Here is a 72,089-nt window from a genome sequence, read left to right as displayed (position 1 = left end):
GGTAGAGGAGTAGTCCGCACAGATGCGAACTTTACCATTCGACTTGCGTACTGCTACAATCGGAGCGGCCCACTCTGAGAAATCGATCGGTGTGATGATTCCCAGAGACTGAAGACGTGTTAATTCTACATCCACCAGCGGAATCGTGTTGAACGGAACTGGTAGCTTCGAACAGAAAACTGGTTTGGCGTTAGGTTTGAGGAATAACTTTACCTTGGTTTTCTTGCAGTGGCCCAGCGAGTCGTCGAAAACCGCCGGATGCTCGGCTTGCAGCTGTGCTCTAGCTTCGGCGAAACATGGTCTGGATACAGCAGAAACTTGATTGCAGAGAGTATCGAACGGAACCGACCACAGGTTGAACATGTCGATCCAATCATTACGTTGAGATCTGGTGATGACGTTACGAAACACTGACCACGCTTGACCATGTCATTGAGGACTGCTTCACAATGGAATTCTCCGATGAGAGCGAGTGGTCCACCAGATGCGCTGGAGGCTTCGATCGATGATGGAGTTAGCTTTGGTCGTCTCAGTTGCTGCCAAGTTTTCTTGGAAATCACCGTGATATCACTTGCAGAATCCAGTTGGAGCGATCATGACACCGTTGATGTTGATGGTCACATACTTGCGTTTCCGGTTGCTGTTTGCGATGTGCTTCACGAAAATTCCCTTGGCTTGAGATCTGGGACAGGCCTTCTACTGGAACTGCTTCTTCTTTCGAGGTTGAGTTGTAGAGTCGCTTGAAGACTTCTTGATGCAGCTACAGTAGCCTTCTTTATGACCAATGCGGTTACATACCTTGCAGAGATGATCAGAAAATGGACAGTCGCGGACGTAGTGCATCTGACCACACTGCCAGCATGGAGTACGAGGAGTGGACTTGCTTTCCGTTTTCAGTGGACGATGCTGGTCTCCGGGTTTCTTCTCCGAAATGCTATGGACCGAATTCTTCGAACTTGATGGATGCTCGATCATCGTAGTGTCCGACTTGATGTTGACGAGCCGCTGGAACTCGTCGATCAGAGTTTGAATTGTCACCGGAGCATCAGCCGTCCGCGTCGCGTGGTGCTTTGAGACCACAAACGAAAATCAAGCACTTGAAGTGATCAATCTTCAAATTCTGGAACTCGAACTCTTCACATGCCCTGTTGACTTTTCCGCCATAGGTGATTATGTCGTCGGCCTCGGACTTGAGTAGCTGCATGCACTGGTAGCGTTTGTGGAATACGGAGGTCTGTCTGCCGAAGATCTTTGTGAGTGTCTTGACGGTATCGACAAACGTGACGTCCTTTGGTAGTTTCGGAAGGATGAAGTTGACGTAGCGAATGTGAGAGGACGTGTCCAACTTCCGGAGCAGAAGCCTAACTTTTGCTGCGTCGTCCAGACTTCGTGCGTCGCTTTCAAACAAATCCGAGTAACGGGCAAACCATTTTTCGAATGTGGTGCCGTTCTCCGGATCGAAGCAGAACTCGCTGATGTTTGTCGACAGGGATTCCAAAACTTGCTCTGGGTTCGTTGCTTGTGGAACGGCCAACCGCTGGAGAAGCTGCAAAATCGCTGCTTGGAGTTCTTCGTTTGTCGCCGTCATCCTTCCTCGGTTCGATTCTGGAATTTCTTGAACTTGTGAGCTTCCAGAAAAATCCTCGTCGCCAACTGAAGTGTTCTTCTCAAAGAATAAAGAAAGTTTGAGTGCTTCTAACTATACGTTTATTCAGGTTGACATCTACACTTCGAATCACTAATTTTTCCATCTCGGTCGAAGCTGTAGGTTGCTGCGATTACTTGAATGGAACATCGTGATTACTTGGATGGAACATGTAGGAACCAGAATCCATCCCTAATGAAATTGGTATGGTTATTTTGCTTAACGACGTGTTTAGGGTATCATCCAAACCATTTGTGAAATAGTTCGACCATTTGGGTTATCGTTCGAGTATAGTTTTTTTTTTATTAGGGATGTCTGACACATAGAAATCCAAGATTGTGGCAAACAGTTACAGAAAGACCTGGAAATACTATCAAATATTCCACAATATAATTACTTTTGGAAACCCATGTCTGACGCAATTTTGAAATTAAAGATGGTGGCTTCTGATTACAGAAAAACTGAAAAATACTGTAAATATATAGGTGTTTTTTTTTGGAATCAGAGTGACGTGTAGGAGCCGGAAATCCATGTCTGATGCCATTTCAAAATCCAAGATGACTGCATCCGGTTAGAGAGATTATTTCAAATACCCCTCAATATGGGTATTTTTGGAATCGGGGTGACGTGTAGGAACCGGAAATCCATGTCTGATGCCATTTTGAAATTCAAGATAGTGTCTTCCGGTTACAGAAAGACTGGTAAATAGTGCCAAATTACCCACAATATGGAAATATTGGATTTAAAAATGGCGTCAGAAATGGATTTCTGGTCTCTACGCGTCACCACGACTCCGAAAATTCCTATATTGTGTAGTGTTTGACAGTATTTCCCAGTTTTCCTGTAATTGGAAGCAGCCATCTTGGATTTAAAAATGGCGTCTGACGTGTATCGTAACGTGTGAAAGCTGCTGATGTGCATTGAGTTGTAATGTGTCTACGTGTGCGTCAAAACCGTAGGTTTCCTTTGGATCGAGATGTGTAGAACAAGCGTTGGAAGAAGATAGCAAACTGGTGACGATCTAAAAATGCATACGTAGCACAATTCCGACGCGGTGTAGCCTGGGCAATGTTGTCCTTCCGACAATAGCAAAGTGAGGAGGTGCGACGCGAACACTGGCGCGGTAACCATAGCACGGCGATAGAGGAAATGCTTCCTCAACCCGCAGGAGTGCCAACCGGCACTTAGGATCGACGCCAGTAAGATCCTTATTACGGCATACTGGACACGGCATGGAATAATGGACACGATACGGCACAATGGATTGGATACCACGCTACAGGGCTGACAGTCGTGCTATTCTGCTCCCTGATTAAAAAACGGTGACACCTTCTCGAAATGGTGAGTGGGCTAATAGTGCGTCTGTCTCCATCCCGGTAAATCCTTGGCAGGCCTCCGGATACGTTCAAAACTCGTCACCAATTGGTGGTTGGTGAGTAGTAGGCTCAGATGTAACATTCCTGACTTACGCCGATCTGGCTCTGAACACGGCCCCCATGAAGGACCGTATCAACCCTAGCATGGCCTCTCTGCTTGCATAGATAACCATGGGATCACGACAGGCGACTACATACAACGAGGGGAGATAGCGGCTCGGAAAAAACTAAAAAAATATGAAGGACGACGGCCAGACGCCAGACAGTGAAAATGAAGGAGCGAACGTGTCCGCAAGGATAGGCATATCGCAGAGACCACAGTGAGTTCCAGCAGCAGCAGTAAGCCCAAATGTGAGCAGCAACGACACCAAGGAGAGCTTGGTCTTGTGCTAAACCAGATGTTCACACCGAAATCTAGCAGTAGCACACCCCAAGAAGGATTGCAGCTTAGAAAGATCAAATTGATGGAGGTCAAGAGGAGGATCAATGAACTCCATGACTTCATCAATGATAAGAGCAACGTCCACAAGGCAATAAAGGAAATGGTGACGGGAATCAAATCCGCCATTATTGCTGCAAAGCGTGAACAGGATGCGCTGAGGACGAGATCCGTGACTGCCGAAAGGGCACTGATCGAGGCCAAGTAGAAAGCAGCAGCTGAAGCTCAGGAGACGCCGAAGGGACCTCGAGATCCACGCTCCGAAAAGAGGAAAAGGGAAACGCCAGGAGAGGAAGAGGAGTTGAATAAAGTCAAGAACGACAAGGAAGATAACAAAGAAGAAGGAGATACCCAGGACTCGTCGGCAGCGAAGTAAGGGCGATGCTCTGATCGTCGAAGCAAAAGACGAAACGACGTATGCAGCACTCCTCCGGAAGGTTCGAGAGCATCCGGAGTTGAAGGAACTGGGATAGAACGTGGTGAAAACCAGGCGCACCCAGAAAGGCGAGATGCTCTGTGAGCTGAAGAAGGATCCTTCGATCAAGAGGTTAGCCTTCAAGGAGCTCGTCGAGAAGTCTCTTGGCGAAGGGGCGAGCGTAAGTTGTGTGTGTGTGTGTGTGTGTGTGTGTGTGTGTGTGTGTGTGTGTGTGTGTGTGTGTGTGTGTGTGTGTGTGTGTGTGTGTGTGTGTGTGTGTGTGTGTGTGTGTGTGTGTGTGTGTGTGTGTGTGTGTGTGTGTGTGTGTGTGTGTGTGTGTGTGTGTGTGTGTGTGTGTGTGTGTGTGTGTGTGTGTGTGTGTGTGTGTGCGTTTTCTTTTTTTTTTTGGCAAGGAGAAACCTTCAAAAAGGCCATCGTGCCACCGCTTGACGACTGGGCGCACAGTTGCGGTGACACGGTGTGTGGGATTCTTACCGCACTAAAACCTCCTTAGACGCCTTGCCCTTTTCCCCCGGAACCACTTGTCGTATTACTTCAGAGGGGGCCGTGCATTACGCACCTCACTTTACCTCAGCTAATTGGTGCTTCCAGTTCGCTGATCGTCTCTCCAATTTGTGAGCCATTTAGCTCCCAGCATAACGTTCTACTCGGTTATCCCCGGTGGTGGATTCAGCCTACTCTGACGGAGAGCTCTCCCGGCATCGGCTTTCAGTTCGCACCTGTGTGAGCACATTACTACTTTCAAGCTGGTCCTCTCGCCATTTTCGCTGTAGCGCTGACATGATCTGCGTTACTGCTCTGTTGACGGCGTTAAAGGTGCCCTCCTCTCGACACGTTTCTTCGACGACATTCTCCGTGCTAAGGGCGAGCATATCCTCTCGCACAGCATCAAATCTAGGACATTCGAAGACCACGTGCTCTGGTGATTCTTCCACATTCACACACTCCGGACAGAAGGGTGACGTTGTGTGTCCGAACCGATGCAGGTACTTCCTGAAGCAGCCATGACCAGACAGGAACTGCGTTAAGTGGAAGTTGACTTCTCCATGCTTCCTGTTCACCCAGGTCGAATGAATTGGTAATAGCCTGTGTGTCCATCTACCGTTCTCTGCTGCACTCCTGCTGCCACTTAGCCATCGACTCCGTTCTCACCATTTTTCGTACTCCTCTGGTTTTTCTCGTCATATAGCACTCGTAGTCCTCCGCCAAGGTAATGCCGCTTGGGATCATACCGGCGATAACGCATACTGCCTCCATCGAAATGGTTCTGTACGCACTCACGACTCGCATGCAGTGTTGGCTAAAATCAAGATCAGAAAATCAAAATCAGCAATCTTTCAAGATCAAGATCACCTAAAATCACACGCACCAATATCACAAGCTATCATCACCATGAAAATCACACGTGATTTTCGACCAATATCAGCCGTGATTTTCGATTCTCAAAATCAACCAGCATCAATATCAACCAAGATCAAAATCATCGAAAATCATAGGATTAGAAGATATGTGAAATTCTAGAGTTTGGGCAATTCCAAAATTCAAGTCAACATTCCGGATGAAATTAAAATGGTGGATTTCAACCCTAGATGGCTCCCACAAATCCAAGATGGCTCACCAAAATCCAATATGGCGGCCCCTGGACAGAGAATATGCATCTAAACCCATGCAATATGGGTATCTACGGAATGGGTTCGATGAAAGGAGGTGGCAAATTGGCATCCGCCGCCATTTTGGAATTCAAGATGGCGGACCAAAATCCAATCTGGCGACCCTGGACAAGGAATATGCATCTAAACCCATGCAATATGGATATCTCCGGAATGGGATCGATGAGGGGAAGTGAAAAATTGACATCCGCTGCCATTTTGAAATCCAAGATGGCAGACCAAAATCCAATATGGCGGCCCCGGACAGGGAATATTCATCTAAACCCATGCACTATGGATATCTCTGGAATAAGATCGATGAGGGGAAGCGAAAAATTGAGATCCGCTGCAATTTTGAAAACCAAGATGGTGGACCAAAATCCAATATGGCGGCCCCTGGACAGGGAATATGCATCTAAACCCATGCAATAAAGGTATCTACGGAATGGGCTCAATGAGGGGAAGTGGAAAATTGGCATCCGCCGCCATTTTTGAATCCAAGATGGCGGGCCAAAATCCAATATGGCGGCCCCGGACAGGGAATATTCATCTTAACCCATGCAATATGGATATCTCTGGACTGGGATCGATGAGGGGAAGTGAAAAATTGACGTACTGCAAGCCGATCAGGTCAAGGATCCAAACGGTATTCCTGTAGCACAACGTTCTATCTTCGGGTGGATGGTTGCAGGAAGAATCTCTCTCGAAGCAATGGTGTAGTATATTCCCCAAATCTAGCAACACGGTCATTACCCGAGTGCTGCGATGCATATTTGATAAAACAAACAAATCAAGTATCAACGCATCATGAGGGCAAAGAACTGTGGTCGCCAACTGCACATATGCTTTGTAAGCAGTTGCGATATTTATTTGTACTTTGTTCTGATCGCACGATGGTACTTCCAGGCTGCTCCAAGTAGGTCACCATGCATGCGTGTACAATTGGATAGCTGAATAAACTCACTCTTGTTTTAGCCTTCTCCAAGGGAACATTTAATTGAGAGAACAGTCCCCTTCAACGAAATACGTTACAATGGCGTATGCACACACATCACTCGGCAATCAATCTTCCCCAAGATTTCGACATCGATCGCACCCTGCGATTGTTCTGGGAAGATCAGGAGCTTCGTCAAGCTAAGAAATGGACAGAAGAGGAGCAAATGGTCGTTGATCATTTCAACTCGACGCACACTCGCTCGAAAGATGGACGCTTTATCGTTCGATTTCCAATGAACGATTCAAAGCTGCAACTTGGAGATTCGCTGACCGCAGCAGTCCGTAGGCTACGCGCAATGGAACGGAAGTTCGAGACCGACAGCAGCTTCAAGGAGAGATACGTTGCATTCATGCAAGAGTATCAGGATTTGGGCCATATGGAGCTGATTCCGGAGACAGAGATTCTGGTTAATTGCGCGAAGTCATATTATTTGCCGCATCATGGCGTCGTAAAGGAAGATAGCACCACGACCAAACTCCGAGTTGTGTTCGATGCATCATGTGCCACGACTTCCGGAGTCTCGCTGAATGATTTGTTACTGGACGCCCCGAACATTAACACTGAGATATTCGATATCATAATGTAGCTCAGGTTCTTCGAGGTGGTACCGTCAAGTACTTACGCACCCTGACGATCGAGACTACCTACGTGTGGTATGGAGAAGCTCGCCGGACAAGCCGATACAACACTTCCGGCTTAGCACGGTGACATTTGAACTCAAGAACTCTGGATTTCTGGCCATGGCGGCGCTCAAGACGGCAGCGGAAGAATACAAAGGGAAGTATCCTGAAGTAGCTGAACGGATCACGAAGAATACATACGTCGACGTTCTTACATTGGGAGCAAAATCGGAAGAAGAAGCCATTCGTTTGGTTTGGTTAAAGAGGTCAACGAGATCATAGAGAGTGTTGGATTTACATTACGGAAATGGAGTTCCAATTCGGCGGCGGTTCTGAAGTCGCTACCTGAAGTCAGCATTACCGCAGTACAGATACAGTTTCCGGATGAACGCAATTCGGTGAAAGCCCTGGGAATTCATTGGATTCCGGACATAGACGTCTTCACACTCAAGGTAAATCTGCAGATTGATGGTCCCAATACGAAGCACCAGCTATTGTCGGATTCCGCCAGGCTGGCACCACCTGGAGTCGATTATCCTCTGTGGTGGACAGGACCGAAGTGGCTGGCGGAGGATTCCGCAACCTGGAAACAAAGTGTCTTGTCCGAAGAGCACGATGAAGCTACACTGGAGTTACGTAAGCGATTCCAATTCCTAAACATTCCAGTAACGACGTACGAAATCGAGAAGCAAATCCTCAATAGTCGATCGAGCTTCGGCGCAGCCTGCCGACAGTTGGCATGCGTGAAGCGGTTTATGTACAACCTGGGATCGAAGGCATTAACACGCTACGAGAAACGTTCTGGTCCTATTCTGCCATCCGAGTTGCAGCTCGTCAGACTGGCTCAGCACGAACACTACGAAGAAGAAGTCAAATCGTTGGCAAAGGGGAGCAAAGTCCATCCAAAATCCAAGATCTGCGGCTTGTACCCATTCCTTGATGGTACCGGCACGATCAGAGTCGGTGGACGCCTGCAGCAATCGTCGTTTCCTTTCGAAGTCAAGCACCCAGTTATTCTCCCGAAGAACCACCTTCTTACGAGATTGCTGGTGGAAGAGATGCATCTACGGAACTGTCACGCGGGCTCCAGACTCTTGACAGCAACAATCAATCAGACCTGCTGGATCCAAGGCTGCCAACATGTCATCAAGCAAGTGATCCGGAATTGCGTCAAGTGCTGCCGACAAAAAACGAAGATTTCGCAGCAATTGATGGGAAGTCTACCAGCGGCGCGCGTAACAGCATGTCGACCGTTTAACCATGTTGGAGTCGATTATGCCGGCCCGATACTGGTACGATGTAGCAAAACTCGCGGTGAACGTAGCTCGAAGGGATATATTGTCGTTTTTGTGTGCCTCTCGAGCAAGGCAGTTCACTTGGAAGTCGCAGGTGACCTGTCTACGGATACTTTCTTGGTAGCATTCAAGCGGATGATTGCTCGCCGAAGATATTGCAATGAAATCTGGTCGGACAACGGAACAAACCTGGTTGGTGCCGACCGATACTTGAAGGAAATCTATGAAGTAACTGAAGCTCACAGCAAGAACACCGAACCGTTCTTCAGCAATCTTGACATTCGTTGGAGGTTCATCACGCCATCCAGTCCACATCAAGGTGGCATTTGGGAAGCGGCCGTCAAAAGCGCGAAAAAGTTGCTGCGACCGGTCGTTGGAAACGAGAAGCTGACATTTGAGGAACTATCAACTGTACTCTGCCAAATAGAAGCGTGTCTCAACTCTAGACCTCTCTGTACGATCTTCAGTTCGCCGGACAGTCTGGAAGCCCTTACTCCGGGGCACTTCTTGGTTGGGCAAACACTAAATTTACTGCCCGAACCTGATGACACGCACCTCAAGGTGAACCAGTTGAACCATTGGCAGAAAGTTCAAAGATATACCGTCGAGTTTTGGAACCGTTGGCGTGATGAGTACATCGCAACTCTGCAGCCACGAGGAAAGTGGAAAAACACTCGAGACAACATCAAGCTGAACCAGCTCGTCTTGGTCAAAAACGACAACACTCCGCCGTCCGCTTGGGAATTGGCCCGGGTATCCGCAGTTCATCCCGACAAGCATGGCTTAGTTCGCACTGTCACGTTGCGTCGAGGCAAATCGCAATACCAGCTCCCAGTGCAGAAACTGTGTCCACTTCCGGATTGAGGTGTTACCTCAAGGCGGGGAGGATGTTTGAGGATTTTGTGACGACATCCCTACCTCCCGAGCAACCAGCGTACCTACAATACCAACTAACCTTGCTGGCGCCAAAAATCTGCCAGCGCAAAGCGAAGAGAAAACAAACAAAACACTTGTGTTCGAAAAGTCGAAATATAAGCACGTTAAGACAAGTTTATTTGTTGCAACCGATAGAAAATTCCGCCGTTCCGAAAAACGTGTTCTCGGGTTTCAATTTTTAGTCCAGGTTCGTCTCGACCTTTCGTTTCGGTTCGTACACTGGCCAATTTCAAAGCAGCGACTTCGACGAAGCATTGGGGCAGTCATGTGTCTATTTCCACTGTGCGGGCGCTGATGGGCTCCATCAAGTGGAAGGTTCGAGATTTCGTTCGAACTGGAGAAATGTAACTATCTAATGCTGTAACTTTGAAGTTTAATTTAAATGTACTGTACAGCAACTGTTCGGAATACTTTTAAAAGAAATGCACCACCGTTTTTGTAGCAGCGTTAAATACAGCTCAAACTGCAAATTGTTTAATTATTCATTTAATCTGGATTTCTTAATAATATTTTTTACTCACAATTGATAGTTTATCTTCTTTTTTTTTTCTTTATTAGAGAGATTTTTAGCCTAAGGCTAGTTCATCTCTTCAAGTTTTTCTTCACCTTCGTGCAATGAGTGTTATTTTCCTGTTTTGTTCCACAATCAGTATCTACGATTGTTTATTTAATTATGTTAAGCAACAACATCGAACACGTTCCTTGTATAAATTACTTACAATTCTAGTGTGACGTCTGCCCACGCTGTTAGTCACTAGTTTTATCGATCGGTTTTTAATAAAGGCACTGCACACAAGTTTCAATGTTTAATTCACTTAATTTCAGCAAAAACTTAAAAAAAAAATGAAGAATAACTATCAATTGTGAGTTTTACTATTCCTCGATCCGTTTCAATACTAGCTATACATTTTTTACACTAGACCGGTATTTGGCCTAAACCGTGTTCCCAGTTTTCTTTACACCCCAGCCCGTAACTCCGGTTCCGCTTTGCCGGATGTCCTGGAATTACCGGGAATCTCCACTACGGCTAGGTTGGCCACTGCTCTCCGAAATACGCCTTTATTTGTCTTCACCATGGCTTGCCGGATCTTGCCATCCACAGCTTCTACAACCTCTTCAACTATTCCGCGGACCCAATTCTTCCGCTGTGCACCATCTACTATGAACACCAAATCTCCCACTTGCAACGGTCTTCGCTCTTCGTACCACTTTGTCCTCCGATTGATACTGGGTAGGTACTCCTTGCTCCACCTCTTCCACATCCTATCGGCCTGGTACTGTGACCGCTTATAAACGTTCCTCAGAGCATCTGCCAGTTCAACATCCCCATCGAAAATCTGATCCTCATCCTTGACAGCCCCGCGCAAAAAACGATTTGGTGTGATGGCTTCGGTTTCTTCAGTTTCTTGTGGAAGATATGTCAACGGACGTGAATTAACCATATCCTCCGCCTCCGACAACGTGGTCAAGAGTATTTCATCCGTTAGCTTTCTGCCGTCGTCTAAAGCTCTCATAGCTTCCTTAACAGATCTCACCATTCTTTCCCAGCTACCCCCCATGTGGGGTGTTCCGGGAGGGATGAAATGCCACTTGATTGCTGGACTTGTGACACTTTCCGCACATTCTGTACTGACCTTCTGCTTCGTTTTGTACATCTCATTGCTTGCACCTTTGAAGTTGGTTCCGTTGTCCGGAAAGAATTCGTCCGGCGAACCTCGCTTACAGATGAACCTCCTTATCGCCATCATACGAGCTTGCGTGGTCAAACTATGCACCACTTCGAGGTGAATGGCTCGTACTGCAAGGCAAGTGAACAGAGCTACCCATTTCTTCTCTCTTCGACGACCGACCAATACTTCTACAGGACACAGATAATCAACTCCGACCGAGCTGAAGGGGCGCAACTGCGGCGTGACCCGTTGAACCGGAAGTGGTGCCATCACCGGAACTTGTGGCTGACATCGGTTGACTTTGCACCACATGCAGTCTTTCACGACTAGCAAAATGGTTGCTCGAAGCTGTGGGATGTAGAAGCGTTGACGAAGTTCGTTGAACACGGTCTCCTTGTTGGCATGACCATATTTTTCATGGTAATATTGGATGATCATACTTGTGATCTGATGTCGCTTGGGAAGAATTACCGGAAATTTCGTATCGAAAGGAACCGATTCCGATAGCGCCAATCTTCCACCCATGCGCACAATTCCGTTGGCATCGATGATCGGACTCAGCTTGTAGAGCCAGCTTGACTTGTCAACGAGTACCGGCGATTGATCCGGGTTGCGTCCACGGCTGGTCTCCAATATCTTCAATTCTTCCTCAAAGCTGTCCTGCTGGGCTTGTTTCACAAGCATAATTTCTCCTGCTTGGAGCTCGTCTTGAAGCAGCGGCAACCAGATGGATTCCGGTTTCGCTATTACAGAACGCTCCAAGTTGCGTCCCGCCTTCGATACTAGGATTGGGTGCCTAGCTATTTTTCGCCGACAGTTGACAATGAACCGAATTACGCTGGCTGCTATTCGAATCAACCTCAACCACCGTGACGTTACGTTGACGTTGATAACCGGATAACCGGCGTCGTGGAACAGCATGCATGCTTTCATCTCTTCCAAGACGTTGAACTTCGGTTTCTGCTGCTCGGGCCACTCTGACTCTGGTTTATGTAGAAACTGTGGACCGTTGAACCATGGACCGTCTGATTCCAGTGGTGGTCCTTGTCTCCATTTCGTAACGACGTCGGCGATATTCAAATCGGACGGAACATACCTCCAATCGTTAGTAGACGTCAGTTCCAATATTTCACAGATTCGGAAAGCAACGAATTGCTTGTATTTGTGCTGATCTGACCGGATCCAGCTCAGCACCGTTTGCGAATCACTCCAAAGAACGAATTTTGAAATGGTAAGTGAATGGTTTAATCTTACCGTTTGCAGCATCCTCGCCCCGAGAACAGCAGCCATCAGTTCGAGACGTGGAACTGACTGTAGTTTTAATTGAGCCACCTTCGAACGTGACATCACCAGCGAGTACCTTACATCTCCGTCGATTACAGCTCTGAAGTAGGCAGCACAACCGTATGCGTGAATGCTTGCATCAGTAAAAACATGCAGCTCCAGAGAGTTGATGGACGTTGAGCGAGCGTCTTTGAAGTAACAGCGAGGTATACGTATGTCTTCCACCGTCGGCAACAGACCCGTCCAGCGTTCCCACTTACGAAGACTCTCGTCGTCTACTTCGTCATCCCATTCGCAGCCTGTTCGCCACAGATCTTGCACCACCATTTTTCCGTGGATTGTGAATGGTGTGAGCAAACCTAACTAATCGAAAAATCCCATTACGCAGCTCAGAACTATTCTCTTCGTAGGACGTTGACATTCGAGCAGATACGGCCGCACGTCTTGCCGATGCTACATCGAGAACGAAAACTCATCGTGCCTTGGATCCCAGATGATACCAAGTACTCGCTCAGTCCCGCTTTCCTTATCCTGATTGAAATGTACCGACTGGTCTTGCCGGACTTCTCCCAGTTCATCGAGAAACGCTCCGGAGTTCGACACCCAGTTCCTAATCTCAAAACCTCCCTTCGAGTGAACATATCTCACATCCGTTGCTCTAGTGATGGCCTCTTCGATTGTATCGACGCTGTCGAAGTAGTCGTCGACATAGTGCTTCTCTATTATCGCTGCTGCTGCTTCTGGAAATTGCGTGGAAAACTCGATGGCATTCTGATTCTTCACGAACTGCGCTTGGCACGGTGAGCATTTGGATCCAAACGTCGCTACATCCATTATGTACACGCTTGGAGAATCGCGTGATGAGTCTCGGAACACGAACATCTGTGCCTTCTTATCTACCGCCCGTATCAGTAGCTGATGATACATCTCACGAATATCTCCGCCGAATCCGATGGGTCGTTCCCGAAAACGGTTGAGAACACCCGGTAGTGGATTGAGCATGTCTGGACCTGTGAGCAACTGGGAATTCAAAAAAACACCATTTACCGTTGCCGCTGCGTCCCACAACAGCCTTACTTTTGCAGGTTTCTTTGGATTCAGAACTACGTTGATGGGAAGGAACCATGACTCCTGCGGATCGAATTCAGCCAATTCTTCTTGTGTCGCTAGATGTGCGTAGCCCTTATGCTGGTATTCCTCGATCTGCTTTCGCACGTTTTCATACAACTCCGGTGTCTTCTCCAGCCGTTGCTCCAACTGTTTTAATCTGCGTACCGCCATGGGAAAACTGTTCGGAAATTTTGGGTTTTCGGTTTTCCACAGCATTCCGGTTTCGAAGCGGTCACCGACGCGCACTGTAGTACGTTCTAGGATCTCTCGAGCTCGTATTTCTTCCTTCGACTCCTGTGACACAGCAACCACTGATTCCTCCAGCGCGTATTGTTCCTTCAGCAGGTTGTGCACATTTTCGTTATTTATTTCATGGTGATATCCTACGAAATTCTGTCTATGCTTCGGTTGTCCTCCTGTAGGTCCGTAAACTGACCAGCCGCGTTTAGACCTTACAGCGATTGGCTCTCCTTGATCTCCAACTTTTGCTTGCATCGGTGCGATGACGTGAAGGTTGTTCAAACCGATTAGAATTCCGGGTCTTTGACTGGAATACGATGAGATCGGTAGATCACGAAGGAAATGGTAAACAGAAGACATTGCCGTGCCGTCCAGTGATTGTTTCGGCAGAAGAAGTTGTTCCACAGTCTGTACGGATTTCAAAAACAGCTTTTCCTGGTCTCCTGAAGCGGATATCCACAGATTCATCTTTGTTGAGCCTTCTTCAACTCAAGTGACGTCAGCGGTCCATTTTATCGTGAGTGGCTGAAGAATTCCTTTCACTCCGAGTTGGTCGGTTAGCGATCGCTCCACCAACGTAATTGAGGCTCCTTCATCCAGAAAAGCTAGTGTTTTCACTGTCCGATTCCCACAATGTAGCGACACTGGAATCATTCGGAAGAGGACAGTCCCTTGAAGATTGATGTGTATGTTCATCACAATTGATGATGCAGCAGAGGATGATGGCGCTCCCAACACTCGCCGACGTTACATCGCATCTTGAATCGACAAACTGCATTTCCGTGGTCATTCAGGCAGATTTTACACAGCTTGGCATTTTCAACAATCTTCATACGATCCACGATCGACATAGCTTTGAAATCTTGGCAAAACCGCAGCCGGTGATCTATACGCTTGCACGCTTTGCAAGGCTTTAGATTCTCGGGTACAGTGGTGCTAACTGCATTACTTTCTCTTGAGCTTTCGCTCACGCTGTGGTTATAGAATGCTCCTTTCTCCTTTACTGCTCCTTTACCAGCTTTTCCGTAACGACTGTCTTTAGCTTCTCCTTTAACTTCCACGCAGGCATTGGCTTCACATGCTTCCGATACAATTCTCGAGAGAAAATCAGCAAACGTCCTCAAGGTGGCTTTCTTCTTTTTGGTTTTGAAGCGCACCCATTCGCGTTTATCGGATGAAGGAAGTTTGTCCACCAGACTCTGTACCAGCAATGGATTCACGAGATGCTGTTCCAGATCCGCCGCTTCAAGGTGGTCGCAAAGTTGCTCTACTGCATTTCCGAAAGGAATAAACGTTCCCAAATTCTCGGCCTTTGGAGGATCCAACTGCTTCACCTTCTCTAGGTGGTAATGTAACAGCTGTTCCGGACGACCATAGAGTTGTCGCAGTTTGTCAATCACTCTCGGTATGGATTTTGGTAGCAGAAATTGTCCCCGAACGCTCTCCAATGCTGGTCCTTTAAGACTCTCTTGTAGACGAACAAGATTTTCGATGTCGTTGTATCCACATGCTTCGTTTGACGCTTCGTAGCTGCCTATGAACAGAGGCCATTCCTCCGGTTTCCCAGTGAATATGGGAAGTTTCCAGCAGATTCCGTTCCGCGCAGCCAGTTGCGTCTTCGTAGGTCCAGCAGATTTCTGCCCCAGCCCGTGTAGCTCTACTTTCTTCTTTACTTGCCTTTTCTTGGATTTCTTTTCCGGTTTCATTTCTTCCTCTGATTCCTCCTCAGATTCGTCGTATGTTTCTTCGGATTCCTCATTTTCCTCTTCGTTTTCTTCATCCGATCCGTCATCTCCAGAATCAGATTCTCCTTCCTCGGTTTTTTCTTCGCTGTCTTCATTTTCCGATACACAGGCCTTGTTTCCGTTTTTCCACTTTTTGTACCCTTTGCCGGCTTTAATCCGCTTTGGTTCTTCTCCTGTGCTAGCTTGTTGCCTTTCGAATGTCCTTCCAGTTGATCCTGCTTCCTTTTTTGGTTTTTGGAATCAGTCGTAGCACTACTGCGAAACCATTGACTTTACAATGTCTCGGCATAAACTAAAACAATATTTTTACTCCATAAGGCATTATAACTCATAAAAAATAGGAAAGCTGACACTGCTTAATTTTTATTAAAGAAAAAATTATACTTTTAACCTTTTGTCCAAAGTTGACGAAATAAATAAATAAATTTAAGAAAACAAAACTGTATTCTAATATGTACTAGTCTACGTTGGTTGACGAAATAAATAAATAAATTCAACTTTCCCTTCACGCTTGCTATCTTCGCCTGGTACTTTTCACGCATTTGCTCCATTTGTTTTAAATGAGCTTGCTCATCCTTAAGAGCCTTTTCAAGCAATTCCTTTTCTTGTTCCATTTCCTGTTGCCGCATTTCGTTTTCCATTTTGAGTCTCTTTTCCTTCAGAACGCGGTCCATCTCCATCCTTTTCTGCCTCAACAGGCGTTCCATCTCCAACTCTTTCTCCTTCGCTCTTTGCTCCCTCTCTAGTTCTTTAAGCTTTTTCTCAAGAAGGGAACCGGACTGTCGATCGGACTTGACGCTAGACTTGTCCGAGTTCTCGTCCGTTACGAGCGTCTTTTTGGAGGATTTACCTTTCTTCTTTGGATCTTCCAGCTGCTTTGCCTGCTCTTCTTCAACCTTCTGGCATTTCTCCGTCGGGCAAAACCACATCTCCTGATCACGGATGTTGCTCTCCTGCACACCTACACATCGGTAGTGGAACCATTCGTTGCAGCCTTCGCAAGCAATCATCCTTTCATTTGTCTCAGAAGTTGCTGAGCAGGCAGCGCAGGGGGTCATTGTAAGATTTACACTCATCTTTGAGGTTATCCGTATCCGATTATCAATTTTTGAGAATGTTCGGAATACTTTTGAAAGAAATGCACCACCGTTAAATACAGCTCAAACTGCAAATTGTTTAATTATTCATTCAATCTGGATTTCCTTATAATATTTTCTACTCACAATTGAAAGTTTTTTTTTCACCTTCGTGCAATGAGTGTTATTTTCCTGTTTTGTTCCACAATCAGTATCTACGATTGCTAATTTAATTATGTTAAGCAACAACATCGAACACGTTCCTTGTATAAATTACTTACAATTCTAGTGTGACGTCTGCCCACGCTGTTAGTCACTAGTTTTATCGATCGGTTTTTAATAAAGGCACTGCACACAAGTTTCAATGTTGAATTCACTTAATTTCAGCAAAAACTCAAAAATCCAAATTCTATCCCGAAAGCTACTCGGGTTTTCGCGATGTGCGAGCAAAATTTTGATACGCTGCTCTTCTTGCTTGGACGGCATTTTGACAACTGAAGAGTGAATTCCAAAATCAAAATAGGAGCAACATTCTACACACACACACCTTCAAAATGAGGGGTGTTCAGGTTTTTTAAATGCAAAATTGAAAGAAATACGTCAAGTTGATATTGACCAAATTTTGACCGTATCACCCTTTAATTGTGTGGCAAGTACAATCATACTCTATGCCCAGGGAGTCGATAAATTTTCCAACCCGAAAAATTCCTAGACCGGACCGGGAATCAAACCCAGTCACCTCCAGCATGGTCTTGCTTTGTAGCTGCGCCTTTACCAAATGAGCTAAGGGAGGCCCCAATTGAATATTGCTTACAAATCATAAATAAGCTTTGCGTAGGTTTTATCAGATCAACCTAAATTACATCCTCGTAGTCGTGAATTGTCCCGTTTTCGAATGTGGAATACATATCGACAGTGAGCATTCATAAGGGCGAATACGCGATGATCGATTCTCTTCATCGATTTTCTCTTTGCATTGCTACAGCTAGGCGAAACAATTTTCTAGAATTTGTTCAATGCAGAGTAGTAACAGGTTGTATTGGCTATCGAAAGCAACAGCAAACGTACCGAGAAACGTTAAATCTAGCGAGTTATTAACAAAAGAGAAAATCGACGAAGAGAATCGATCATCGCGTATAGGCCCTTATGCATGCTCACTGTCGATATTAACTTTAAAAACATACAAACCTCCGCTCCATCTCAGTGCATTAATGGCACTGCAGAACAGTCGTCATTTCCGAGCTCCTTAGTGCAAATTTATCACTGCAGCAAAAGACGAAGCGACGGCCTAGCATCATCTTCAACCGGAAATCCACTGAGTTTGACAGTTTCGCACAGGCAGTTTGTTTTAACCTCCCCCTCCCCATTCCCCCAAACCCCCACGAAGTTCATCGAATCGGCAAGCAAATAAAGAAAATACGAGCTTCCAACGTTCGACGACGGATTGCGGAACACAAACAGGCGGATTCCGTTCGTGATTTATGAAATCCCTTTATTCCGCCAAGCAAAGCAGTAGCGAAAATACGCATTCCGCTCCGTCGATAATTCGGCTGTAGGCTTTTGGGCTTCCCGGGAGGAGCCATATTATCGGAAATTGCTTTCAGTGCCGGATTAGGGGTTTATGGAGAGTGTTGGCCGCTAGGAAGATCTGCTGCGTTGGACAGCAGACCGAAAACAATTTTTCGCCATAAATTTGGCTCATCCCGGAAGAAGAAGATGCACCTTGCCGCTCAGTTGAAAAATGCACGACCGCAAATTGTTCCTTGCCAGTGCAAATAAGATGAATGGCGATAAGGATCTGCTTTGTCGTCGGCTGGAACTTACCCGACTTTCATCCTTCCGGGCGAGTCGCAAGCAAGGTGACGAACGAGTTAGTTCCGGTGTGTTGAACGATAAGAACGAACGAAGTGCAAATTCGAGCGGACGTAGATTTATAAGCCTTTCATACTTCATGCATTATTGGGGTGATGTAGTATGCAGTCGCTGTCGGTCTCTCTCTCTCTCAGTCGGGATCCGTCCTTCGAATGGTGGCCTCGGATTTTTGTTGGAAAATGGCGCATAACTACCGAGTTTTGCATTAGGCGTCACTTGCGAAAGAGTGCATTTTCCATTGTTAATTTCTTGATGCATGAGCACATGCTTGAAACTGACGCTGCATTTTGGCATTGTGAGGTGCATGCAGGAAAATAAATAAGCAAAATGGGGTTGCATCGTGCTTCGTTCCCAGCTGAAAAGAAGGTTTGTAGGGATTCAAATAAGTACCCACTCGAAATGTTGGAAATGTGCAAAAGGGGGTTTTCATTCATCGTGGTACGAGAAAACGTTGCTTTCCACGCCTCTCCGTGCACGGCCGATGGGATGGACTCAAAGTTGAGTGGCAAAGACTGAGAAAAAATGTCCACGCTTTTCCTCAAAAATTTGTTCGAATATGTGGAAAATCGACGAAACTTTTACTCAGTCTAGGAGTATACTAGTAGACTGAGTGAAACCTATCTAAATTTTCCTCATATCCGAAAAGTTTTTCTCTGGAAAATCCAGGAATTTATTTCACTCAGTAATTGAATGACCGTGCGAACGAAACTCAAATTTGAGTTGATTTCATCGGCCGTGCCGTTTGCTTGTGGATGGCATTATTTATATATGAAAATTGAGGTGCTCAAAGATGGCGGATTGTGGGAAGCGTTCACAGAAAAAAAATCTAGTGCTAGTTGCTAGTGACCTAACCATCCGTGCATGTAAACTTCTTTTCAGGTAAACTAGACACTTGTAAAATATGTGCCTTACAATGATGGACGGTTGCATACAATATTTCTTTAAATGTGTCATAACTTTACACGATCTGTAATGTAACCTTGAATGATGTATGACGTGCGTACATGTACAGTTTATCTCAAAATTGAGCGTACACATGTCCTTAAATTATAGAAAATCATATGTAAAAGCCCAAAGAGATACGTTTCTGATTTTTTGGTTATTGAATCATCATACATTTATCAATTATTGATACAGTATTGGGCTAATTTGTTGCGGTTTATTAAAGGTAAGAGCTAATATGAGAAAAACGGTTTTTCTTGAAATACCTTTGTTGGGCGATGGAGTTCTCTTTCGAAGAGTCTTTCGAGCACACCTGAATTTTGTATTTCCGAGCGCAAGCTAAAAGCTGCAAGTTTATTAATAAATTGATTTTTTTTTTAATTTTATTGATACCTACATCGGTTCCTCCTTACGTACCCAACAAGAATAAGTCAAGCGTTTCCTAGGCTATAAGGCAATAATTCAATAACAATATATATTTCTTCAAATTTTGTTTACTCACGTTTTCATAACCCCAAACTAACCATCAGCTCTCCTCACGAAATGATTATAAAACGTTCCCTGGTACTGTTAACCTATTCGGAATTATTAGGAATTATTTCTCGAAATGCATAGCAATTTGAACTACTTACTATCTTGTTTGAATAGAATAACAGGCGATAAATTTGGTAAATAAATGGCCAAATTCTGAATGAACGTTCTGAAAACTCACTTCAATTATAATTCACTTTGCTTTTCTTCTTCTATATTAAGAAAAAAATTCTATCAATCGTTTGACCCGAGTGCAGACCTAATCCCTTCTGACGTCTTACAATTCTCAAACAACGATAGTTTCAGCTGTCATCTTGGTCGTCGTTCAGCGGGTTTGGCGCGAAACACCGTAACAGTTCCCTGACCCGTAAGGCAGGTTAGGCATCTCTGGTCCTGCTTTACTCACTCCTACATCCAACCGTGCCAACTTCACAACTAGCCTGTGGACCATGCCGTCAGCGGTCTGCACTACAGCATCACGAACTCGTCCAACGCGCCCTACGATGATCTTGGCAACTCGTCCTCGAATCCATCCGTTACGAATCTTCTCCTCCACAATAATGACCAAGTCCCCGACCGCGATCTGCTTCGCCTCCTCAAACCACTTTGTTCGACGTGCGATAGTCGGAAGGTATTCCCGCACCCACCGGCGCCAGAACTGGTCGGCCATGGTTCGGCACAGATTCCAATCGTTCCTGCAGGCAAGTTTCAGGTCCGCCAGTGTCTTTGGGGTCTGTGTCACACCGTCTCCAAAGGAATGTACGTCAGAGGCCTCGAATTAACCCCGCTTTCTGCCTCCACCAGCAGCGTTGCCAACGTCTCCTCGTTTGGTGTCCGTGAGGTGTCCATAGCAGCGAGAGCCGTTTTCACCGATCGTACTAGACGCTCCCATGCACCACCCATGCGAGGCAGGTGGATTGAACACCCACTTTGTGTTTGCGTTGGTGAACGGCTCGGCGAGCTGGAGGTCAATTTTGTCCATCTCCTGCTTCAGCTCGTTGCTCGATCACACAAAGTTTGTTCCCCTATCGCTGCGAATCTCAACGGGTGCTCCTCTACGCCCGATGAAGCACCTGATTGCCATCTTACAGGACTCAGCTGAAAGTGCTGAAAATTGTCAACACCCACGAATGAACATGGACGCACGTATGCCTGCAGCCTGGCCGCAGGAAGTGGAGCCATTCGGGATATCGCTGGAACTGATTTCTTCACCTTGCACACCGTGCACTCCTTGGCCACTAAGCGCACGAACGACCGCAGTTGGGAGATGTGAAAATTCTGTCTCAACTCGTTTACGACGGTTTCACCATTTGCATGAAGGTACTTTCTGTGATACCATTCGACTAGCAGACGCGTAACCAGATACTCATTCGGCAGAATTACACTTCGTGTCGTATGAAGCGAACGTTGCAGCCACGATCCTGCTGTCTGAACAGATGACTCCAGACTCGTCCAAATACGGTGACAACTTACGAATCGTGCTAATCTTCTCCAGCCGCACCTGTTGGTTTGTCCACCTGCCGCTGTAAATTCTGCGAGTATCGTGGTACGTAAGCTACCGCTCGAACTAAACGCATCCTTGATCAAAAACGCTCCCACTTCACGAGTTGGGCCGCTACTACCGCCCTATGCACCATACACGATCTCAGCTCTTCGTCGGTCGTCTCGTTGACTGAGCACAGCTCGTCGTCCACTGATCTTCTGGTAAATAGAGATCCCCACTTCGTCGCTTCGTCCGCAACATTTTTCTTCGTGGATACCCAGCGCCACTACTCCGCCTTCAATTTAGACAGAATCTCTCCGACTCTACATGCGACGAACTGCCGATAGTTTCGATGATCCGAGTTTATCCAGGCTAACACCGTCTTCGAGTCACTCCAAAAGACTACTTTCTCAATCTCCAAAGAATGCCCGTTGAGTATGATTTTGACAAATCGTACTCCGATCACTGCGGTCATCAGTTCCAGCCGGGGGACAGAATATGCCTTGAGCGGGGCCACCTTTGATTTTCCTCCAACCAGCGCTACTTGAATCCCGTCAGGAAACACGGCCCGCAGATATCCAACGCACGCGTAGGCTTCTTCAATCGTGTCAACGTGTACGTGTAGCTGCAATGAAATAATATCCTTGACCGAATGCTGAGGAAAGTAGCAGCGCTGAATGCTAATCTGATCCAGATAACGAAACAAATCCGTCCACCGTCTCCACTTCTAGCGCAGCTGCTGTGAAATTAGTTCGTCCCATTCCGTCTTCGCTATCCACAGATCCTGGACCAGTATCTTGCCATGGATGAGGAAAAAGCTTAGCAGTCCAGCCAGATCAAACAGGCTCATGACAACGCTCAGCGCCTCGTTTGGTGGGGTGCTCCGCACCTGTTGCCAAGAAGGTGGAGTACGTGAAGACATCTTCATCTGGTTTCAAGGTATTCCACTTCTCCGTGGCTGGGTCGCTCTCCCCGACCCGTGCGAGAACCTCTTTGAAGTTTGAATTTAGTAGTAGTCGTCCACATAATGTTTCCGAATTATGGCGTCGCACAGTGGGACGAATTCAAAAAAAGTGAGACATGGCTATTTGCGACGAAACTATTGAGTATAGCTTTTTGTTGTCTTCTAGAATGTTTCTTTATTTTTTAAGTACTTTATTTAAGTAGTGAAAAATTTTGGTTAAGGAGGGTATACACTCAGATAAAAAAAATAACTTTTTTATGTCTTGTTAAATTTGATGAACACCTTTGGAAACATTAAAGATGAAGTCTTTTTAAGAAACTTTGTCCAAGATGTAAACTTTCTATCTCTCAAGTGGACGAAGTTATAGGGTGAAAAGGGACTACAAACGGTAGTACCCCCTTGAAATAGCTAGAGCAAATGTGCACCATAATGATTTTTTTTGTCATAATTAACAGTAAGCAACACGTTTTTTGTCTTCATGTATGTACATACTTGGAAAAATCTTCATGAAAACAGCAAAACGTAACAAAACATTGAGGTACATTTTTTGAAAATTTACTAAGCATCCCCTTGGATCCCCCTATGAATTGTATATGAAACAGTAGGGTATAAGTTGCTAAATAAAATGATGTTGTCATTAGCTGCTAATACCTGTTAACCTGCAAGGTACACCCCCTTAAAGATAGTGTAAAAAAATGGTAAAAACTGGCGTAAACCTTTAAACGAAGAGATAGCGATTTACTGTCTTCTGCAAAAATTTGCATTTTCTAAGCACTTACAACTTTGTAGAATATTTAATAAACGAGAAAATTCAAAGAAAAAAGTTATGGTGAAAAAACTTTTTTTAAGGGGGTACTACCGTTTGTATTCCATTTTCACCCTATAACTTCGTCCACTTGAGAGATAGAAAGTTTACATCTTGGACAAAGTTTCTTAAAAAGACTTCATCTTCAATGTTTCCAAAGGTGTTCATCAAATTTAACAAGACATAAAAAAGTTATTTTTCACTACTTAAATAAAGTACTTAAAAAATAAAGAAACATTCTAGAAGACAACAAAAAGCTATACTCAATAGTTTCGTCGCAAATAGCCATGTCCCACTTTTTTTGAATTCGTCCCACTGTGCGTCGGCTGCTGCTGGAAACTCCCTAGAATGTTCTTCGGCGTTCAATTTTTTACAAATTGTGCTGAGCACGGCGAACACGTTGCACCTCGGGTGCTTGCGATGGATCATCGCTCCAGAGCAATCGTTGCGCATGTCGATCTTCTCGCCGCATCCACATCTGATGCAACATCTCCCTCAAGTCCGCACACAGGGCGATCCGCTTCTTCCGGAAACCGATAATTACGTCCAGCAACGTCTTTAGAAAGTCCGGCCCTTTTAGCAGCATCGTGTTGAGTGAGATGCCATCTACTTTTGCATCGCAGAAGATACGGATTTTGGAGGGCTTCTTGGGATTGATGACTACACCTAGCGGCAAGTACCACGTACTCCGCGGATCCGACTCGTAGAGCTCCTCCGGGGTTGCTTTATGGATATACCCTTTCTCCTGATATTCGCGCATCTGCTTCCTCACACTTGAGTAGATCGTTCTGCATACGCCTTTCATAACACTGCAATCGTCGAACTGCCATGTGGTACCTGTCAGGGAGCTCAAAACAGTTGTAATTCCATAGAAGCCCAGTCTCGAATCGCTGACCAACTCGCTTGGTGGTTTCCATTAGGATCCGGTTAGATCGTTGAACCTCTGCAGACTCCGGACGGGTCACTTCCATAATCTCTAAGCTCTCGATCGAGAAAGATTGCGTCACGAGCTTGTGCAGCGTCTGATCGTTCTCCTGGCACTCGCATATGTGAACACTGCGGACACTCTCCGTTGACCTATCCTGGCTGGATGCGTAAACCGTCCATCCCAATCGTGACTTTGCTGCTATTGGTTCTCCCAGCTGACCATCACGTAGCTTTAGCGTCAATGTAACGTGCGCATTATCGTTCCGGATAAGGATACGAAGCAGCGCTTGATCGTAATCGTCGGTCGGTAGGCCTTTCAGGTATGGAAACGCTTTTGTTAACTCCGCATACCGCAGCGACTGTCGTGGTAAGACAAGGTTGCTAGCGATCTCCAAAGTGACCCGTTGTGAATTTGCCTCCGTCCTCTTAACATTTACTGTCCACTGAAGACACATTGGTTGAGTTTCTCCAGCAACGCCTAACTGCTTGACCACCTCTTCGTCGATCAGTGTTTTCTCCGACCCATCGTCTAAAAAGGCGTACACAGATACGGAACGATTATTTCCGTACAATGTTACGGGTACGATTCGAAACAGCGTTGTTTTACCAGTGAAATGGTGATTAGTGGCGGCTTCGGAACTACTCGGCTTCGGTTCCCATGGTTCTTGTTTGACCCCGCTCTTCTCTGACTTGACGTTGTTTCCAGGTTTATTTTCTCGTTTTTCCTGTTTGCCGCTGCTTGGAATCACTTTGGTCCTGCTTGGAATGCATCATGGGATGATGACGTCGCTGGCATCCATCTATGTCGCATTGTTTCCGTATCTTGCAAGATCTTCTTCCATGTGCCTCAAGACAAAGTCAACACAAGTTGAATTGTTGAATCGTCTTCCAGCGCTCGTCGACGGTTTTCTTACGAAACTCCAGGCAATCCTTAACGCTGCTTCTGTTTTTCTCACCACCAGTGGTGAGTCTTCTGTTGTGTGGGCCCCGCAGAAGTTCTTATCCTTACCGCTCTTCACCTTTGTCAGCCGCTGCTGCTACCTCGGGTCATACTGCAACGTAACTTCGGTTGCTGCACGCACTAATGTCTGCATATACTGGGCAAACGAACGAATGTTTACCTCTCCACAGCGTTGTTTGTACAGCGACCAGTCTAGCTTCATGTGTACCGGAAGCTCTCTACTAACTCGAAAAAAAAGCATCGGGTTGTTGAGATGCGCTTCATGTCTTCCGGCTTCTAAATGATCGCTGAGGTTCTGCACCGCCATACCAAACCCGATCAGCGTGTCGAGTCTATCCTGCTTCGGTGCTGGAACTCCGCGAATCCGCTGCAGCAACACGTGAATCAGCAGCTCAGGCCTAAAGTAGCAAGAACCTGTGGAACACCTGCCGACAGTAGCAGTCGACTCCGCACCGATTCTAGTGCATGCCCTTTCAGGCATCGCTGCAACCTCGCCAGATTTTCCGCGTTAGAAAAACCGCACATCTGAGTAGAGTTAACGTACGCGCTGATGAACAGCGGTCAACCCTCAGGATTACCAGAGAAGGTTGGTAACTCCTTGGCCATCACATGTCTAGCTGCCAATTGTCACGGTGTTGGTCTCCAATATGCCGGTCCCTCAACTTGTGGGTGTTGTTCCGTTTGGCACATCAATCGTACCAACATTGTATGACAGTATCACAAATACTGTCATTAGTGGGGGAAAAGAATCTATGAATAATAATTCCCGTATTCATGTACCTCACAAGGGGGAATCGGAGAGCTAATTTCAGACAACTGCATTGGAGTGGGTCTACTTATGCTAGGTCCTGACATTGCGGGGGGAGCCTGGGGAAAGCTTTGCTTATTCCTATCAACTGTCGATACAATGGTGCTTTCTGCCCGACCGATAATTCCTCCTAACGTTGGCTCCAAATCTAATTGTCCTAGCGAGTTACCTGACAAGGCCTTATCAAGAACTACCTGACTGCTAATTTGTCGCTGCATATCGTCCTGCTTAGCTGATATCGTTCTGGTCTCTGTCGGCGTTTCGCTGTTAGTCGGGTCAATCACCGGAGCCTGCTTCGTCGAGGCTACGATCGTCGAACTGAGTGCTTTCCACCGTCGCACTTTGCTGGATGAACTCTGCACGGATTCAACGCTTCTATTGTCGTCATCATCACCCCCATCTAGCTGCATTATTTCCCGCAGGCGGAATGATTCGTTCATCACCGTCTGCTCCAATTGCAACTCTAGCTGCTCAAGTGCTGCCTCGTCATGCATTCGGACAAGTAAATATACGGTCGGTCTTGCCGATACTTTCATTAACGCACATGCATTCAAAATGCCACCAAGAGCCGCAGTGACACCAACTCACCATCTGGTCATTGTCGGCCGTTTCGCAGGCCTGGCAGTAGTATTTTGCACTTCGAATGTTTCTCGTGCTCATAGGTGTGATTCGTGTTGAGACTGGAGTTAGCTTTATTCAAGAATGATCTATTACGAAGGTGAGCACATAAGGTGATGGTATTCACAAAGTGTGAAACACGTAAAATGTAAACTACTCACAAGTTAGTTAGGCATCGTTGGTGTTTTGGCCGAAGCCGTTGTAAACGATCTTTTAGTTTTCGGGCGATGGAGTTCTCTTTCGAAGAGTCTTTTGAGCACACCTGGATTTTGTATTTCCGAGCGCAAGCTAAAAGCTGCAAGTTGCTTAATGTTAATGTATTGGTACCTACATCGGTTCCTCCTTACTATCTCCTTACGTACCCAACAAGAATAATTCAAGCGTTTCCTAGGCTATAAGGCAATAATTCAATTACAATATATATTTCTTCAAATTTTGTTTACTCACGTTTTCATAAACCCAAACTAACCATCAGCTCTACTCACGAAATGATTATAAAACATTCCCTGGTACTGTTAACCTTTCGTTTCGGACGGCGGGTAAGTAGGTAGCAGCAGCAGCAGTAGCAGCAGCAACAGCAGAAGCAGTAGGAAGGCGGTTCCTGTCAAGCGCGCAGAGTTCGAGTTTTGCACCTCGAACTTTGCGCGTCGTTTCCGTTGAGATCATTGGCTGCTGGTAGCGGCGTCGCCTCGATGGCGCAAGCGCTCCTTACCTGAATGATAACTACAAATCTCGATTACTTTTCGGAAGGACATATCAGCTTTTGTAAACAACGCATTTTATCGTCGGTTTGACATAACTAATAGCTCGCCCCACATACTAACACCGCTAACAGGTTGGGAAAATTTTCCCCTATCTGATGGTAGTACTAGCATGCGTGGGCGAGCTACCAGTTACGCCAAATCGACGATCAAATGCGTTGTTTACAAAAACTGATACGTTCCTTCGAAAAAGTAATCGAGAAATACTTCTTGAACTGTGTACCAATTGCCGAGTTAAATTTAACTCGTGGTTAAACGTGACATTTCGAAAATGCTGGAAATTGATCAGTTTTCAAACAGAACTCAGCCACGGTTACCAAAATTTAACTTCTAGTCGGTCCGAAATAACCACGCTCGTATAGCAGGGTTATTCGATAACTCGAATAACACATCATTCATTATTTTGCATAAGAAAACGGGAACGGGGTGTTTCTGTGGTGATAAGAAGGATAAATGTGATAAATTATCAGACGGTACCTCTATTTATGCTTTAAGATTAGCTATTAAAATCCCTCATACTTGGAAAAATTATGCCATAGAACGGTTTATACAACCCAAGTATTTTTTGTGCATACTTCTTCAAGTAGAAGGGACTTGCAATGCTTATCTCTTAGCATGAATAGAGGTACCGTCGAGTTTATTTTCAGTCGTCATTCCACAGTTAGCTTTCATCGTATTAACATCACACTACGATCAGCACTCAGTGTGGTCGAACGCAAGTATTCTTTCCTCCCGTGTTTTCGCAAGTTTTTTCTCGCGCGTTATCGAACGTTTTTTCGTTCAACCCAAGCATGGTAAACCGGGCTCAAGCGGTAGCCAGAAGCAAGGCGGTAAGCGGCCGGCGGATAACAACGTCGATGCCAGACATACGAACCGGGTGCTAGCCCTCAACCAGTTCTCGCTGCTCCAGGAGGATGATGGCGAAAGGCGTGAAAGCGTTGAGAAAAAGGAGAAGTTGCCTCCTTTCTATGTCAAGGGACAGCCACGCGAGCTGCTTGACAATCTGAATGTGCTAGTCCGTAAAGGGCTACGAGCCGAATTCCGTCTCTGCGCTGATGGCGTGAAAATCACCGTCCCCTTGGCGGAATATTATAAATCCGTGGCGGAGACACTGCAACTCTGGAAGGTGGAATATTTCACCCACGACGTGCAGTCGACGAAACCCTTCAAGGTCAGTCTAAGCGGGCTGCACGAGCTGGATGTTTCGGTTGTGGAAGAAGAGCTGAAACGCAACAACCTTTAACCCGTGAAGGTTTTTGTGATCAAACGCCATAGCGAGGCGATCAAGTATCGCGACCAACTGTACCTGGTGCATTTGGTTGGCGGATCCACAAACATGAGGCAGCTTCAAAGCATCCGAACGCTGCTCAGTGTCGTCGTCGAGTGGGAGCGGTACAAGCCGGTCCACCGTGAAGTGACGCAGTGTACCAGCTGCTTGAATTTCGGACATGGCGCGCGCAACTGCCATATGAAGTCGCGTTGCTCCAAATGACATGAATGACAAGCAGCCAACCTGTGTCAACTGCAGGAATGCCCACACATCGACTAGTCGATCGTGTCCCAAGCGGGCTGAATTCATCGCACTGCGGAAGAAAGCAAGCCAGCCGAGACAGCAGAAAAAGAAGCAACTACCCGGAATCGATCTGGAAAATGATTTTCCACCGCTTCCTCCAACCGAAGGACGCGCACCAAATCTTCCTCCCCTTCCACTGCCCAGAAGGCAGTATAGGAATTCGGCGCAAGTCTAACCAAGCAGCACTCCTCCAGGATTCTGGGGAACCCATCCTGGTGCTGTACCGTTGGTCCCTCCAACCGATGGTCTGACGCAGGTAATCAGTCATCTGACAACGCTTGTCAGTGAAATGCAAAAAATGATTGTGCAAATGATCCACTTCATGACGAGCTTTCACGTTCACCATCAACGCGCTTAATTGGAACGCCCATTCAGTGGTGAGAAAGCAGCCGGAAATCGTAAATTTCCTGTGCCAACATAACATCGATGTCGCGTTTCTAACCAAGACGTATCTCAAGCCGGAGGTCAACTTTAGCCTGCCAAATCACACAATTGCTAGACTGGACCGAGTTCGAGCACAGAGGGGTGGTGGCGTTGCCATTGCCATCAGGAGAGGACTGGAGTACAGGATGCTGTCTGAACTTCGTCTATCGTTCGAGGCCATTGGAGTCGAGCTGGCATCGCCGGATGGTCTCATCACGCTCATTGCCATCTTCTGTTCTGCCCAATGAAAGGAGTCGGATGGAACAATCGATCGTCTCAAGAATGACATCCAGAAGTTGACTCGTCGGAAGGGTAAGTTTATCCTCGCCGGTGATCTCAACGCACGCCACTCGCTGTGGGGCAATGCAAGAAGTAACAAGAACTCGCCTACCTTCTACTCACCAGCCGGTGTGGGAACCACCCTCGACATCGTTCTCACCAACATGGCGGATGGTTGCTCTGAGCCCCGTGCCATTACCGATCTGTCATCCGACCACCTACCGGTGGTTTTCGACATGAATCAAACCATCAACCAACGTCAGCAGCATCGTAGGCGAAACTATCATCGAGCGATCTGGCTTCAACTCCAGCGGTTTATGGAGGATCGAGTGGTCGAAAATCCTGCGTTAACGATGACGGAAGAAATCGACGGCGTGCTGCAAGCGCTCTACGATGACATAGGCGAAACGGAACAACGGTTCATCCCGATAAGCTCGGTGACATGTAAGTTTACCAACCTTGATGATGAGACCAAACGTATAATATCTTTTAGGAATTGTGTTAGGAGGCAGTTCCAAAGAACGCAAAACGTTAGAAGGAAAGTTTTATCTAACAAATTAAACAAAATTATTGCCAACAGGCAGTTTGCAAAAGACCTTAGTAGTTTACCAAATTACTCTAGGCCCTTCTGGCGTTTAACAAAAGTGCTTAAAAACAAACCAAAGCCCATGCCGCTTCTTAGAGTTGACAATGAGGTTCACATAACAGCCGTCGAAAAGGCGAACTCCATTTCTCAACATTTTATGGCTTCGCATAATCTGGGTCGCGATATTGTCAGCCCGATGGAGGGTCCGATGCTTGAGAGCGTCTACCAGCTAGCTACTGAGCCTAGCGAGCTTCCGGTGGACCGGAAAATCACACTTGATGAGCTGGTGAACACCATCAAGTCGACGAAGAACATGAAGGCACCGGGTTTCGACGGACTTTTCAACATTGTCCTGAAGAATTTGGGATCGAAAGCGCATACTCTTCTGGTGAACGTCTTCAATCGCTGTCTGGAGCTTGGACACTTCCCAGCTACCTGGAAACGGTCCAAGGCGGTACCGATACCGAAGCCGGGAAAGGATCCTACCAACCCGTCAAGCTACCGTCCGATCAGTTTGCTTTCCTCGCTTAGCAAGTTGTTCGAAAAACTTATTTACGCCATACTCCTCGAGCAATTTGGATTCCGACGAGGTCACTCGACGGTGGACCAACTCAAGCGAGTCTCAAACCTCATCAATCAGGCGAAGTCGGTCTTGAAGACAACGGTCATGGCGATACTGGACATCGAAAAGGCATTCGATAACGTGTGGAACGATGGCTTGGTGCACAAGCTTCTGCAATTTCGTTTCCCCAGCTACCTGGTGAAGATCTTCTCAGACTACCTCGACGGCAGGACGTCTCAAATATGCGTAGGCAGTGCTCTCTCGGAACCGTATGATGTACCCGCTGGTGTCCCTCAAGGAAGCATCCTGGGACACATCGGACATACCGACACTTCCGCAAGGTGGAACACTGTCGCTGTTTGCTGACGATTCGGTAATCAGCTACAAGGGACGAGTAATGCGCACTCTCGTATCGAAGCTCCAAAACGGATTGGATGCTTGCACCATTTATCTCACCGACTGGAAGATATGTGTGAACGCGGCCAAAACGCAAACCATTGTGTTTCCGCATAGCAACACCGACCGGCTCAAACCTTCATCAAAGATAAAGGTTCTGACCGCTGAAACTGAGTGGTCACCCGAGGTACGCTACCTTGGCCTGATTCTCGACAGTAAGCTCCTCTTCCGGTCGCTCGTGGAAGACCGAGTCAAAAAAGGCACCATCATGCTGAAACGTCTGTATCCGATCATCAACCGTCACTGGAGTATGGGTCTCCGGTATGGAAGGGTTGCGCTAAAACACATCGGAAGAAGCTCCAAGTCCTGTAGAACAAGTTCCTGAAGATGATTCTGAATCTGCCTCCTTGCACACGGATAGCCGACGTTCATCGGCTGGCAATTCTCGATCAAATCGACCAGAGAATGACTGCGCTCGCCAGTAGGCACCAAACTAGGACTCTAAATTCAGAGTACGAAAAAATTAGAAATTTTTACCCATAATTTTGTCAATAGTTGGTTTAGTTAGGATTTAATGTAGTTAGATGGGAAATTTAAAATTTAAAATAGAACAAATGTTCACACTGTAAAATAATAAATACCAATTAGCAAAAATTAACCAATGGCTTTCAGTAATTTTAGTAAAGAATGAATAACAAATGTTGATCACTTACATTGTAAAACTATGGTAAAACAAAACAACTGAATAAAAATAAATTTAATGTGAAAAAAAAATGTTTATTTTCAGTTGCCTACTTGTAATGTTCGATTCTTTTCATAGATTTTCTGTTTACAGCTAAGCGAAACAATTCAAGCTGAACATTCCATTAGGTCCTAAGTAAGTAACTAACAAGATTCTCCTCGTCGACTTTCTCTTTGAATCCACTCGGCCCAGGTATTTTCAGCACACATAACACAACAAGAAACGATCCTGTGCTCAAGTTATTAAGGCTGTGTTCCATTTGGTGAATTTTTACTTAAATTGACAGATGGAAAATTTTCAAATAAACCTGCTATTCCAGCAGAATTATTTCTGACAGACAAGGAATCAATTTGACAGACGCTTCCTCGAAAACAGAGGGATTTTCGAACATCTTAATTTATTAACGAAGTGTCAAATCTAAGTGAAAATTTTCCAAATGGAACACAGCCTTAGTATTTTTTATTTGTTCAATCGGTAGATAAAAGATGTACCGAGAACTTATTGGAGGGATTCATGGCTAATTAATATCATCTCGATCAACTATGAAATGTTGCATAACATTGATGCAAAATTGTGCACTCCGTTTTTGTGTGTGCATTTATTTTTAGCGTTTTGGAGTTGAATCGCTGAGGATCAATCTCATTACCATAGAAAAATTTCAAGAGTACAGATATCAGCTCTCATAAAACTTATAACAAAGAAACTGGAACTTCACGTTTGTTGCAGTCCAGTACACAAGGAGTTTCAATTTCATGAGTGATGTCACAACCGTCCAAGATTTATGTCCTAGAAATCTTGAAGTGATAGGGAATATCAGCCATCATGACGGTCATTGTTGGACGCTTGTTGGACTATTTTTATGAGGTTCTGAATTTAACCAAGTTTTACTAAGTAGGAAATCCAAAATATGTAAATAGGACCGAAATCATAGGTTACTTCTACTGTATCTTATACCCTGGACAGACTATGGCTTATATCATGTAATATAAGCTGTCTTGCAATGAGCACTCATACATCTAGTTTTCACTGGAAATCCTATGTATGAGTGCTCATTGCAAGACAGCCTATATTACATGATATAAGCCATAGTCTGTCCAGGGTATTAAATCAATGTCTAGAAAAAATGCACGATAATTTCACTACACAGCTTACCGTAGTCTACTTCAACCCTGCGGTCGTGTCTTGTACACAACCCCACCAATTTTTTTTTTCTAAAATTCGTCCAATAGGTAAAAAGTTACATACAGGTTCATACAGATTATTCCAATAAAGTCCAAGACTATAGCGAAAAATCAATAAATATCTGGTTAACCAGCAGCCAAGCTTTTAAAAATAAATAAATCTATTTACAATGTTTCAAAGAAAATATCCACTAGAGTGTACGCTCAATTTTGAGGTACACTGTATGTGCATAGTAATAACGTAAATTTACACTTATTTTTCGAACTGGAATTGTTTAGTTTTTTTTGCAAATGCTTGATAATGTATTTACCTTAAATTTACCTTCATTTAACGTCGGTCTCTTTTCCGCAATCTAGTGCCAATCATCAACGGACATCGATTGCCATACATTAACGGCAGGCAGGCAGCTTCCACACCTGCGTAGGATACCCGAGCAAAGCTGAAGATCAAATTGAAATCAAAATTTGCTGTTATGATGTAACTTATTTTGAATACTCTAGTTGATCTAATTTTGGTTGACTTAACGGTTAACACAGCAAAAATGAGAGAAAAATTTTACACTGTTGAAGCAAACGGAAAACTAATCCTGCTTTCAATGAAATCAATTTGTTTACTGATTTTGCATTCATAATGTTCAACTGAATACGGGCCTGGAGTAAATGGTTACCATTCATGTTTCTCAAGCTGAAAGACTTGGGCTTCAATCTCACCCCGGGTAAGTCACGAATGTGTTAAACAAATCAAATAAATAATAATCATTAGTTCAACGACAGATGAATTTCAATTAAATTTTAAACAAGACGTAAAACGCTGTGCAGACTGGAGAGTTATAACATGTTATAACGGTTGTCAAATAATTGCAACACAGAAACCACCATCAAGATAGCGCTATAACATGTTATAACTCTGTAGTCTGAACGTACTATTAAAAGCAGAACTTCAAGTTAAGTTGCTTTCATTTAAAAAGTTTTGACTGCATAATGAAAGCACAATATGATATCAGACTTATGTCGCAACATTTGAAATCCAAATGAGTTTTCATTATGATAGCAATTGCACACTTTAATATCGATTTGCTTTCATTTTGTTAACCGACTTTGCTCGGGTATCGCACCCATTCAACCAACGGCTTTACTTCCCTTCCGAAGGAAGACGTGACCAGAGATTTTTACGCATCAGAAAAATCCCACCGACCTCGGCTGGGCTTGAACCCAGACCCATTGGTGTGAGAAAGCAGTCACGCTTACCATTACACCACCAGCTCCGGCTATTAAAACGCTCATCAATCAATTTAAATTTAATTACCTTTTGAATATACAATATTGTGATTAAAATCCACCGTATAACCCAGAAAACCTCGCACATTTTTATTTATTAAACATTTTCCACCCTTGACAATTCAATTAAGAAATGTAAATCCACTTCACTTCTCCCCGAATCGTCCAATTGATCTGGCTAAGGACGGAACGGCTGTCAATGGCAATTCAATTTCCATCCTATTTAAACTAGGACGTGTCACTAGCAGGAAGTTGTTATCATCCAATTAAGGGAATACTCCTCTCGCCGCGCGGCTGAGCGAGCGGGTGAGAGCAGTGAGGATGAAGCGTTGCGAATAATTGGCAGCGAACACGTGTACAGTAGGTAGCTTGTTGCCAGCTGTCAGTGACATTCGATAGCGAAAAACGTCTTAGAGGTTGGATAACAAATTTCGCGAATTGCCGCTATTCAGGCATTGCCTGCAGACAGTTCTAAATTTAAATTTACTTACTAACATTTCCAACCCGCACAGGAAGCCATGAGATGCGATTTGCAACGACGCGACCGAGCGCGTGGCCTACTATTGTCGAATGCTGCTCATTAGCGTACCCACCGGTAAAGACCTCGCCATATCCATTTGTGGGATGCGGCTGCTTTCTGGCCGGTGTTCATCGGAACTTTTTTTTCTTTCTTTCTCTAAAGATAGAGACCGCTTGAATCCCTTTTTGGACCCCGCCGCCGACGACGACGAAGACTGGCCAAACACTTCCTTACGCGCTCTTTTTGTTCAGCTACCGACCAAACGACCGACCGATGGCGGCAAGCCACTGACTGGTACACTGAATTATAATTATTTATGCATATGGCGCGTGATTGACGCATGAATGGTCAGTTCAGCGCAAACAAATAAATAAATCTCATATCAATTGGATGTTTTTTTTTTTCCTTTCCCCGCTTGTTTTGAGTGGCTGTTGCCCGTTCTTTCGAATGCGTTTTTGCTTTTCTTTTTATGAAAACTGGGGGAAAATTTTTTGTAGAGTAGAAGTACGTATAACTACCTACCTAGTTGCGATTCTGTGGATCAGATTTGACCTGCACTGAAGCTTTCTCGGCAGCTGGCTTTGGAAAACAGGGATGATCATGAGAGTCACATCATAAGGACTGTTCAGTTTAAAAAACAAATCGCTGTCAACCGTTTTTCTTTATATTTATTTATTTATTTGTCGTCCATCGGTGAAGTCCGCTTTACAATAGTGCTGTTGCCTTACACACTCAGACATTTTTACCGACTTGGGTAATTTTTTACCAAAATTTCAACAGCTAAACTTTCGGTAAAACCCTAATTTCAAAAGCTGTTTCACCTAATTTTAATTTCAAAACACTGGCAGCCTTGTTTAAATAATCGAGTCTTTCCATTGTGATAAACGTTTGCATGTTTTGAAACCTTAAAAGCAATGAATTAAATTGCCTGATTTTTACCGAACAGTTCAGCTGTTGAAAGTTCGGTGAAAATTACCGAAGTCGGTAGTCATTTCTAAGTGTGGACATGCTTTTTTTTTTAAATTTACGTTTTATTTGAAATTGTCAATTAATGTAGACTCACAATAATTATGACACACTCTCATCATTCTAATAATTGGTTCCTTTTTACCATAATTCATTCTGTGAGGAGACAGTCAGAGCTGGTAAATATCACGGCCGTCATGTGACAATGAGAAAACAGGTCCTCTCACTATCACGAGACGAAACGACCTATCATTAACTTTCTTGTCATGTTCCAATGATCAAGAACTCCTGAGAATAATTTTTATGTGATTTTGACATCAGCATTTCTAACTGATTTATAGCGAATTCGTTTATTATCGGGGTTAACACCAGTTCTAACCCAGTGTGAAACCGAACTTTTTGTCAATGTGAACCTCAAACTGAGCTAGGGTTTAAAAACAAACGTGCAAACTGACGTTTATCAGAAAACAAGCAGACCCAATCTTGATACCCGATCCAGGTTGGAACTGAATAATAAACGAATTCGACATTAGATTAATTTAAGCTAGCAACCGTATGTAATCGGTAGAGTGAATGCATTATTAAGGTTTACTCGGTGCAAGTAACTTTAATAGCAATAAATGAGTTAGTAATTACGATGATCACAACAATGTCACGTTCTGTCATGACAAAAAAATTCAATGAGGTTTTGAAGAAAATCTCTATCATCGTTTTTGACGTAGGACTACGTCTGTGATTTCTATATGGGGGTACACTTTGTGAAAACCGAAAATGGAACATGTAACACAATTATGAAAGATTTTGAACGTTAATAACTCAGCTGCCAATGGACCAATTTCAATAATATTATCACCAATCGATTAGAAATATTTCGACGCATCTGCTAAATTTAAAAATTTAACATTTTTTTCAAAATTTCAGTATTAAATATTGCACGATAATTCAACTGTTGCTTTGATAATTAAAATGATCACCGATTTTGAAAAGGATTGCCCTAACACAGATTTCTAATTTGAATTCCATCACGACTCACCAAACGGTGTTTATTCAATCACCGCGTGGTGAGTGGTGGTGTTCTCCAGTACACAACGTAAGGCTCCCCGCAAGCAGCTAGCTTCCAAGGTTGGGCTCGGATTCAGTTCCAATCACCGTGTGTGGTGGTGTCCGGTCGTCGGCATCAGCAGCAAGAGCAGTGCTTTCGACGCGTGGCGTTGAACATTGTTCTCCAGTACACAATGAAAGGCTGCCTGCAAACAACGAGCTGCAGTCCACATGAGCATCCATAGAAGGAAGCAGAAGGCGCACCACTTTTAATCGGAATCCGCAGCTCTTCGTGAGTTGCTGTGGGCCATCTATGTCAATCTCGTCAGAGGGCTGGCCCTTGTAGTTTTTAATCCGATGATAGTGACAGAAGTATCTCTGAAAATATAGCATGAGATCATTAATTGAAAATGACAATTACCGGGCTGGCTTGGTGACAGGGCTTGGTGACAGTTGAAATACTTTTCGAGTTCTTTACATTTAAGCTTGCTAATATTTTTGTCTGAATTTACGCGTTGTGAGATAACATCGTTAACAAAGAAAATCATGGAAATTTCTTTTAGTTTCTTAAGTGTTTCAATGTTTATCAACATGCAACGGGACTCATAAGAAGGAAGGGGAAAAGAGGTCCAGCCTAGTTTCCGAAGAGTTTTTGCCCAAACTACACTGCAATATTCGACAATTGATCTCACGTAAGCTATACAAAGTATTTTGATGGTACATGAGTCTAAAAATAATAATTAAATCTATTTACGATTCCAACATATTATTTGATTTGTAAATTGCGGTATTCACATGACCTACAAATGTCAATTTGATTCAAGAATTACTTCTAAGTCCCTAATTTTATCGCACCTTACAACCAGCTGGTTTCCTAGTGTACATGTGAAATCGAAATGTAGAGTAGTGTATTTTCTGGAATATATAATTAAAATAAATAATAAAGGACTTAACCGAGATCCCTGTGGAACTCGCGAGATAAGAATAACTGGCGAGGACGTTTTTCCTCTAAAGCGGACCATCTGTGTTCTTTCTGGCATGTATGATTCAATCCATTTTAAAGTGTGCTTGACATACCTAAACGCTTTAACTAAAAAAGTAGTAAGGGAATGTCCACTCTGTTAGTGTATAAGGATTCAACGATATTACTTCTATCCATTACTTCAATAAAAAAAAATCATATCATACCATAAGATTAGTAGACGTTGAACCATGTTGATTATTTGAAATGCGATGCCTAAGCTGGTTATACATTTTCTGGTTAATAATTGTTTCACACATTTTAGGAAAGCATGAAATAATTGCAATACCTCTATAGATTTTAATGGCCGTCCATTTGTCAGATCTAATAATAAATTAAAATGATTTCTTTCCATTTTCTAAATATCAACTGTTTTAAGAGATAAATTGTAAAGCCAAAACAATGGTTTCACAAACTAGTTGCTATTTTTTCAACAAAAACTGAGCTATTTTATCAGGATCATATCCTTTGTTGGCTCGGGACTTTGTTACAGAGTTAATGTACACGTGCATCCATCCCGCGTGATAGAGACACGCTTTCTATAAGATCGTAGGTGCCTGGTACATTTCCAGACGTATTATCACCGACAAACCGACATGACTGACCATAGCAAAAACAATAAAATTTCTGACCAAAGCACACTACTGACATCTGGCACCGTGTTCGCTGATAATATTTAGCTAAGCTATGAACTTGGCCATGAACCCGCCTGCAAAAGTTGTGACTTGGTTCGTGTCTGATCTATTCTGGACAAATTATTTTTATCTAGATCAAAAAATCGTATGACTTTGACAGTTCGAATCACTGCACATTTAAATAGGCCGTTTACGATTTTCGGGCATAAGTCATAATCAAGTGCCATGTCGGTTTGTCGGTGGTATTATTTCGCGTTTATTTTTTGTTCCTACGTGCCTCATTCGTGCCAAATGTGCTGTGTCTCATGAGCTAAGCTCAGCGAGCTCCAGGGAGATCGGCAGCGTACCTACGTCTTGCGTGTATGCTAAAAGTGGCTGGTTGGTGATAAAAAAAACAGCAGAGAACTGTTGTAGTCCTGTCACATTCTCGTGCTGCTAGTACTACTGATTTCAATTTGAGAGATTGTGGTTTTATGGAATTTTCGTGGTTCAAAATATGTATTTAGCTCCACCAAGTTCAAACGATGGAGGTGCGGCTCAAAACGGCGTCTGTTCTCCATGTTAGGAGCGGCTGATCACCGTCCTAGTGCCATCGTGGGACTCTTAACAGAGCTGTGCACGATGGTCCCCCGGCGAGACAGGGGGTTGGTGCAGGCCCAACAAGCCGCCCTGGAAAAAAAAAAAACAAAGTTGCAAATACCGAAGAAAGAAATACGGATCGGAACAATCGGCACAAACCTACGCGACGAAATAAGGACTACGATTGGAAACTCGGAACATGGAACTGCAAATCGCTCGGCTTCCCGGGTTGCGATAGGTTAATCTATGACGAACTTCAACCACGCAACTTCGAAGTCGTAGCACTGCAGGAACTTTGCTGGACGGGACATGGAAAAGCGGGCATCGAGCGGCTACTTTCTACTGGAGCAGGTGTACGACGGCTGTTCGCAACGGGACGTCAAAATCGTCATCGGCGACATGAACGCTCAGGTAGGACGGGAGACAATGTATAGACCGGCAATCGGGCCAAACAGCCTGCATGCCGTATCGAACGACAACGGCCAACGATGCGTGAACTTTGCAGCCTCTCGGGGTATGGTAGTTCGAAGTACCTTTTTCCCCCCGCAAGGATATCCACAAAGCCACCTGACTAACACACAGAAAACCGTAGTACCGCAGTGCGAACATAGATTCGGACCACTACCTAGTTGCAGTATGCATGCGCTCAAAACACTCGACGGTGCATAAAACCCGTCGAAGTCGAACGCCGCGACCCAACATTGAGCAACTACGGGACGCCAGAGTTGCCCAGGACTACGCGCAGTAGCTGGAAGTTGCACTACCCACGGAAGAGCAGCTTGGCGCAGCTTCTCTTGAAGATGGCTGGAGGGACATCCGTTCAGCCATAGGTAGTACTGCTGCAACGGCACTAGGTACTGCAATCCCGGACCGAAGAAATGACTGGTTTGACGGCGAATGCAAACTGTTAGTAGAGGAGAAGAATGCAGCACGGGCGAGAATGCTGCAACACCGCACGAGATTGAATGTGGAGCGATACAGACAAGCGCGGAACAGACAAAACTCGGTTTTCCGAAGGAAGAAGCGTCAGCAGGAAGACCAAGATCGCGAAGCGATGAAAAATCTGTACCGCGTAAACGACACACGGAAGTTCTACGAGAAGTTAAATAGTTCGCGCAAAGGCTACGTGCCGCAAGCCGATATGTGCAAGGACTTGCACGGTAACCTTCTCACGAACGAGTGTGAGGTGATTGAGAGGTGGAAGCAGCACTATGACAAGCACCTCAACGGTGAAGCAGCAGAAAATGAAGGGGGCACGGCAACAGACCTTGGAGCACGCGCAGAAGACGACAGGCTACCGGCCTCTGATCTTCAAGAAGTTTAGGAGGAGATCGGTCGGCTGAAGAACAACAAAGTAACTGGTGTAGATCAACTACCAAGTGAGCTATTAAAATACGGTGGTGAAGCACTGGCTAGAGCGCTGCACTGGGTAATTGCCAAGATTTGGGAGGAGGAGATATTACCGGAGGAGTGGATGGAAGGTGTCGTATGCCCAATCTACAAAAAGGGCGACAAGTTGGATTGCTGCAACTTCCGCGCGATCACACTGCTGAGCGCCGCCTACAAGGTACTCTTCCAAATTCTATGCCGCCGTCTGTCACCATATGCAATAGAGTTCGTGGGGCAATACCAGGCGGGATTCATGGGTGCCCGCGCTACCAAATTTTCGCGATTCGGCAGGTTCTGCAGAAATGCCGCGAATACAACGTGCCCACACATCATTTGTTCATCGATTTCAAATCCGCATACGACACAATCGATCGAGATCAGCTATGGCAGATTATGCACGAGTACGGACTTCCGGATAAAGTGACGCGATTGGTCAAGGCGACGATGGATCGAGTGATGTGCGTTGTTCGAGTATCGGGGACACTCTCGAGTCCACTCTCGAAGGGGGTTACGGCAAGGTGATGGACTTTCGTGTCTGCTGTTCAACATCGCGTTAGAAGGTGTGATCAGAAGCGCTGGGATAGACACGAGTGGCACGATATTCAGGAAGTCCATCCAGCTCCTTGGCTTCGCCGATGACATTGACATCATTGCACGGAACTTTGAGATGATGGCGGAAACGTACATCAGACTGAAGGCTGAAGCTAGACGGATTGGACTTGCCATCAACGCATCAAAGACAAAATACATGAAAGGGAGAGGTTCTAGGCAAGACAATGTTAGCCTTCCACCCCGAGTTCAGATTGACGGTGACGAAATCAAGGTGGTCGATGAGTTCGTGTATTTGGGCTCACTGGTGACCGCCAAAAATGATACCAGCAGAGAAATTCAAAGTCGCATTATGACAGGGAATCGTGCCTACTTTGGACTCCGGAGGACGCTCCGGTCAAATAAAATTCGCCGCTGCACGAAGTTGACTGTCTACAAGACGCTGATTAGACCGGTGGTCCTCTACGGCCACGAGTCCTGGACTATGCTCGTGGAGGACCAACGCGCCCTTGGTGTTTTCGAACGGAAGGTGTTGCGTACCATCTACGGTGGAGTGCAGATGGATGACGGAACGTGGAGGAGGCGAATGAACCACGAATTGCACCAGCTGCTGGGAGAACCATCCATCGTCCACATTGCAAAAATTGGGCGACTACGGTGGGCTGGGCACGTCGTAAGAATGCCGCACGACGACCCAGTGAAAATGGTTCTAGAAAGCGACCTAACAGGAACAAGAAGAAGAGGTGCGCAGCGGGCAAGGTGGATCGACCAAGTAGAAGGTGACCTGCGGACCCTTCGCAGACTACGAGGCTGGCGAACTGTGGCCATGGATCGAGTAGAGTGGAGACGACTTCTTCGGACAGCAGAGGACAACAAGGCCTTAGCCTGATTGGTAATGTAAGTAAGTTCAAACGATTTCAAATCAGCTCCTGATCATTCTCATAAAATTTGTTCTCATTAGGATGCGAACTCATACTGCACTTGGCCCTTTGAAGTTTATGTGGGAATTGAAAAATTGAACGTTAGGATAATTAGTAATTCACCCATATTCTTGTTTTCGTTCGAACCGTATTTTCCTTACAAAAAAACTTTTTTTTTTGTATGGAAAATACGGTTAGAACGAAAACAAGAATATGGGTGATTAATTGATTAGGAAGATGATGTTGTCATAAGGCGAAGACATCAAATCAAGAAGACTGGCAACTGTGCCAGAATCCAAGCGACAGATACAGTAGCACTGCGCTCGAGTGAAGGTAGGAGTAACGCATAGAGAAATGAGCAAATACACAAACCATTTTTCTTAGGTTGTAATCTTTGCTATCCAATTGGTTCGAAGCATTTACTTTTTCGCGGCAGATGACGCGATTGTGTCGGTCTCATAGCGGTCGTATGAGAAAATTGTTGCCAGTTTTCTTGATATGTTTACTTTGCATAAGGGCAAGATGCAGTGTTGCCCTGAAAACAGCCGATTAATCCTACCAGCAAGTTATCAACTTGGAAATTAATTAATAACAAATTTTCTTGACATTCAATTAAAAAGTGGTTTTCAACAAAGTTGTAGCAGGGAAATTTTCAAATAAGAGGGAGGGGAGGGGGGGGGGGGGCTCTGATGGACAACTTTTCCGTAAATGATTATGCCTGCACCATGAGGACAAAAAATACACTTTTCTTATAGTAATTCCCATATAAACTTCAAAGAGCCAGTGCAGAATCGTTTCGCCACCAAATTAGCTCAAATTTTGGGATATTGATCAGCCTGATTTGGATCCGATTGATCTTGGTGGATCAAATTGATAGGTATTTTGCAGCTGGCAGAGAACCAATAGTTCGGAGGGCCCTTTAAAAAAACTTCATTGTTGAAATTGATTCGTGTGACTTCATTCTTCAGTATTTTCAGCCTTTCAAGCTGTAGCCGACATCACTAGTTAATTCAAACATGTATTTAAATTTGAGAACTGTTCAAATATATTTCGACATAAAGCATGGTGTGTTCGTCCCAAGTAGTAGTCAACATATTTGTCACACTCAACGGTCAGTATCTGAATCGAAAACCATGTTTTCCAAAATTTTTATTTAGTAGGCTCAATATCTTTGAAAGCTCTGTGGAGCCGAAGGACTAAACAAATATTACAATGGAGATCTAAATCGATTTCCTATATATGTTTTGTGCTTGCAACGCATCGAATCTCGACAGATCCACAAACCCTTTCTGCCGAGGATGCTGATATTCGTTTTTGCATGCTTTATCGGCCTCCTGAGGGCACGTCCATTATCACCACCACTTCATGCAGCACCTCTACCACTTCCTCTGTTGATTTGCTGGTGCTGTCTGACAATGCACCTACAGCCACTACACCAGGGTACGAACTGCTATCCGAGTTGCAAGGAATGTTGTAGTTCTTCAAGAAACTTCGGGATACTTCAGGGAACTTTTTAAAAGTTCAAGAAACTTTCTTGAAGTGCAGATTTTTCTTTAAAGTTCAGCTAACTTTGTAGAAGCTCACCGAACTTCAGTGAACCTGAAAAAGTTATAAGACAACGACACTTCATACACCTCGCAGCTCGTAATTGACAGTATGGGCTGAATAAGGCTATTCATACTATCGCTAATGTGATTAGTAACACTTATGCTTCGTTTGACTTTAATGTCCCGTTAACGGTTTTCACTAGAACACTGTCCTGATTTTGAATGTTTCTTTGGTATTATTATTATATTTTATTTTATGCATTAAGACCAACATTTGTCAGATGAATCATAAGCTCAATTTAGTGAAATTATTTGAAGTTCTGAGTTCATGGAAAAGTTCAGAAAACTTCGTAGAAGTGGTAACTTTATACAGGTTTAGGTATCTTCGTAGAAGTTTATTGTTTGATGGCAGGGAACCTCTTTATTATTCAGGGACCTTTTTTATAACTTAAGAGCTTTGATGAAACCTCATGGACTTCAGAGTTCAGAGAATTCCGCACAAATTCAGGAAATTTCGTGCGTCGAACTTTGCAGAAAATCAACGAAAAACGTAGACGTGAAGCAAAGTTTGATGAAGTTTTGTGGACTGCGTAATAATTCGCGGAACTGCTTATAACTTCATAGAAGTACAGGGCATTTTGAAAAAGTTCAGGGAATTTCGTAAAGATAGAAGACTTCAGGGATCTTTGTTTCAGTTTAGGGAACTTCATAGCAGTTTGTCAAAGATCTTAAAAATCTCATTGAACTTCCTGAAGATGAAGATTTTGGACCATTGTTTAATTTCAAGGTATTTTGAGATTTGAGTAAATTTTCAAAAACTTAAGGAAATTTTGTAGATGTTCAGGAAACGTTGCATAAGTAACAGGATATTCTTTCAGATATGCTCCCTAGACAGCCAGAAAGTTTTAAAAGATCAGCATTTGCTGATGTTCTTCTGTTCTGAATTAGCGAGTTGCTACAAAAAAAAGGATGACTTAAGAATGTGCTTAAGTTTTTGAATATCATAATTTTTAAATGGATAGATCAACTTTCAACACGGTATTTTTCAAATTTAAACCATACTCTGGCAACATGGTGATTTGATTGGTTGATCTGTTGCAGGTTGTAGCAATGGCTGTACCACTTTCTGGTTTGTTGTAGCGAGATGGTGGCGCTTAATGGTCACTTTGTGGAATTATGTTTTCACCATTGAGCAATGTCAAAATTAAAAAAATTCACAAAAAATTCGAGTTTTTTTTTATTTATTCAAAGGGAGATGTTTCTCAGAGTCTTAAACTATGTTCATCATCGATCGAGTTTCCACTTGCTGCAATTACGGCCTCCACACGCTTCCGGAAAGCATGGCAGGTTCTAATAATGTAGTCTGGATCCATTTCTCTCCAGGTACGGGTAAATGTTTGTCTGAGGCTTGCTGTACTCGGGTGGCGTTTAGAACAGGCCTTGGCCTTCATGACGCGCCATTTTGAGTAATCCAGCGGATTACGATCGGGGCTGGATGGCGGCGGCCACATATCCTTCGCCCAGAACGGAAGATGTTCCTGCAACCACTTCTGAGTGCGGTTCGAGGTGTGGCTTCGGACCGTAAACCAGGTCCATTTTTTTGCCATCGGAAGCCACCAATCCAAACACCATAACGCTAGCAGGATGCTTGGTCAGATACACGTTCTTCTGCTCGTCGGCCACGTCTTTTACCGGAAGAGAACTAATATACCGGTCGGTTCTGGAATTTGATACGGGATCGGCGGTAAACATGCTCTCGTCGGTGAACAGGATAACCGGATTTTTTCGCTTAAGATTTTCTTACATCGTTTGACTCGTAGCTCCCGGATGCGGTTGGTAATCATGTGAGTTTTTTTTCCGTGCCATCGACTTCGCCCCGCAATCTTCCTTTACGATCTTCTTTGCGTGTTCCTTTGCCATTTTCCTTATTGAACGCGGGTCAATCCACCCAAATCTTCCTTTTGATAACAGCGATAACCCTCGGAACCCGAGCTGACCTCGGACGACCTGTCGCCACCTTCGCGGATAGTTGTCCTTTCTTTTCTCGGTCTAAAACCCTTTTGACGGTCCACCGGGACACTCCCACGGCGATTGAAATGTCTTTTAGTGACATTTGCGCGTGGGACGAATCACGAATACGCGGCCACTTCGTCATGGTGCAACTGTCAAACTAAGTAAATCATTTTCTTTTATACACAGCCTACTACGGTATGAGTTATAGGTTACGTGCATGCAAATAAAACCAAGGCATTGTATGCACAGGTAAAACGGGAACCTTATTTGTACGATGGTGCAAACATTATCACGCATACGGTATATTGTCGGGCCGCCACTAAACCGGACCACGCTAGCGCGACTTGCGACCCGACGTTCAGTCGCGACAATGTGGTTTGACGTGTTAATGTCAAAGTGCTGTCATTACTGTTGTCACCAGGTGGATTTGCAAATAATGTTTTTTTTTTGTTAACTTGATCCCATCGCACAAGAGTTTTGATTAAAAATTGTCCTCTATTATGAAGCCAAACACAAAATCTAACATAATTATTTAAAATATTCGTGGTCAACAAGCAGCACGGTTTATCATGCGCCTTACGGCCATTATTTTCTCGAATATTGAAGAAGGATCTTGATATCATTTATGGAAAATGCCGATCAACTATTTACGAGTGGTTCTTCAAGTACGAGCGAGATGGAATTTTCCGAAGGAAGCAGCGCCTGTAAGTGTTTAAGAAATTCAACACCGATATGCGTGATTGGCTTGTCAACCTATATCAAAACGAGCCTTTCTTGTTTTTGGACGAAGCGAAACAGCGATTCCAACAGCGATTTCTGCTATCGATAAAAGTGTCATCTATCTGCACAATATTGCATGAATCTGGAATGACCTGGAAGACTATCGAAAGAAGGGCTATCCAGATCGGAGAGGATGAGATGGTCCGGTTTGTTAAGGAAATGCTTGCAGTTCCATGGGACTTGTTTAACCTGGTTTTCCTGGACGAGGTTAGTATTGACAATAAGGATATGCTGCGCAAAAAAGAGTACGGAGTTGTTGGCCAGAAAGTTATTTATCGCGGGGAATTCTGTAGAAAGCCTAGTGTTTCTTTCTTATGTTTTCTAGGAATAAATGGTATGCTAGATAGTTTCTGGATGGCAAAAATGTTTCAGCTGTAGTCGAAACTTTGCTATAAATAATCCCCATGTACAACGGTATCCTGGGTTTCACTCAATTTTGGGTTTTCGATGGCGCTCGCATCCATTGCGACGCCAATATCATAAGATATTTTCGCTCTATTGGCATCATTCCGATATTCCTACCACCATATTGCCCATTTTTCAACCCTATAGAGATTATCTTTGGCTTGATTACGGCGTACCTTAGAAGGAATTACCAAGAGACTGGCTCCATTTTGAAAGAAGTTTGTGCAGCTATGAGTGCATTCAATGTCTATGAGTGTAAGCAGATATTCGAAAACTGTGGCTACTTACCTGGGGCGTTTTTCTTGCAGAAAAAGGTCTGGACCAAGACCCTAAATATATGGATTTTAATATTATTCCTGAATGAAAGTCATCAGCAGTCATAGATTTGATGAATAAAAGAAATGTGTATAATAGTTGCATTGTTATATTTGTTATATTTTGATAAAAAAAGAGCACATGTGATAATTCCACACAACGCACTTATTTTCATAATCATCCCGCATGATCCACATCCACGCAATTAGTCACCTTATCGGCTATCTCACGACTAAGGTTTGATTTTTCCGGTCGCGTAACCGATTCCATCGCTGTAAATAGTTCGAAATTCACCGATCCTCAGGCGGACATGCTGTCTATTTTTTGTTTCATTCCTTGCAAGATATTAAGGACCACGTTTAAGTCATTCAAAAGATCAGTCATATCACGGCACCATGCATCATTATTTGTTTGGGCAGCAACCATACTCCAATGAACATATTGTAGTGGAGCCGCTTCCGAGACACCAGTCCAGCGAACAACTCGATAGGAGGAGATTCAGCTTGCAACATTCGATCACGGTTGTGGGCTGGAATTGATCAAGTTTGTCCCCAGCCTCCAGGAACTGAAGTGTCCCTCAATGTGGGAATGACTGCTTCGTAGCTCACTAGCTAATACTGAGTCATCCCTAGTTGAATGCACCCCTGAGCGGTCAGGGCTTTGAGGTGCAATCAATCTTCGCATTACTAATTGATACTGACCTAATGATTCCTCCATGACACCAGCAGCCGTGGTGTGATACGTTATGTTGCATAGATCTGTTTCTTCACCGTATCTTGTAGCGAAACGAATTTATCGATGTCCTCAAATTCTGGATCTTGTTTTTCCGACCAGTGAGGAACTTCTTCTACGAAGATCACCTGTCGACGTACCAGTTTGCAAGCTTGTTTCCAAATGCATTGAAGTATCTCCTCGAGTGAATTCCCATTCACAAGTGTTTGGGTTACTTCCTTTGGCCGCAGCTGGCTTTTATATAAACGCTGGACATAGATCCCATTGAAGCAGAATTTTGACTGCACTCCTTCATCATCCGATCCAGAAAACTCAATGTCAAACTTCATTTCCTGACTCGCTGTCTGATGTACTGATGGCATGTCCGTATCGTTAACTTTTCCACCAGCACTGGAGTCGATGTTGCTGGTACCTTCGAGTGGGTTACCGTCTTGATAACCATCTTCTTCCTCAAGGTATTCTTCTGGTCCGTACGAACTGTAAAAATAAACCCTACATCAAGATAAACTAACTGTCTTAAACTTCATAAACTTACCCGTCCATTTTCACCGGATAAAAACAATAACAAGGAGCAAGTTGACAAAACTGATTTCAGACTGTGAAGAATAATTGACAACAAAAACAACACGCTAATCAGAAGTACGTCACAATACTTACGTTTTACTCACACTAAAAAAACACATTTCATAAAAAGTGGGCTTATTACATACACAGAATATAAGATTTTTTAAATATTAGAATGATGAATTAAATATTTTAAAAAGTCAGCACACAGAATATTTTACAGATTTCGGTGAAATTTTACCGAAATCTCAACAGCTGAACGTTCGGTAAACAGTTCGGTGATTTTTCAAATCACCGAACAATCTGTAAAGTTGCAAAAATGTTATCTGTCAAAATTGCCGAAAAGTTCTGTGATTTTTCACAGTTGTCTTGTTATTTTTCACAGATATACTGTGTTTTTTTTTTGTTAAAATAAAATGAATTTACCGAACGATTCGGTATTTTTTCACAATAATTCTGTGAACTTACAACTCATTTCTGTTGGTTCTTTTTGGTTCTAATGAAATAAATACTGAAAATCAAAATATTCTGACTGTTATGCAAAAGTAAGAAGTGTACGATAAACACACGTTTATTTCCAGAACACAGTCTTAACATTGAGATCCTCAATACTTTTCTTTATTCTGATAAAATAATCAAAAACTTTTTTGACGATTTATTTTATTGTAATGAAAAATTTGTGATCAAAAATCACATGTAAAACCTTGTACTCTTTTACAGCTTCGTTTAAGAAATAATCTCTGTTCAAAAGCGATTCGTTCATGAAACTACATTCATTGTTTTCATTCGTTTCGCGGAGTATTATTAATTGTGATTACCAGAGGAAACTCCGCTGTTTTATTGAACAAGCATGGTTAACGGGGAGAATTTTCAAAGTAGTGGATAAAATTTAAGTCACCGCATGTTAGAACTTCATTCCTGTTGTACTTAATTGTCCCACGCCCATTACTGCTCCGACCATAAATAAATAAAATTGTTTGTCACAAGGTGCTGGAGAAACATTGAAAACATAGAACGACTCCAACAGGACTGAAAATGATGATTTTATATCCAATTGGAGAGGAACAACAGTGTTCCCCCAAACAATCGCACAATCAGTTGATTCCTCCAGCAATGTACCTCTAGCATACAAAATTGGCAAGCATTTTTGATCACCATGTGATGGGAAATCGTCTTCTGCCTGCATGAAAAAAAATAGTTAATAATAAAACCATGCTAAGACATTTGAAGAACACTAAACTTACATAATTCCTCTCAAGGGATTCTTCCTACTTGCTTCTTCATATCTTACTCTTTTAGACCCACGAGACGGATTCTTCATGCGGATAATTGCCAGCGCACGAACGAAATCTAGTAGTCATAAAGTCAATGTTCAAGTTATCATTTCTTTTTCAAAGTTGACATCTCTTAAAAAAGTTACCATTTTTGAGTTCACGATTATTCATAATCACTTTTGGTTCCACCGTATTCCAGTTTTCCATAAACGGTTTCGCTGTCGGTTTGAGTTTTTGGAAATCAATACGGATCTGCAAAGTTGTAATATTTGTCTAAACGGAACAATATTTTCAAAAAACACTTGATCATATACCAAATCTCCATCGTAGGCCGTTATAACAGGAAAATCTTTTGCAAACGAAAAAAAGTTTTCCTCGAACCGGTATTTCTGTCGTCTCTCAAACGTTTTGTTCCATAGATCGATCACATGGGATTTTGTCTGCTGGTTTGGTACAATGAATCGTAGCTCATCTTCCTAATTAAAAAAGTAGTTTCATAAATTTAATCTTGCAATTATATTACAGATACTTACGGCTTCAACCAAATTGATTTCGGTCTCCAGATTGCTTTCATGAACTGCTTCTTGAGATTTTACTATGCGAGGATGACGCTTTGATGCTCGGTCAACGGATGTCCTAGCAAGGTACTCCATCCTGTAATGGATCCGGCCTGCGTGACGATTTGTACCTCGGGCATGGGGATGGAACCATAAAGCCTACGAAAGGAATTTAAATGCAATTGTTAAACGGCATTACTTAAATCACCACTTAGATGCTTATTCACCTGCGGAGTGTCAGAGGAGTTAGCTGCCAGTGTAGGATAAAACCGTATCAGGGACACAGCTATTTGATTTTTATAAAAATTGCTTGGACGGCTGCAACGAAAATAATTCTCAATTGATAATTGTTGATTTTTTTTAAATGAAAGCAGCATGCACAACTTGCTATTTAAATGAAGATAATTTATAATAAGTTACGGTTTGATGGAGAAAACAACAAGCTAAAAGATAACACTAAATATACGCAAGTAATACGGCTAGCACCAATCTCAGTGGTAGTACTTCGTGCTAATAGCATAGTTCCTCTTGCCATAGAGTGCTGTCACATATGATGTGTTGGTTATCGAAAGTCAGTTGATTTTGCGATTTGGTGTTATCGTTGGCTTGTTGCTTTCGCAACATAACCAATATAAAGATGAGCAATCAAAATTTTACTTACCAACCGTATAGTGCTTTCAAACAGCCACAAAGTATGTTACAGATCTGCTTAATCATCGTCTCCTTAGGCTTGGTCTGTTCTTTAAGGACCTCCATGATTGCAAGACCATTTTCTGTCATCTGGAGAACGCAGTCGATATCAATTATCTGAAATGGTATCGTTAGTTAGTACAGAATGCATATTTTAAGACAACTTATCCAAAACCTTACCTCATCAAGGCATATTCCTTGATATGGATTATCAGAGTCAGTAGGAGCAGATGGAGCTTGGAAACTGGCATCTTGTGTAGCGTGATCCTTATTTTGAAATAATTCTTCGTCAATATACTCTACTGCAACTTCTCGGTATTCGTGTTGTAATCGCTGAATCAGCTTAATCATCTTTGTTGTAAGGTTTAATCTAATGAAATCTTTATCATCTAACTGTAGGAATGTTTCTAGATCGTCGATTTCTTCTCGCTCTAAATAAAAATAGACGTCAGTGAATAAGCAATACAATCTCTAGAGCGGTGATGAACGAAAATTATACTTTTAATAATCACGGTTGTAAAATTGTCTAGAAATATATTTTTGTTGCAGCTGTACGGCGACCAAAAGGAATACACAGTATGAGTAAAGCATAGTTGTGAGTAAAGTAATTGCTGGCCATCCAATACTTGCACCTCATACGCGTCGAAAAAACTGCTATAGCATACAGTTTCCACCAACCGCAACAAAAAGTACATTTTTCCATCAATAACAGCAATTTCTCTAATAATTCCATAAGCAGGGAATAAATTATCTGCGTGCTGATTTATGCCGATCACAGCATTTACTCTGAACTCAACCCCATTAAATATTGCAGTTTTTGGTATGAACACGTGTTGTACTGTTGGATCCAGAAGTAGTGAACTTAGACATTCATTACGACCAACGAGTTTTCCTGATGTGAAATTCAACTTGTCACAGAATGGGTTGTCCAATAGATTCAAGGTCATTTTAACACATTGCCTTTTGGCCAAACTACGACAAATATTTTTGAAATTTTTACATGTAGAAGCTTGGTTTTTGGCGACTTTGTTGGTTTGTTCAAACTGCAGACAGTTATATTGCTTCATGGATCCACTTTTTTGAATGCAAAGGGCGTAATGTTTGAGGTGATGTAACTTATTTATGCGACGGTCGAAAGTTGAGTAGAATGTTTGTTCGAAATAATGCAGGTCCTCTTTTAATTGGTAAATTAGATGTTGGGAAACGACTGGAGACATTATAATTTTTACGATGTTGATAAGATGACCGATCATAACCATCAACTCGCAATCCGGTGGTACCTTGTGCCCAAACAGAAATGGGAAAGATCGCAGTAACAAAAATGTTTGTGTTGATGTTTGTTTCAGTTTGTGCATGTTCGGATGTACTAGTATTTCATGTGTGAAATTTGCTGAAGGCTTGTTGTGGCGATCAGTATAGCCATAGGTAAAGGTGTTTATGCGATTGTTGATAAATGGTACATCAATTTTCAAATGTTTCCGCTTGTAATAGTGTGATAGAATACTAGTTGTATTGTTAACGGAACAACCCCTTCTGCAAAATCGTGCATTCCATCGAGATTAAAGTTGTCCGATATATGATAGTTCTGTAGTTCATTTAGGATACACCCTGATGCTTTCAATCCGCAATCCTTCGGAGCAATCCATCCTTTTTGAACAGCATCAAGTTTTTCGTCGTACCATTCTCTATTTCGCAGAGCAAATTCGCCAGATGGGTTGTTATGGAACTCATCTCTGGAAATCTGACAAATTCTACAGAAGTAGTTGGCACTTGGTCCTAGGAGTCCAAATACGTCATGTGCTGCAAGAGTGTCTCCACAAAACATTGTAACTACAGATTTTAATACAAATTTTTCGTTACCATAGTAAACCGTAACACCCTCTTCCAGTTTTCTCAGATCAGCAATCAACGGTTGTAGTATTTTCTGAAATCCTTGTTTTTTAACGTCAATCGAATTACAAAAAAGCAACGGGAATACTGTTTTCGGAAAGCTGTTCCACTTTTCAGGAAAATTCTGAATTTTAAAATTGAAATTGAATACTTTATTTATGCCAGCTCGTGAACTAAAAGCATTACCTAATTCAACGTCATCCTGGTACAAACTAATACGAATACAGTTGGGATTTTCCCGGAAGTACTCACTGTTTTTAAACAATTCGTCTGATTTAAATGAACTATACTCTTTGACGCATGGAGAGTCAGCTGCATCTGATTCTATTAAAAGTTTCCTTTTGGAGAGATCTCGAAACAAAAACTTCAGCGTATCTATAATGCTTATGTAGGAGCCAGTTTCATTCACCAAAACTTTTTTGGGAAGTGAGTCAACGTGTCGAACATCTTGTCGGCGACTTAACAAAATATCACGAGGAATTGGAGCTGATACACTATTTTTTTTCCAAAAACTTGGTTTGTTTTTGTTTCTCGTTGTTCTCCTGGAGTGCTTCCAAAATGTCATCCATATTATTCACTTTAAACGGACCACTTCACAAATTGTGTTCACAAACTGGCGCTTGCAATTGTTAATATGGCTGACAGCTGTATTTACAGAAGTTCGGTGAAAAACACAGTATTCGGTAAAAATAGCTACGCCACCGAACTATCTGTAATTATTTCACTGACTTTTGTAAACTTGTTTGGTTTCACCGATTTATGTCGAATTAGTGGAAAACATATTGATTTTACAAAAAAATCTGTAAAGTTTTCGTTTACAGATCAATTTCGGTAATTTTTTTCACAAAATTCGGCGATCTATTCTTAGTGTGCAGATTGGCAGATTGATGTGTCTAGATTAGATGATAATATTTTCTTACGCGTTTAGATTCTCAATTTTATTTACTGCAATGCGAGAAGATTTTTTTAGTGTGTATTTCGCAAGTGAAATAGGAATTGGGGTAGTTGCGCCCTCCTTCTGAATTTCTATCAAATAGGCAATAGTGAACCGGTTATTCGAAACAGCACTTCCTTTTGTGTTTAAATTAATAAAGTTTTAATCCATCCTTATTTCAGATTTTTATAAAACAAACCTTTCCACACCTGCAATTCAACCCTGCGTCGAGTCCCCCCATCGACCTCGCAGTCCAATATCGCATTACCTGTCTCTATTCATGCGCCTACTTTATTAGGCTTATTAATGATGCTCGGGATATGCTCTTGTTTCCCCCACTGTCCTTTTCTCATCGCCCGCGCCGCACAAAAGCCCACACTCTCCCAAAAGGCTCCTCCTGTTTGAGACTAGGCGGTTCGCCGCTCTTCGCAACAACGGATCGGAACAAAAGCGCTCGTCCCCTGCCTTTCGTATTCCGCGCGACGTGCTGCTTAGTCGGACTGCAGTCACCGAAGAAAAGAACGGACGTCGTCTTCGTCTTCGCCGTCGTCATCGGCTGATGGCAATTATTCTAGAAAGCAGCAGCCACCGCAGCCAGCAGCTCAAAGATGAATGGAGACTAAGCCGGCCGTAGCGTAGAGAGCCCGGAGATCTACGAGCCGCGGGAATGACAACTGATGAAATTACGAGTTGCGTGCCGCCCGCCTGCCGGATGCATTCAATTGCGGTTTGGGCGGGTATCATCATTCTCTGCTCTGCGAAATGTGCGGTTCCAGGAGAGTTGATGGCAGAGTTTGTGTGTTTGATGTGGGAAAATGCCATACGCAAATTTGTTGCGTCGGAGCGGCGTTTTTTGTTGTTGTTGTTGAGTGAAACATGAGCCAATCGATGATGGGGATGCGGTTTTTTTTTGTGTGTGCTGATGCTAGTTCGGAAGGTTGTGAGAACTTTCGGTATCCGTCTTTGATCCACCCCCAGAGCTATTTAGAGCTATTCATAAGGCAAAGGAATTAAATTTAAATTAGAACCCAACCGAAGCGATTATGGACTGCGGATTTGGTACGTAGGTAGCTACTCCTGGGAAAGGTAAGTGATCCTTTCTATTCCTGAGTTCATTCGACAATCAAGTAAAAAACTGAGACCTTTTAAACTATCCTAAACTAATTTTTTGTCGAGTAGAGGGGATTTAATTTCCAGGTTGGTTTAAGTACTCAAACCAGCGGCCCATGTTGGAAGTGCTAATGAGATAGAGGATTTTTTACGGTTTTGCTGAAAATTCACAAGCGATTGTTGGTGATGGAATTAATTCAACGACTGAGACTGAGAAGATGAGCCTCCACCCATCACCACCGGTGTCAGGAGTTTATCCTGAGAGTGCTCGCTTCAAAGTCGAAAGTCGAATCAGCCTTTATGGTGGTGATCCTTTTTAAATTTACAGAAAATTACATGAATAATAAATTTATGATTACTTTGTGTGCCGTTCCAACCACGAATGATGCTAACAACAAACAGAAAGGTTCACCCGAATGAGCGCTGCGATGTTTACGCTACCGAGCAGAGCTGCCAGGTGGTTTAATAAAAAATCTGTATCCACTCTATTAAAAAATCTGTATTTGCTGTATTGACGATTTTTTTCTTAATTAATCATGTTTTGTTGTTTTACAAATACAGTGCATACAAAATAACCATAAAAAGTGCTTAACCACCTATTCGGGCTATCGTACTAACCATACGGGATATAATTGCGCCATTTGTGATATCGTCCGTACTTATTTATAAGAGTGATATGAAGCCGTTTGAAAATGTATGGAGATTTTAGTTTCTATTCATTATCTTCCTGATAAGCAGTTTTAAATGCAAAAAAGTGCACGAGTTCATTACTATTTGATATTTTTAATATAGATGAATACAATTAATTACATCATTTGTGTGGTAGTTACACCGAAAAGTCGAGAGATGTCGCCCCGCCAGTGCTGGTAAAATCATTTTTGCAGTATGGAGAATATCAGAAAATCCGCAATTTCTTACGAAATACATTTTCAATGCAAGTAAAATGTTTACGAGTACTTGTATTTGTACTATTTTAATGTGCTTGGGCACTTTTCTTGTATTTAACATACATGCTTATATTGGAAATATTCAATTAATACTGTAAATCCCCATACAATCTCAAATCGTTTACTACCAGCTCCATATGCATCCGAAAGCGGTTGGTCCTCTGGTTGTGAATGCTGTCAAAAACACCGTAACATGATTAATTGTCGATGGAAATGAACAACAAGAATTATGTTGTTTTCATTATTCCTGATAACTCAAATTGATTTCATTTTGATGGAGTTGATGGCTAACAGAACAAAAATGAGAGCTAAAAGATATGCGAAGAATATCAAAATTATAACATATATTGATATTGAGAACTTCTTGATAACTTATTTTGATATAGATATTTTATTTAGATTACAAATTTAGTTATCAACATGTTATTGCATGCATGCCGAAAAAACAAAATAAAAATACATCAAATTTTGATGTCATCATGAGTTATTAAAAGGCAGCTATATAAACGCACAGTGGAATCGGGCGTGACTGCGTTTTCCGTTGGAGGGAGTGAGAGAAGCATAAAAGAAACAGCAACGCCTCGAGCAGATCCCACTGCGAAAAATATGGTTTTTAGCACAACAATTAATTTTGGAGAGAAGGGGGTACGCTGATAAAATCGAGCAAGTTATTTTGTTTTTATAAATTTTGAATTTTTTTTTTCTCGAGCATTTTATAAAAATCTGTATAAATCTGTATTGTAATTTAAAAATCTTTGATAAATCTGTATTCTGTATCGGGTCTGTATTAAGAATAAAAAATCTGTATAATACAGATAAATCTGTATAAATGGCAGCGCTGCTACCGAGACACTGACTGACATAGATGAAAAGTTCTGCTGGAGCGGAAGGACGAGGCCCAACGCTAATCACTGAGATACCAATGATTATTTCTGAATGTGAATCTGCATTTATCCACCTATGGTGAGATCTAACCTTTTTAATTAAATCGAATTTTTAGAAACTTTCCAGAAGATATCCAGAGCATGCCCACGTGTTGGTCAATGTGGTCCTGTGTACGTAAGGTGAAAGTTATTGCTTTTCAGTTGGTTTTGACGCCACACCCATTCAAACCACACCCAAATTCAAATTGCACCAACACTAGGTATTGAAAACTAGCTAACAAGAGGAGCATTCCCAAGTAACATTGCAGGTTTTATGGAGGTTTTAAAGTATACTACAAGTCTAAATCATGGTCTTCAGAACCATTATTAAACCGAAATTGTTACTTGGGTTGAGATTTTGACCAGTTATGGTAAGTCCACAATTGAAATAACCATTTCATTGCCAAAATGGTGGTTGATTTTCAAAATGGTGGATTCAAGATGCAATATCGTTGTAAGAGCAATGACAATTTCAATTCCAAGATGGTTGAATATTTACAAAATTGATCATTCAAGATAGCAGTAGATTTTCAAATTTGAGCATTCAACATGGTGGATCATTGATAAAATGTTAGATCCTTCTAAATAAATTAATGTTAACGTTTGCATTAAAAAAATGACTTATTTCGAATGGCTCATAATCAGCTAGTTTCTCTCTGCTTTCTCCATAGTCATAGCAAGCATGCGCGTAGTTGGTTGATTGTAGCGAACAAGTTTGATCAATTTTCAATAGTATAATAATGGTAAATTACTATAATATGCACACAAAACAAATCTTACATCAAATCTGAATCAAATGGTGTGAAAAGAATTGAAATCCATCAATAAATGGCCACATTATAAGTGACACTTTTTCGTCACACAATTTTTTGATTTGCACCCCAGTAAAGTCTACAAAGACGTATACCTACTTCAGAAAATTGAATGCTTTAATCAACCATCTTCAATTTGCTTGAAACATTGCGTAATTGTTTTCTTTTTCCTTGATTTGTTTTCCGTCGATCTTGTTTTCCGTGCTGAGCACCAATGCTACCGACGCCAGGAAGGCAGCTCCTACACCTGGACCCTATCTATCGACCCATCAACTCATGAACCGGGGACCAACGGCTTTAATTCTCTTCCGAAGGAGCGTAATCAGAGATGTTATGTCTCAGAAAGTCCCGGCGGCGCCGACTGGGATTGAACCCAGGCCTGCTGGGGTTAGAGGTAATTACGCTTACCACTACACCACTGCACAGTGGTTTGAATGCTCAATATCACGATTTTTTTTATTTGAGCCTTCAATGTGGGTTTTTTCACTAAGATGCCTTTAAAAGAGTTTTTGTATAAAATAAGGTGCAAAGACTAGTGATAGGTTTAAGTTCGGAAGTCCACCACAGGCGGCGCTGCAAAATCTAACTTTTTACATTTACAAGATAGGTATGTGGTGTCTTTAGCAAAATTGTAGATAATTTTACTACAAAAATCTTTGCCCATTACATTAATCCTCTATATGCCTTAGTTTTTGAGATACGCAGCGTTTTATATGACTGTTCAACAAAATTTGGTTTTTTTCAGTTTTTATAACATATTTTAAAAACAATAGGTTTTAGAAGACTATAATGTACAACAAATATTTGTATTTAATCAAAATAACAAACTTTTTAAAGACGTTCAAAAGGTATCAATAACACAGCTTGAGTTATTCACAAATTTAGTAAAAAAAAAATCATATTTTGTGCCCTCACAGACAAAAATCCGGCAAAATCCGGCAGGTGAATCTTTAATAAGATGAAAGATTGTTTAAAAGGGATCTCAAATTCCATTGAAACGTTTGTCTCTTTTAGTATCAACGTTGATTATTTTGCATTTCAAAAAGGTCTTGACCACAGGGCATCAGAGTAATTGCCGTAATGCTCATCACAGTAGTCTACTTGAAAGCAATATATAATATTGAGTTAGCTACTATTATATTATAATTAAATGATTTAACGTATTACGTTATACATCATTGAATGTATGTATATATAAATAGTTCTAAAATATAAACAAAGGTTACACAATATTTGGAGTGGCCAGAGCCGAAGAAAATACGGAAAACCCGGGAAATCACGATCTGAAGGACGAGTAACAAAAAACGCGTGCGAACATAATCCGCCCACCAAATTCCCTATGGGAATTTCCGATCGAAGTCTTCTTGGAACATACTCATCCTGATCCAATGGTATGGTTCTTATCTTCCTTACATCGCGACGAGTAGTACCAGATGCTGTTCGGACTGATACCACTCTGATTGCTCCATCTGCTCCTGAGAAGGTTTCGATGATTCTACCCGTAGGCCATTGCTTTGGCTTCGAATAGTCGTCCACTAGTAGAACGAAGTCGCCGACCGAAACGTTGTGGGATGAACGTTGCCACTTTGCCATCCGCTGCAGAGATCGCACGTATTCTGTCTGCCATCTAGTGCGAAATTCTTGCGAGAGACGCTGAACGAACTGCCAACGTGACATCGAGCTAATTTGCCGCTCCAGCAAGTTGACTTCGGGAACGGTGGTGAGTGCACGACCGATGAGAAGGTGAGCAGGAGTGAGAGGTTGAGCATCGATAGGGCTATTAAAGATCGGTGTAAGGGGCCTCGAGTTCATGGTGGCAGCAATTTGAGCTATCAGCGTGGACAGTTCTTCGAAGGTAAAGATGTAACTGCTGGTGATCTTCGACAAATGCTGCTTAGCAACCTTGATCACTCCCATAATCCTCCATGGTGTGGAGACCGAGCTGGAATGAAGTTCCATTCCACTCCCTTGTTGGTTAGAAAGTCGACCACTTCATCGTTGTGTACAGAAGAGTTGAGTTGCGCGTACATTTCTCGAAGGTGCTTAGCTGTTGCTCGGAAGTTCGTTGCGTTGTCCGAGAACATTTGGCCTTTGTTTCGCACCTCTGGTCCTACGTCCAACAATGCTGACTGGACCGGCATAGTCCACACCAGTAATCGCAAATGGTGGATTTGGTTGAACTCGATCAGATGGCAGCTTACCCATTTGTTGATGCGTTGGTACTGGCTTAGCACGTGCAAACGTCACACACTGACGATAAGCCTTCCTTGCTGCACTTGCACCACTAATTATCCAAAATCTCCTCCGGGATACGGCTAGCAGTGTTTGTGGCCCGCAGTGGTGATGGACAATGTGGTCATGATTTAACAGATAAGATGTGAGGATAGAATGGCGAGGTATCAATATAGGATGTCGAACGTCGTAGCTGAGACTTGACTGTTGTAGTCTTCCAGCCACCCTGAGCATACCCTCTTCGTCCAGGAATGGCTTGAGTTGGTGCAAACTGCTGTGCGAACTAACTTCTCCATCATGCCGCAAACGATCCAGCTCTTCACGAAAGTGCTGTTGCTGAACGTGGCGAATGTAAACTGTTTGGGCTCGCTCAAGCTCCCGTGGTAACAGACGAGGAATCGATCGAGAGTCAGGATACCTCAACCGAAGAATACGAGCAGTGACCCGAAGCAGCATCCTGAGATCGGGATAATATCGTGCCATCATTCCATCGAGAAAGTCATTTTCATAGAGAGTGATGAGAGAAACGGCTACTGCACCAGCTCTTTGCTCCCTATCAATGTGCTGTTGGTCAGTGTTGGTCAGTGTAGGGATGTCGGTTGATTCACATTGCTCACCTATGGGGCTCCATGCAGGACCATTCCACCACAGACTGTTGTGCTGAATTTGTTCTGGCGATGCACCGCGCGAAATGAGATCAGCGGGGTTTTGCTCCGATGCGATGTGGCTCCAATTGACTGCCGGTAGGTGCGTGGTGATTTCTGCCACCCGGTTGGCAACAAAGGTTTTCCAGCGGGAAGCACCGCCGTTGAGCCAGGCAAGCACAACACTTGAATCCACCCAAGCTCGTATCTCGAAGAAAAGTTGATTGATGGCGCTTGCTACGTTGTTGATGAGTCGTGCGAGGATCACTGCAGCACATAACTCCAAACGTGGCAGCGTCGTTCGTTTATTTCCAATTGGCGCAATCTTGGACTTTGCGCAGAGTAGATGTGAACTATTATTCCCAGCATCGTCGATCGCCCGGATGTATATGCTCGGATGCATCACTGTAGCCGTGCAGGAAAATTCGCGACGTCCTGTTAGTGCCGATAACTCGTCTCGGAACCTGAAAGGAGTTGAGAAGGGCCAGACCTTGCACGAAAACTTGCCAGATATTAGTCAACTCACCAGGGGGAATAACATCCCAGTCCACCTTCAGTTCCCACAAATGTTGCATCAGTAGCTTCGCTTTGATGATGATAGGCGCAAGCAGACCGAGTGGGTCGAAAAGGCTGGCGATGTTGAAGAGAATGATGCGCTTTGTAGGCTGAAGGATCTTGGGTGGTTGGACGCTGAACAGGAATTCGTCACTGTACGGCTGCCAGTGGATCCCGAGGGCCTTGATGGTGTTGGGTTCGTTGAGCTCGATGGGAATTTTCATTTCAAGGTCCGCCTCAGGAACACCTTCTAGGGCTTCGGTGATGGAAAGCTCTTGTCGAAGTTGCTTGGCTTCATCAGCAGAATCAGCACCCGTCAGTACGTCGTCGACGTAAATCCCCTTGATAGCCTTCTCGACTGCATCCGGAAATTGCCCTTGATGGGAGAGCAGAAGCTGCTGTATACATTTTGTCGCCAGATACGATGCGCTTTTGGTACCGTAAGTAACGGTATTTAGACAGTATTCCTGGATCGGCTTGTCCTCTGACCAGCGCCACAAGATTCGAATGCAGTTTCGATCCTCATAGTAGAGAAGCACAATTCTATACATCTTTTTTTTTTTTGTTTATTAATTTATTTGATAAGGCTCAACCGAATTAACTTTACAGAGCCGAGGATTCTTGGTCACTATACAATACATCTTAAAACTATAGTCAAAAGGTACAACACAATAAACACTTTATCTTCCGCTATCCAAAAAGCCTCCTCCATCAGTACTGGAGCCGCTTCCAGTGGTTTCATTGTATGGCAAATTGTTGTACGCCAACGAGGGTCAGAGCGCGTCCATTGCAGCAATGGACGCAAAACGTGGTCAGCACTCACACATTCATCACGAAACGGTTGCTTTCCAAAGTCGACGACGCATCGACCGAAAGAACTGCTGATGAAGAACAATGAGGAGGACCACACAATGGTTGCTGCCGAGAAAACAGACGATCGCGTAGCACGCATCGAGAGTGGCCTGCTTTTGTCGACAGCCGAGTGAACACTGAATTCTATACATCTGTTTCACATCACCGGCGAGTACAACTGGGGGAAACCGGAATCGCAAAAGGATGTTGACCAGAGAATCCTGTAACACAGGGCCCGCCAAGAGGATGTCGTTGAGGGACTTGCCACTGCTTGTTTTAGCTGAGGCGTCGAAGACCACCCGGCACTTTGTCGTCGAACTATCCTCCTTTACGACGCAATGGTGTGGAAGGAAAACACAATTCTCCGATACTGGTGTAGTGGCGAGACTCATGTGCCCGAGGTCGATGTACTCTCGCATAAAAGAATGGTACTGTTATTTCAAATTAGGGTTCCTTTCCAATTTGCGCTCGAGGTGTAGCAGTCTTTTCTCTGCAATTTCCCTCGATTTGCCGCGAGAAGTAGGGCTGTCTAGGTATGGAAGCCGAACGATGAATTTTCCGGTACTATTACGAATCGCGTGCTTCGTGAAATGCTCTTCGCATCGGATCTCTTCATCGTTGAAGTGCGGAGATTTATTAGTGTATTCCTCCAGTTCCCAGAACATGCGGAGCTGATCGGAGAGAGGATCATTGGGAGCCGTCAGTAAGCATGAAGGAGCGTTAGTGTGAGGTCTTTGTAGCCACCAAAAACCACCCATCCTAATTTAGTATTCTGGAGTACGGGAAGGCAGTCGTCCAAACCAAGGTTGATTCTTCCAGGCTCGAGCAGCTGGAAGAAGAGTTTGTTCTCGAGAAGGATGACCTTTCCGGGATGGTGAAATTGGGGATCAGCCAATTGAATCGACCCTGGAATTGGCCAATCCGTGATGTTGATCGGCTTTAACGGGAGCTCAGAAGTAAGTCGCTCAAGAATAATGCACGGCACTACATTCCGATAGTCTGAGCAACGTGAAGCGAATGTAATCACTGCTCCTTTATTCGCGTGCCCAGAAGTATTAGCAATTTCACCGAATTCGAAGACTACATCTGCAGTGGAGAGACACAATTTCTTACAAAATCCTCAGTAATGTAGCTTGTGTGGGACGCCCAATCAAGGACTGCTCGACAAGCATGTGGACGTCCAAACTTGTCAAAGACGTTGATGGTAGCGGCCAGCAGTAGAACGTTGGTGTCCATGAAATCGGTTGCTCGACAGAGCGGTGCAATCAATGTTTACGACATCGAAGACGAACCATAGATATTGGTTGTGGCCGCTGTACTGTTGCCTGTCGTTGAAGCGGCAGTCTATTGGAGTGCTTCGTGCAGACAAGTGTGGTGAGGAAGATTACATTTTCGACAATTGCCGGACTGGCAAGGTTCACCGGAATGTTGCTTCAGGCAGTTCTCACAGAGGTTCTGCCTACGGATAAAATGGAGTCGTTCATCGGAGCTGACATGAAGAAACTTACCACACTGATACAGTTGATGTAGTGATTTTGCATAAAAAACGCACATTAGTGGAGTAGAGAGGTACCCGGTGGTGACGAGAGCTGTTGGTCCCCTGGTAGAATGTTTGCTTGGAAAAGGCGTGATGAACATCGGTTTCTTTTGACGAATCGGCTGAACAGATTTCAGTGCGCAGCTTTGGGCATCGATAAACTTCAGGAACCTCTCCAAGGTAACTTGTTCGTCTTTGAGCTCCGACCTTTTTTGACTTCACAACTGCTTACTTTCAGGATCCAGTTTTTCGGCTAGAATGTACAGCAACCATATATCCCTTCCTTCCTGATTCATGGCCTCCAGTGCTCGAATAACTTCATAGGACACATCATGTAGGGAGCGCAGACCGGCAGCTGATGGTGACGTCATAGATTGTTGATTCAAGAACCGATGAATGTGCTGTGCAGCGATTTCGAGCGGCTTGTTGTACCTAGCCTTCAGCTTGGCTAGAGCGGGAGCATAGTTCTAGATAGAGCTGGAATTAGGGCGTAACAGCTTTTGTAAACAATGGCTTCTCTCAATGATTCATAGGAGTTCAAGGCACGCCCACGCAAACCAACATAACCTTCAGGTAGAGGAAGTCTTCCTCTATCCGATGATGATGTTGAATTGCGTTGACTAGCCTTGACTTTCTAGAAATCGTCGAAAGAAGTCATTGTTTACAAAAGCTGTTACGCCCTAATTTCAGCTCTATCAAGAGTTGGCGTCTTTTATACGAAGGTGCGATATCAGAGCGGCGGCTTCTTCGACAAGGTTGGTCTTGAGGAAGTAGAGCTTCTGACTATCCTGTAGAGCCACGTTCTTGTGTACCGCACTGTCGAATAGGTCAAAAAAAGAAGGCCATTCGAGGATGTTGCCTACAAATGTAGGCATATTCATCCGAGGGAGCTTGACATCGGTGTGTGGAGAAGCATTTTGGGCACCAACCGTTGAACTGCTGCTTGAGTTGGACGCCGTATTGAAGCTGCTGGAGATCAGTCGGATGAATTCTGCCTGTTGCTGTGCCAGTTGTTGAATGGCAGCGCCGCCATCTTGTGATGCTGCCTCATTGCGGGTCGAAGAAAAATCGAACCTTTTTCGGAGCTTCAACAGGGTACCTTTCAGGGGAGCGAAATTACCCTCGAATTCGGCCTGATGTTTCAGGATTTTATCCATCTCGTCATCCTTGCAACTATCCACCATTCGCTTGTGAACCGAGAGATAAGCCGCCCAAATTTCTCGAATGTTATCCAGCTCGGTTTTGATGTCAACGTCATCGATATCATCCCTCTTCTGAAGCTTCTGGATATTTTGCGATGCTCGGTATAAACGTGCTTCGAGCGATCTCCTCTCACGTAGCAGCTTGTCCATGGTGGGTAAACTAGACGATGATAAGTTTCAGTATCACCCACTTTCACCGGGAATGTTCTTTTCAGAGGTGATATTCCAACCTCACTCTGGTACTCACTTTCGCGAATCGCGGCACAGTGACGAAAAGTGGATAAACGCACCTTTTTGATCACCTACGGCCCGATCCGGTTCGAAGGACCAATTTATGGAGTGACCAGAGCCGGAGAAAATACGGAAAACCCGGGAAATCACGATCTGAAGGACGAGTAACAAAAAACGCGTGCGAATCACTTCACCGATTATTCAATTGATTTTTATTCTTCCAATTCAATACATTTGAAGTTGGTTTTAGGAAAGAGAATACAGTATATGTAAAGAAAAGAGACAAACTTATCGATCAATAACCACTATAGGGGATGCTGCAGGGGATAACTGTACACATCTTAGTTGGAAGGGGAACGTCCAGAGATTTCGCTCGAACAATATTGTTATCAAAAAAAAATTTCATCTTTCTCTTCCACATCAAGCATGTATTTTACATCGCTACAGAGGTCATTAATCGGCTTGTCTCGAGATGCTCTAAGGCTACTGATGAGTGGATTAGACGATTCCAGGAGACGGTGCAGTAGATCTGTGTTTACTGTTCTTAAAATTTTTCTAGTGTGGTCCGATCTATATCTATGAAAATAATAATTATTAACACTGATATTCTTTATCAAATTCATCGTACCTTTTGAGGTCCTTGTTACGGCTTTCTTGTGCTTCCTCAGATAGCTGTCCAATAGGTACAAGAAAATGTTTTATAATTCTCGATTCATGAATTAGCACCTTGTGGACCGTTACTGGCATGTAGTACCACGGATATTTTGATGTGAGCAGTCTAGCGTCTCTAAACAGTACTTCTCAAACTTATGTGCATGTACCTGCATCCCCGATGACAGTACTGACAGTATTACCGCACATAGTTTTATTAAAACTTCGTCGAGTCCAGTAATTTAAGCAGCTTTTTTAGGGTTTTGGAAAAATATTCTAGCAGTGTTGCCATCGTTCGAGTTACCTGTCAAAAATGAGTGCCGTATAAGACGTTAAAAAGAAATAATTTTACTAATTTCATGATTTACCTGCTCCTCCAGAACGTGGTTTATCAACCAGTAGTCCCATTTCGACTTTAAATTTCTGCTGAATGAGTTTCTTTCTTTGTTTTACCGATTCTACTGCATCTTCACGAACTTGCCATTTTTAACTTCAAGTTTGTACGATAGATGTAAGAAGTATTCAAAAAATCGTATCCAAGCACGGAGTGTGCATAATCCATATTGACACCGATCATTGTCCACAGCTCTTGTTCTAACACGGTTAATCTCGTTCATTTGCTTGGGAGTTGCACCGCACAGATAGAAAGTTTGTGAGGATTTTGTTTCCGTTAGGGAATTTATAGCTTTGCCGTCGAACATAGTTAATAGCATATTGCAGGACATTTTCAGCGGAGATCGAAGTAGGTTCTGCCCGCGAACGGTTGAGTTTTTTTGCGCTGTCACAAATTTCTTCAGCTTTTCAGCGTGTTATTCGTGTAAAATTGCTTTTTCGGTTGTATGATTCTTTGAAAATGGAGATTTTTCGCCGTGGTGTTTAAAAATTGATAAAGTTTGTGAATAGTGCTAGGGTCGTGTTTTGCCTGCAGTGTTTTTGTACAACATTGATCACTGATAGGAGGTCGGGAGAGAATCTGGCAAACCAGAAATGTGGAGGATCTATATCAGATTATTGTCGTTTTAATAGCGTGAAATCGAGAAAAAAGTACTATAATCAGGGCATACTAAAGGAAAGTTCAAGTTTGTGAAGGGCATCACAGTTAGTACTCCACGAAGCACTTAATGCTTCACCAAATCTCAAAAAGTTTTCCTTAAATCATTCATAAAACGTGAAGATTTTTGCTTAAGAGTTTGCTATGAAGGGACGAGAAAATATATGTCGTGTTGTTGATGTGTATTATGTGTCATTTGGCTAAGCTTTTGTTCAAGTGAGAGTGTTTTATAAGAAAATAGAAACTATGATTTATCAGCTACATATCAATGCTATGCTGTATTTCGTGCCAGTATCTTACATCCGACAAAAGTTCAGATAGAAAACATAATTTTTACATAAAGAATTGTTTGCTAAATTGCTATATATTTTACATATTACGTATTTTACATTAAACTGGACAATTTAGCGTTTTTCAAACTATTCAAAAAGCGTGCCGATGTCCGGTTCACTTTGCTGGAGATAGAACAGAATATCAAATAAATTACCGAAACTGGGTGAACAGATTAATCTATTAGGAGGAACCGCGCGTGAAAACGAATTTAATGGGCCCTAGTTATGAACATAGAAAAGAAATGTGTCCGTAAAGTTGGGTCCATGATTTACTTGTGAAAACGTTGTTAAAAAATTAAAATAAACATAAAATATTCAAACAGTAACTGTGAGTTGTACGTCTAGTGCGTATTATCAGTAGTAGTTTCTAGTGAAAGAAATAATCTCCATCACATCACTAAACATTACCACGAGCAATGACGAGGAAATGCATCCCAAACCCCATGATAAACAAGGAGCGGATGCATCCAATGAAACTTTTAAGCGCAAAAGAATCATTACCAACATAGGAAAAAATTCAGTAAGATCCTTCCATTGAATTATTTTATGATTTTTCAATATTGTACAAATATTTACATATTACACACAACTACACATAGTAACTCGGAGCGTTTGGTAAGGTATGTCCACGCATCCTTCCACCCCTGTAGATTCAAGAAATGTTCCCATTAATTTCCAAGAATCATCTTTGCAGCAAATTCAACGCAGTAGGCCTGGCCGTATTGATGTTTATATCATATCTCAGATATGCTGTAAACATCAATTAGACAAGAAAAATGATTAGACCTCATCTAACCTAATCATTTTCCAGGATGCTTTCTCGTACTGGCTGCGTTTGTATTAGATTAGATTAGATTAGATTAGATTAGATTATTGCAAGACATTTTCAGCGTCCGCCCTTTTTCTTTAATGACGATGGGTTGCATCTTGTCGATTTGGTTATCGATGTACTCCTTTTCGAACAACGTAACTTCAGTCGTTTCAGAAGCATACTGGATTCGTAGCGGTCGACAGTACCGAGTTGAGGAGGGACGTGTGTTCTGGAAAAAAATATTCCCATTTCATTCCAGTTTGATCGGCACAATGGATTTAACAAACATATTTGCATCGGATTTAGTTCCGTCATCATCGCCAAATGCTTGCTTGTGTTCGCTTAATCCAGTTGTGCCATCAAATCCCCACTTATTCGTCAAAGCTATTCTTCTGGAAAATTTTCTCAGCTACAACTTTGCGGAATATTATTTTTCAGCCAAACATCAAATTAAATAGTAATCAATTGTTTAAGAGATTGATAATCTTATGGCATGATCAAGCAACTGTTTTGTGAGCCGATTTTATCCGTTATCCTGCTACACGACACGCCTCCCAACTGGATTAAATGTTCACTCACCCATTTATCGGAAGCCGAGCGAAAATGCTCTCACTTCCCCTCACCGTCGACGCTCCTTTTCTCTTGTAACAACCATTTTTAACAAGCGTACGCGTGTACCAAGTGGAAACATTGCCGGCTGTTAGCAGTTTCGCGTAACTTATGTTACGCTCAGTAAAAAAAAAACAACTTTTCTTCTCACTACAAATCACTTTCGGTCGGTGGGGATGATGATGATGATGATGATGGCGCTCTTTTTTGTTCCACCCTCACGATGTCATCCGTTGTAGAACAGCACTTTCCACTTTTACTTGAAGTAGGTACTACATAGTTTTCCAGCTTGTTGCTGACAACGGAAAACTAACGAAGCTCAACAGTCAGCGCTGGTTTGTAACTTCTTTTTTATGTTGGCTGTCTGGCACCTTCCTACAATAAGACTTTTGGGAACATGTTTTTGGACTAAAAACCGATACGGTTTCAGAAGCATGATTTTTTTTTGCATCTAAAACAGTTTGCTTTGATGTGAAGCTGTCAGACAAATCGGTTCACTTTGATTTCGAATTCCACTTCATCTGCACTGACACTGGTGCTTGGGTGGTATGAGTGAGCAGTTTCATATCCCCCGAGAAGACGTGGTGAGTAAGCAAACACGTGAGGTGGTTTTACGTTGCGATTTGGATTCGTTTTTCTTTTCGGGTCAAGTCAAGAATCGATTTTTATTTTTGCAGGATTTGAGAGATTTACATGCCAAGGGTTGCAAAACGTGGTAGCAGTCAGCTGACTGTTTCAAAGAAACGAGTCTCGGTGAGTGGCGGCTTTCAGGGTACGCTACACGTGATGGTTTTACTTAATTTGGATGACTGAAGGAGTGATGATTTTCGATGGTGAACTGATACTTGGGAAACATGTGCTAAATGCAGTTAACAAAGGATGGCATGCTGGAGAGTATTTTTTGCATCCCGCATTATAAAATCTGGTTTTAGTCATGCAGTGGAATGGCATAATGGTTTACTACTTTTCGGCACTGAAAAGAGTATTGACTACAAATGGTGAATTGTTTACCGAATTTGCTCGAACTTCATACAGACTTAACCCATCAAATCACAAATAATACAGATACATTTTGAATACTCAATCAACCAGCAGCCAAAATTTAATGAACAGTGAAACTCTTTGAATTTTAAGAAGAAGAATAACAATTCTAGATAGAGCTGGAATTAGGGCGTCACAGCTTTTGTAAACAATGACTACTCTCGTTGATTTGTAGAGAGTCAAGGCAAGGTTGAGGACGGCTTTAATGCGATTGCCTCTTTAGCTGAGAGTTACTCAGAGTAACTCTGATTCGCCCAGATCTGCATCGGAAAAATAAAGAACAAGACATAGCGGTGCCGGCGGTTTAGTGGTAAGCGTGATTACCTCTCACCCCAGCAGCGGAATTTGGAAAGGGCCTATAATCAAAATGAAAACAAATCGATTTTGCATACCATTCTATAACACCGCTTGAAAGCTACCAATGGTGTAGGAATGTTCCGCATAACGGGTAAAAATCATTATAAATAACTCTTGGAAATCGAGCCGATCAAAGTTTTGTTTTACGCGAGTCGTTTGTGTGCGTAAAATGCAGGGTAGGATTTTTTGTTTATTTATTTATTTATTTTTGCAAAATTACCTGCAACATCACGGGGGATCACGTACCCGACTAGATGATCTAAACCGGATTTCGACTAGTCATCTTTACAATGTAAGTGTCGGATTGGAGTGCCCCCAGTTAGGATTAGCTTTGACGTAGTTTTGTCTTGCAGAGAGCCGCAGAACGAGAGCTGATCCTCGGTTTGAGCTGACGAAAGTCCCTCGGAAGAACTTTTAGGAGTTCTGCATCCTGACAACAATCAGGAATCGGAGTGATTGAGATCATGCTTAGCGCGATAAGACAGGCGACCACTGGATAACCTCAACAGGAGCAGCGGAGAGATGACTTTGAGTACCAATTGTATCATAGGATCCATCACTTCAGCAACGCTCTCATCATCCATGACTAGATGTTGGACTGTTTGATCGTCAGAGGTTCCTGCTTCAACAAACTATATTTCTGGTGCATATTGGCTGCTGTTGATGGAATCAATCATATTGACTAATGAGCTGTCTATTCTAACGCTTTGTAATATTTGATGAGCAATGGTGTGAGCCTTTTCTACAGTTTCAATGATATCTTTACTTGATGGAATACTAAGTTCAGAACCGGATTCACTTTGCTGATTGATAATCAATGGAAACATAATCTGATGCTGATTCTTGTTCATGATAAATCTCTTCATGTATATTCTCTTAAGCTTTTCCGTAAATTCTTTAATCGTTAAATTTTCCACTGTCTGGTTGGTAGTTATCATAGACCTCATTTCCCAAAAGAACTGTTCGCATGGTTGACTTGAAAGGCAAGATATTATGCATTGTTCCAGCACCTTGTTTTTAGCGGTAATGAAATCTGGCGACACTGTTTTGCTCCGAAGACAAATATTTCGCCAAGCACGGACTACTAAAGTAGTTATCCTAAAACAGTGAAATAACACCGTTATGTTCTGTTTATCAAATGTTGTATTACTACTCAAGCAACACCATTTGTTTCTCAACGAGTAAGAACAACTTTAGTGTGACTAAATGAAATTCCAAATTACGGACAACGCATCGTATATCAAACTTCATTATACTTTAAAAACGCAGAAGATGGCATCTCTTTGCAACGCATGTTTCGTATAGTTTCGTATCTAGATGCATTTAAGGGATTTCTGGGCAACTTAAATAAAAAATAAATTAAAATTTACGATGTTTTCGGTGTTGCTTGGGTAATCAATAATTGAGAAAAGTAATCATTTCTCGATTAATTAACTTCAATGTTGGTAAGAAACTCATATTGTCTTTTCGCACAAGCCATGCTTATCTTTGCTGTGATTTTGTACTAACGATTTCAAGTGATCATTAGTAACAGTATACGTACCTATTTTTAAGATTGTTGTTTTCGTAAGTCTAACAATCAATTAATAAGTTCTAATGTTCCTACTTACCAAGTTTCACATTCCCATTCAGCAATCGGTTTATAAATTTGTTCAAAGTATGTACCATATCTTGCACATTTTTTGGCGTTGTTGCACTGTAGGCCACTCTGAACCAATGATCTCTCGAGGATGGAACATAAAAATTATCGAATCCTGCTTCATGTGTCACTACTGTTATCCCTGCACAGCGTAGACGAGCTTCTGTGTGCTATACTCCCAACCAAAGCAATCCCATAAAGGGTATTCTGTAAATTAGCACTAAACGCAATCATCACATTAGAATAACCAATAAACTAGAACAAAGATAAAGAGCCAAAGGCTAATCAATTGAAATGTTAAACCAAATGTTGAAACATAAAAAACAGAAAATATACCTAAATTTTACTGCTACTACTCCCAGCGGTTGATGACATATTTGCATCGGAATTTATTGTTTGAGCTTGTAAAGCTTGCTTCATTTAGAATTGGAACAAACTTTTGCTCATATTGTGGTGCTCCTGGTGGACGGATTTGGAAGTTCTTGGCGCCCACGTGTCGGGAATTTTGTCAGCTTTACGTATGTAATTTTGACATTCCGCAAATCAACTGTACTTTGTAAACAATCAACATGGAAGCCGAAAAAAGGGAAAAAATTGTGCACAGTTATTTGGAAAATCCATTGTGGTCTGCATCTAGACTAGCTAAACAGCTGAAATTGCCCAGAAATACCGTATGGCGCGTTATCAAACGGTATAAGGAAACATTGACGACGATTCGGAAGCCTCAAGCCAATCGTCGGAGTGGAACTGTCGACCGGAAACTGCGTGGTAAGATTTTGAAGACGATTAAGAGGAATCCCAATCTGTCGGACCGTGATTTGGCCAGAAATTTCGGTGCTGCCCATAGTACCGTGAGGAGAACTCGACTCCGGGAAGGAATGAAGTTGTATCGAGCTAGCAAACAGCCAAATCGGACCATAAAACAGAATAGTGTGGCCAAAATCCGTGCGCGGAAGCTATACGACCAGGTGCTGACCAAGTTCGACGGGTGTCTTCTGATGGACGATGAAACCTATGTCAAG

General features: G+C 43.1%; 3 protein-coding genes and 2 pseudogenes across 3 annotated transcripts; all 5 read right to left on the bottom strand.

Annotated features, from left to right (window-relative positions):
• Positions 1–696: 696 nt before the first annotated feature.
• Positions 697–1,588, bottom strand: LOC135705565 (uncharacterized). The gene is made up of 2 exons (XM_065227338.1): positions 1,145–1,588; positions 697–1,068 (listed from the first exon to the last, which is right to left on the bottom strand). Exons 1-2 carry the CDS (start codon positions 1,586–1,588, stop codon positions 697–699), a joined length of 816 nt encoding a protein of 271 aa, XP_065083410.1.
• Positions 1,589–10,349: 8,761 nt separating this feature from the next.
• Positions 10,350–12,674, bottom strand: LOC135705564 (uncharacterized). Its single transcript, XM_065227337.1, has one exon. It carries the CDS (start codon positions 12,672–12,674, stop codon positions 10,350–10,352), a length of 2,325 nt encoding a protein of 774 aa, XP_065083409.1.
• A 34,393-nt stretch (positions 12,675–47,067) lies between these two features.
• Positions 47,068–48,165, bottom strand: LOC135705563 (uncharacterized; annotated as a pseudogene).
• Positions 48,166–49,075: 910 nt separating this feature from the next.
• LOC135705562 (uncharacterized) lies at positions 49,076–50,788 on the bottom strand (annotated as a pseudogene).
• A 28-nt stretch (positions 50,789–50,816) lies between these two features.
• On the bottom strand, positions 50,817–61,305 carry LOC135705561 (uncharacterized). Its single transcript, XM_065227336.1, has 3 exons — positions 60,707–61,305; positions 59,792–60,663; positions 50,817–50,824 (listed from the first exon to the last, which is right to left on the bottom strand). The coding sequence occupies exons 1-3, from the start codon at positions 61,303–61,305 to the stop codon at positions 50,817–50,819; spliced, it is 1,479 nt and encodes a 492-aa protein (XP_065083408.1).
• Between the last annotated feature and the right edge of the window lie 10,784 nt (positions 61,306–72,089).

This window comes from Ochlerotatus camptorhynchus, unplaced genomic scaffold (assembly GCF_037179485.1).
Source record: "Ochlerotatus camptorhynchus isolate MF236.1 unplaced genomic scaffold, CSIRO-AGI_Acam_v1.1 ptg000268l, whole genome shotgun sequence".
Classification (NCBI taxonomy): domain Eukaryota; kingdom Metazoa; phylum Arthropoda; class Insecta; order Diptera; family Culicidae; genus Ochlerotatus; species Ochlerotatus camptorhynchus.
Note: the sequence above shows the minus strand (reverse complement) of the source record. Positions and strands in the feature narration are given on the sequence as shown.

Excerpts from the sequence above, each read along its gene's own strand:
- LOC135705564 (XM_065227337.1), bottom strand. The coding sequence starts at position 12,674 with ATGGTGGTGCAAGATCTGTGGCGAACAGGCTGCGAATGGGATGACGAA.
- LOC135705565 (XM_065227338.1), bottom strand. The coding sequence starts at position 1,588 with ATGACGGCGACAAACGAAGAACTCCAAGCAGCGATTTTGCAGCTTCTC. Across the intron at positions 1,069-1,144 it reads ATGGCGGAAAAGTCAACAGG|CACCACGCGACGCGGACGGC; the intron begins GCATGTGAAGAG and ends GTGGTCTCAAAG.
- LOC135705561 (XM_065227336.1), bottom strand. The coding sequence starts at position 61,305 with ATGTATAGAATTGTGCTTCTCTACTATGAGGATCGAAACTGCATTCGA. Across the intron at positions 60,664-60,706 it reads GGTGAGTTGACTAATATCTG|GTTCCGAGACGAGTTATCGG; the intron begins GCAAGTTTTCGT and ends AACTCCTTTCAG.